General features: G+C 44.5%; 2 protein-coding genes across 10 annotated transcripts; both read left to right on the forward strand.

Moving 5' to 3' along the window:
- The first annotated feature begins 25211 nt into the window (after positions 1 to 25211).
- Positions 25212 to 30745, forward strand: LOC125538808 (U-box domain-containing protein 7-like). 9 transcript variants are annotated; one of them, XM_048702101.1, is made up of 7 exons: positions 25212 to 25818; positions 26614 to 26708; positions 26851 to 26925; positions 27507 to 27692; positions 27941 to 28048; positions 28291 to 29519; positions 29672 to 30745. In XM_048702101.1, exons 3-7 carry the CDS (start codon positions 26875 to 26877, stop codon positions 30570 to 30572), a joined length of 2475 nt encoding a protein of 824 aa, XP_048558058.1. In that variant the 5' UTR covers positions 25212 to 25818; positions 26614 to 26708; positions 26851 to 26874; the 3' UTR covers positions 30573 to 30745. The 9 variants fall into 9 exon arrangements, with proteins under 9 accessions (XP_048558058.1, XP_048558057.1, XP_048558055.1 ...); XM_048702100.1 differs by having other exon boundaries at positions 25212 to 26708; XM_048702098.1 differs by lacking the exon at positions 26614 to 26708 and having other exon boundaries at positions 25212 to 25850.
- Positions 30746 to 30777: 32 nt separating this feature from the next.
- On the forward strand, positions 30778 to 37722 carry LOC125538810 (protoporphyrinogen oxidase, mitochondrial). Its single transcript, XM_048702107.1, has 17 exons — positions 30778 to 31105; positions 31196 to 31331; positions 31597 to 31662; positions 31772 to 31822; positions 31913 to 31969; positions 32243 to 32328; positions 32576 to 32612; positions 32719 to 32784; positions 32937 to 32977; positions 33843 to 33975; positions 34867 to 35055; positions 35239 to 35313; positions 36308 to 36434; positions 36635 to 36743; positions 36814 to 36888; positions 37036 to 37142; positions 37356 to 37722. Exons 1-17 carry the CDS (start codon positions 30945 to 30947, stop codon positions 37460 to 37462), a joined length of 1623 nt encoding a protein of 540 aa, XP_048558064.1. The 5' UTR covers positions 30778 to 30944; the 3' UTR covers positions 37463 to 37722.
- Positions 37723 to 71884: the final 34162 nt, after the last annotated feature.

Genomic DNA, 71884 nt, shown 5'->3' on the forward strand with positions numbered 1-71884 from the left:
CTCATAATATTTCACTTCTCGCTATTCATTTGTTCTGGAGTGCTGAAGATATCTCAGAAGGCTCGTTTATTCATTCAAGATCCATTCAAACCTATTTCGAGGTTGTTATCTCATTCTAGCCATTTAATCTTACTGGTGCATTCTCTCTTTTAAATTGTTCAACGTGTATCTTTTCAGTGGGCTCTAACCCACAGGTCTTTTCCTAGGATCTTACCTGACTCTTCTTATTTTCCCGGAGCTATCCAAATTTCTTTTCGAAGTGTGACGTAAGAATGAATTTTCATCAGTTAGAGGGTTTCTCCAAGATCTTTCAAATTCTTTTCATCGTTGGCTCAACCTTTACATTCTTCATTCCGGAGTGCCTCAATAATTCATGGTGGTGTTTCTCGTCGTCATTCTCAGAATTGAAGACCGAAGAAGATTTTTCCTCTAAATCTTGCTCCTTTCTCTTCAAGATTCATAGCTCTAGCTTCGTACCATCCTCTCATAATTGTTTTCGATTGTGAGAATTCTTTTCTCCTATCCGGAGCAATTCAATATTCTGTTCAGTTTGTTCATCCGGAGTCCATCATCTCAGATTTATTCATTCTCAGCTTTCAGCTCTCTTTCTCCAAATCTTACCGGTGCATCATTCAAGTTTTCTCTAATCAGTCGTCATCCCTTCGTTCTCATGTATCTAGTTTGTCCCAAGTATCTTCGTCCATTTGCAAATTCTTCCCGGTGTTTCTTTATCTTTTACTTCGTTTATTTTAATTCTTACGGTGGTTCGTTCAAGAGTTCCTCTTCCTTCGTTTATCATATCAATTCATTCATTGTTTCAATTCTACCGGCGGTTCATAGGAGACCCTCCCAAGTTGGCGCTATATCTCTCTTAATCCTTGCTACGAGAATAAGTAGTGTGCCAAATCCATTGTTTGTCATCAATTAAATTGGTGAAGGATAAGCATAATGTAATTCTTATTCTTGTTTCATCCATATGTTAATCTTTTCTCCCGGAGTTTGTTCACGATGATTAAGTTCTTGGTTTCAAGTGCTCATCTTTCTTTTCCCGGAGATCCAAGCTCTCGCAATTATATCACCACGAAGCTCCATCTAAATCATCGCAAGGTTTCACCTTGTATTTTCAACTTCTCTTTCTTTCGTTTGATCATTCTTTTGTTTACCGGAGTTCTTCATGAAGGTTCTACATGATGGTTCATCAAGGATTTATATCCCTTCTCCAAGTGTTCATTGAGATTCTTTTCTAAGAGCTCAAGCATTCTTCATCTTGCTATCCGGAGTACAATTCTTTCTTCCATATCATTGGAGGTGGTTTTACGTCATTCTTGATAATTTGAGTTCATGCTTCATGATTCACACATTGTTAACAATGAGGTATTTTAAATCCATCATCCTATTCGCTGGAATTGTCTTGGGTTATATTTCACCTAAAGCCATCCCTAAGGACTGTTGCTATCTATGGTGCTCATAAATGATCCAAGCTCTTCTTTTATCCTCCCGGTGAAATAAGTTTCTCGTCCCCTTGTTCTTATCAATCCAATTCTTTTTCCCGTCAGTGGCAGCTTGTCACCTCGAAATTTGAGACGTTTTTGTTGGAAATATGCCCTAGAGGCAATAATAAATTAGTTATTATTATATTTCCTTGTTCATGATAATCGTTTATTATCCATGGTAGAATTGTATTGATAGGAAACTCAGATACATGTGTGGATACATAGACAACACTATGTCCCTAGTAAGCCTCTAGTTGACTAGCTCGTTGATCAATAGATGGTTACGGTTTCCTGACCATGGACATTGGATGTCATTGATAACGGGATCACATCATTAGGAGAATGATGTTATGGACAAAGACCCAATCCTAAGCCTAGCACAAGATCATGTAGTTCGTATGCTAAAGCTTTTCTAATGTCAAGTATCATTTCCTTAGACCATGAGATTGTGCAACTCCCGGATACCGTAGGAGTGCTTTGGGTGTGCCAAACGTCACAACGTAACTGGGTGGCTATAAAGGTACACTACGGGTATCTCCGAAAGTGTCTGTTGGGTTGGCACGAATCGAGACTGGGATTTGTCACTCCGTGTAAACGGAGAGGTATCTCTGGGCCCACTCGGTAGGACATCATCATAATGTGCACAGTGTGATCAAGGAGTTTATCACGGGATGATGTGTTACGAAACGAGTAAAGAGACTTGCCGGTAACGATATTGAACAAGGTATCGGGATACCGATGATCGAATCTCGGGCAAGTATCGTACCGCTAGACAAAGGGAATTGTATATGGCATTGATTAAGTCCTTGACATCGTGGTTCATCCGATGAGATCATCGTGGAACATGTGGGAGCCAACATGGGTATCCAGATCCCGCTGTTGGTTATTGACCGGAGAGTCATCTCGGTCATGTCTGCATGTCTCCCGAACCCGTAGGGTCTACACACTTAAGGTTCGGTGACGCTAGGGTTATAGAGATATAAGTATGCGGTAACCCGAAAGTTGTTCGGAGTCCCGGATGAGATCCCGGACGTCACGAGGAGTTCCGGAATGGTCCGGAGGTAAAGAATTATATATAGGAAGTGCTATTTCGGCTATCGGGACAAGTTTCGGGGTCACCGGTATTGTACCGGGACCACCGGAAGGGTCCCGGGGGGTCCACCGGGTGGGGCCACCTGCCTCGGGGGCCACATGGGCTGTAGGGGGTGCGCCTTGGCCTGTATGGGCCAAGGGTACCAGCCCCAAGAGGCCCATGCGCCAAGAGATAAGGAAAGGAAGAGTCCTAAAAGGGGAAGGCACCTCCGAGGTGCCTTGGGGAGGATGGACTCCTCCCTGGCCGCACCCTTCCTTGGAGGAAGGGCCAAGGCTGCGCTCCCCCTCTCCCTTGGCCCTATATATAGTGGGGGGAAGGGAGAGCAACCATACCTAAGCCCTGGCGCCTCCCTCTCCCTCCCATGACACATCTCCCTCCTCCCGCAGCGCTTGGCGAAGTCCTGTTGGAATCCCGCTACTTCCACCACGCCGTCGTGCTGCTGGATCTCCATCAACCTCTCCTTCCCCTTGCTGTATCAAGAAGGAGGAGACGTCGCTGCTCCGTACGTGTGTTGAACGCGGAGGTGCCGTCCGTTCGGCTCTAGGATCATCGGTGATTTGGATCACGACGAGTACGACTCCATCAACCCCGTTCTCTTGAACGCTTCCGCGCGCGATCTACAAGGGTATGTAGATCCACTCCTCCCTCGTTGCTAGATGACTCCATAGATTGATCTTGGTGATACGTAGAAAATTTTGAATTATTGCTACGTTCCCCAACAGTGGCATCATGAGCTAGGTCTATGCGTAGTTTCTATGCACGAGTAGAACACAAAGTAGTTGTGGGCGTTGATTTTGTTCAATATGCTTACCGTTACTAGTCCAATCTTGATTCGGCGGCATTGTGGGATGAAGCGGCCCGGACTGACCTTACACGTACTCTTACGTGAGACTGGTTCCACCGACTGACATGCACTAGTTGCATAAGGTGGCTAGCGGGTGTCTGTCTCTCCCACTTTAGTCGGATTGGATTCGATGAAAAGGGTCCTTATGAAGGGTAAATAGCAATTGGCATATCACGTTGTGGTTTTGCATAGGTAAGAAACGTTCTTGCTAGAAACCCATAGCAGCCACGTAAAACATGCAAACAACAATTAGAGGACGTCTAACTTGTTTTTGCAGGGTATGCTATGTGATGTGATATGGCCAAGAAGAATGTGATGAATGATATGTGATGTATGAGATTGATCATGTTCTTGTAATAGGAATCATGACTTGCATGTCGATGAGTATGACAACCGGCAGGAGCCATAGGAGTTGTCTTAATTTATTTATGACCTGCGTGTCAACATAAACGTCATGTAATTACTTTACTTTATTGCTAACTGTTAGCTGTAGAAGTAGAAGTAATAGTTGGCGAGACAACTTCATGAAGACACGATGATGGAGATCATGATGATGGAGATCATGGTGTCATGCCGGTGACGATGATGATCATGGAGCCCCGAAGATGGAGATCAAAAGGAGCAATATGATATTGGCCATATCATGTCACTATTTGATTGCATGTGATGTTTATCATGTTTATACATCTTATTTGCTTAGAACGACGGTAGTAAATAAGATGATCCCTCACTAAAATTTCAAGAAGGTGTTCCCCCTAACTGTGCACCGTTGCGAAAGTTCGTCGTTTCGAAGCACCACGTGATGATCGGGTGTGATAGATTCTTACGTTCGACTACAACGGGTGTTGACGAGCCTAGCATGTACAGACATGGCCTCGGAACACAAGAGACCGAAAGGTCAAGCATGAGTCGTATATAAGATACGATCAACATGAAGATGTTCATCGATGTTGACTAGTCCGTCTCACGTGATGATCGGACACGGCCTAGTTGACTCGGATCATGTAATCACTTAGATGACTAGAGGGATGTCTATCTGAGTGGGAGTTCATAAGATGAACTTTATTATCCTGAACATAGTCAAAAGGTCTTCGCAAATTATGTCGTGGCTCACGTTTCTGTTCTACTGTTTAGATATGTTCCTAGAGAAAATTTAGTTGAAAGTTGATAGTAGCAATTATGCGGACTAGGTTCGTAAACTGAGGATTGTCCTCATTGCTTCATAGAAGGCTTATGTCCTTAATGCACCGCTCGGTGTGCTGAACCTCGAACGTCGTCTGTGGATGTTGCGAACATCTGACATACACGTTTTGATGACTACATGATAGTTCAGTGCGTAATGCTAAATGGTTTAGAATTGAGGCACCAAAGACGTTTTTGAAACGTCACAGAACATATGAGATGTTCCAAAGACTGAAATTGGGATTTTAGACTAATGCCCATGTCAAGAGGTATGAGACCTCTGACAAGTTTCTTAAGCCTGCAAACTAAGGGAGAAAAGCTCAATCGTTGAGCTTGTGCTCAGATTGTCTGAGTACAACAATCATTTGAATCAAGTGGGAGTTGATCTTCCAAATGAGATAGTGATGTTTCTTCGAAGTCATTACCACCAAGCTGCTAGAGCTTCGTGATGAACTATAATATATTGGGGACATATATGATGATCCTTGAGATATTCGTGATGTTTGACACCACAAAAGTAGAAATCAAGAAGGAGCATCAATTGTTGATGGTTTGTGAAACCACTAGTTTCAAGGAGGGCAAGGGCAAAAAGGGATGCTTCATGAAATGGCAAATCAGCTACTGCTCTAGTGAAGAAACCCAAGGTTGAACCCAAACCCGAGACTAAGTGCTTCTGTAATAAGGGGAACAGCCACTGGAGCAGAATTACCCTAGATACTTGGTAGATGAGAAGGCTGTCGATAGAAGTATATTGGATATACATTATGTTAATGTGTACTTTACTAGTACTCCTAGTAGCACCAGGGTATTAGATACCGGTTCGGTTGCTAAGTGTTAGTAACTCGAAATAAAAGCTACGGAATAAACGGAGACTAGCTAAAGGTGAGCTGACGATATGTGTTGGAAGTGTTTCCAATGTTGATATGATCAAGCATCGCATGCTCCCTCTACCATCGAGATTGGTGTTTGCATTGAGCATAGACATGATTGGATTATGTCTATCGCAATACGGTTATTCATTTAAGGAGAATAACGGTTACTCTGTTTATTTGAATAATACCTTCAATGGTCTTGCACCTAAAATGAATGGTTCATTGAATCTCGATCATAGTGATACACATGTTCATGCCAAAAGATATAAGATAGTAATGATAGTACCACCTACTTGTGGCACTGCCACGTAAGTCATATCGGTATAAAACGCATGAAGAAGCTCCATGTTGATGGATCTTTGGGCTCACTCGTTTTTGAAAAGTTTGAGACATGCGAACCATGTCTATTGGTGTATATGCATGAAGAAACTCCATGCAAATGGACCGTTTTGACTCACTTGATTTTGAATCACTTGAGACATGCAAATCATACCACATGGGCAAGATGACTGAAAGCCTCATTTTCAGTAAAATGAAACTAGAAAGCAACTTGTTGGAAGTAATACATTTTGATGTGTGCAGTCCAATGAGTGCTGAGGCGTGTAGTGGATATCGTTATGTTCTTACTTCACAGATGATTTGAGTAGATGTTGAGTATATTTACTTGATGAATCACGAGTCTGAATTATTGAAAGGTTCAAGTAATTTCAGGGTGAAGTTGAAAGATTGTCGTGACAAGAGGATAAAAGATCTATGATATGATCATAGAGATGAATATCTGAATTACGAGTTTGGCACAGAATTAAGACATTGTGGAAATTGTTTCACAACTAATACAGCCTGGAACACCATAGTGTGATGGTGTGTCCGAACATCATAACTGCACCCTATTGGATATGATGCATACCATGATGTCTCTTATCGAATTACCACGATAGTTTATGGGTTAGGCATTAGAGACAACCACATTCACTTTAAATAGGGCACCACGTAATTCCGATGAGATGGCACCGTATGAACTATGGTTTAGAGAAACCTAAGCTGTCATTTCTTAAAAGTTTGGGGCTGCGACGCTTATGTGAAAAAGTTTCAGGCTGATAAGCTCGAACCAAAAGCAGATAAATGCATCTTCATAGGACACCCAAAACAGTTGGGTATACCTCCTGTCTCAGATCCGAAAGCAATAAGGGATTGTTTCTAGAATCAGGTCCTTTCTCGAGGAAAAGTTTCTCTCGAAAGAATTGCGTGGGAGGATGGTGGAGACTTGATGAGGTTATTGAACCATCTCTTCAACTGGCATGTGGCAGGGCACAGGGAGTTGCCTGTGGCACCTACACCAATTGAAGTGGAAGCTTATGATAGTGATCATGAAACTTTAGATCAAGTCACTATCAAACCTCGTGGGATGACAAGGATGCGTACTACTTCAGAGTGGTACGTAATCCTGTCTTGGAAGTCATGTTGCTAGACAACAATGAACCTACGAGCTATGGAGAAGCGATGGTGGGCCTGGATTCCAAAATGGCTCGAGGCCATATAATCCGAGAGAGGATCCATGTATGAAAACAAAGTGTAGACTTTGGAAGAGCTACTTGATGGTCGTAAGGCTGTTAGGTATATATGGATTTTAAAAGGAAGACAGACAATGATGGTAAGTATCACCATTAAGAAAGCTCGACTTGTCGTTAAGATGTTTTTCCGACAAGTTCAAGGAGTTGACTATGATGAGACTTTCTCACTCGTAGCGATGCTAAGAGTCTGTTGGAATTATATTAGCGATTACTGCATTATTTATGAAATCTTGCAGATAGGATGTCAAAACATTGTTTCCTCGACGATTTTCTTGAGGAAAGGTTGTATGTGATACAATCGGAAGGTTTTGTCAATCCTGAAAGATGCTAATAAGTATGCAAAGCTCTAGTAATCCTTCTAAGGACTGGAGTAAGCATCTCGGAGTTGGAATGTACGCTTTGATGAGATGATCAAAGATTTTGGGTTTATACAAAGTTTATGAGAAACTTGTATTTCCAAAGAAGTGAGTGGGAGCACTATAGAATTTCTGATGAGTATATGTTGTTGACATATTAAGGATCAGAAATGATGTAGAATTTCTGGAAAGCATATAGGGTTATTTGGAAAGTGTTTTTCAATGGAAAGCCTGGATTAAGCTACTTAGCATCAAGATCTATAAGGATAGATCAAAACGCTTAATGGTACTTTCAAGTGAGCACATACCTTGACATGATCTTGAAGGGGTTCAATATGGATCAGTCAAAGAAGGAGTACTTGCCTGAGTTGTAAGGTATGAAGTTAAGACTTAAAGCTCGACCACGGCAGAAGAAAGAGAAAGGACGAATGTCGTCCCCTATGCTTTTATCATAGGCTCTCTACAGTATGCTATGCTGTGTACCGCACCTGAAGTGTGCCTTGCCATGAGTCAGTCAAGGGGTACAAGAGTGATCCAAGAATGGATCACAGGACAACGGTCAAAGTTATCCTTAGTAACTAGTGGACTAAGGAATTTTCTCGATTATGGAGGTGGTAAAAGAGTTCGTCGTAAAGGGTTACGCCGATGCAAACTTTGACACTAATCCAGATTATTCTGAGTAGTAAACTGGATTCGTATAGTAGAGCAGTTGTTTGGAATAGCTCCAAATAGAACGTGGTAGCTGCATCTAGGAGATGACATAGAGATTTGTAAAGCACACACGGATCTAAAAGGTTCAGATCCGTTGACTATAACATCTCTCACAAGCATAACATGATCAAACCCAGAACTCATCTGAAAGCACAAGTGCTCCCTAGATGGTTTTGATAATTGATGACAACATATCTCTTGTTGGACTAACACTTCTATCTAGCATGTTTCAGATAAGTTCAACAATGGAGTGGCATGGACTAAAGGTTGTGGGAACTCCTTCAAGATGCTAAGGACAAAGGATTGGCTAAAGCTTCAAGCTCAAGACTCTTCATTTTACATTTTAGTGATCCAAGATCACGTTGAGTCCATAGGAAAAGCCAATACTATCAAGGAGGGATGAGGTGTTGCTTAATGAGCCTCTTGCTTTATGTGCTTAATGATATGCTCCAAAATCCTCAGCTACTTTCTCACTTCCACATATGACCTAAACCATAAGCCAAACTCGGTCCTACCGATTCTTCCTATCCGGCGCCACCGAGTTTCACTTGTCATAAGCCACTGCCAAACCCTAATCAGTTCGGTCTCACCGAGATGGGCTTGCAAACTCTCTGTTACCCATTGCAATATTCTCGGTCCCACCGAGATATGCAATCGGTCCCACCGAGTTTGCTTGACCAAATCTCAGTTTCACTTATTACCCAAATCGGTCCCACCGAGTTTGAGTAATCGGTCAAACCGAGTTTTGGATTTACCCTAACCCTAGCACATCGGTCCCACCGAGTTGATCCAGTCGGTCCCACCGAAAATCACTAACGTCACTAGGTTTACATTTTCGGTCCGACCGAGTTATTGATTCGGTCCCACGAGATTGGAAAACTGTGTAACGGTTGGATTGTGTGGAGGCTATATATACCCCTCCACCTCCTTCTCATTCGATGAGAGAGCCATCAGAACACACACACCATTCCAACTCATATGTTCTGAGAAAGAACCACCTACTCATGTGTTGAGACCAAGACATTCCATTCCTACCATATGAATCTTGATCTCTAGCCTTCCCAAGTTGCTTTCCACTCAAACCCTCTTTCCACCAAATCCAAATCCTACGAGAGAGAGTTGAGTGTTGGGGAGACTATCATTTGAAGCACAAGAGCAAGGAGTTCATTACCTACACACCATTTGTTACTTCTTGGAGAGTGGTGTCTCCTAGATTGGCTAGGTGTCACTTGGGAGCCTCCGACAAGATTGTGGAGTTGAACCAAGGATTTTGTAAGGGCAAGGAGATCGCCTACTTCGTGAAGATCTACCGCTAGTGAGGCAAGTCCTGTGTGGGCGATGGCCATGGTTGGGATAGACAAGGTTGCTTCTTCGTGGACCCTTTGTGGGTGGTTGCTTCTTCGTGGACCCTTCGTGGGTGGAGCCCTGTGTGGACTCGCGCAACCGTTACCCTTGGGTGGAGCCCTGTGTGGACTCACGCAACCGTTACCCTTCGTGGGTTGAAGTCTCCATCAACGTGGATGTAGCATAGCACCACCTATCCGAACCACGGGAAAAACATCCGTGTCTCCAATTACGTTTGATCTCTCCAAACCCTTCCCTTTACATTCTTGCAAGTTGCATGCTTTACATTCCGCTGCTCATATACTCTTTGCATGCTTGCATGATATGTATTGTGTGTGTTGAAATTGTGCCTAAACTCCACTTAAACCGAAAAAAGCTTAAAAAATTGCAACTTTAGCACTAAGTGTCTAATCACCCCCCTCTAGACACATCTACTTCTAGATCCTACAAGTGGTATCAGAGCTTTGGTCTCCATTGCCTTGGTTTAATCACCATTGGAGGAAGATGGATGTGTCTACATTAGGGAGTCTTAGGCATAGAGTGCCTATTCTTGATGGAGAGTACTTTCATGAGTGGAAAAATGAGATGCTTGTAATCTTCAATCAATATCATTTGAACAAGTACATTGCTAGCCCTTGTGCACCCCATATTGATCCCTTGCATCCTACCCTAGATGAAGATATTGACATGATTCGCAATCTTAGAACTATTGAGCTCATCATTAGAGGATTGCCCAAAAATTTGATTGCTAGTTTGCCTACTCAAAATTGCGCCTATGCTATATGGAAATTTCTTGAGGAACGGTTTCCCAATCATTCCTTGAAAACTTTGGATGAAATTCTCCATAAATCTATTGCCTTGAGTAAGATGAACTCTAGTGATCCTAGTTTTGGTAAATGTCTTCTTGAACTTGCCAATCTTAAGCATGCTAAAGGAGATGTTGGAATCATTAATGATATCATATTCAAAGCTATAAGAATTCATAAAAGTAACCACTTTGATCATTTATCTAATGAATTACCCTCTCTAGGAAATGATGAGTCACAAGATCATGATGAACATGAATATTATGATGATGATAGTGACTTCGATCTTGATGATGCAATGAGACATTTTGGTCTTATGGCAAATCTTCGGGGATATGAATCAGGAGGAAAGGAATGGGTTCTTGATAGTGGATGTACTGATCATATGACCGGAGATGAAGAGATGTTTCGTGAGCTTACTAAAAACAACGGCCCTCGAAAATATGTCACCTTTGGTGATAATTCAAAGGGTAAAGTGGTTGGCCTTGGTAAGGTGGCCATCTCACATGATAGTTCCATTCAAAATGTCATGCTCGTTGAATCTCTTGGCTATAACTTACTTTCAGTATCTAGACTTGCTGATTTTGGTTTGAATGTCCTATTTACTGAGGTAGATTGCCAAGTATTTCGTCGAGACAATCATAAAATGGTATTTACGGGTATGCGTAGAGGTGATCTTTACATTGTCGATTTCTCTAAAAAGGCACAACCTAAAACTTGCTTTGTTGCTAAATCCTCAAAAGGTTGGTTGTGGCATAGACGACTAGGTCACGTTGGCATGAGAAACCTTGACAAGCTTATTAAATGAAATCATATCCTTGGAGTTAACGATGTCATATTTGATAAGGATAGACTTTGCAGTGCTTGTCAAGCAGGTAAACAGGTTGGACGAAGACATCTCGTGAAGAACATCATGAACACAAGGAGGCCACTCGAGCTACTTCACATGGATCTTTTTGGTCCCAACGCCTACAAGAGTCTCGGTGGAAATTCTTTTGGTCTAGTTATAGTTGATGATTTTTCAAGATTTACGTGGGTGTTCTTTCTTAATGACAAGTCGCAGGTCCAGAAGATCTTCAGAAACTTCGCTAGGAAAGCCCAAAATCAGTTTGATGTGAAGATCAAGAAGGTTCGGAGTGACAACGAAACAGAGTTCAAGAACGCAAATGTGGACACCTTTCTTGACGAAGAAGGGATTTCACACGAGTTCTCGGCTACGTACACACCTCAACAAAATGGAGTTGTTGAGAGGAAGAACCGGACGCTCATCGAAATGGCAAGAACGATGCTTGATGAATACAAGACGCCAAAGCACTTTTGGGCAGAAGCAGTTGAGACAGCTTGTCACGCAACAAATCGCTTATATCTTCACAAGCTACTCGGCAAGACGGCATACGAGCTCCTCACCGGTAACAAGCCTCAAGTTGGATACTTTCGAGTATTCGGCTCAAAGTGCTACATTCTTGATAAGCATCGTCGATCAAAGTTTGCTCCTAAATCTCATGAAGGTTTTCTACTTGGTTATGGATCAAACTCTCACACTTACCGTGTCTACAACAATTTCACCTGAAAGGTTGAAGAGACGGTAGATGTGAAGTTTGATGAATCTAATGGCTCGCAAGTAGAGCAATTGCCAATTGATGTAGGAGACAAAGACCCTTCAGAAGCAATTCAAGACTTGTCCATTGGCAAAATTCGTCCAACGGAGGTGAAGGAGAGTACTTCATCCGTCCAAGTGGAAGCTTCTACTTCACTACAAGGTGAACCAAGAATCGACACGGAAGCATCCACAAGTGGGACACATCAAGATGAAGAAAACGAGGAAATACGTCAAGATGAACATCAACAACCTCCTTCTCCACCACGACAAGAGAACGACGACGTCAACAATGAAGAAGTCCAAGAAGAAGAACAAGATGAAGAAGATGTTCAACTAAGACCCAAGCAAAAGCTCTCACGAGTTCGAGCAAGAATTGCCAAAGATCATCCCGTCGAGCAAATCCTCAATGATATATAAACCGGGAGAATCACTCGCTCAAAAACTCATTTAGCTAACTTTTGTGAAAACTATTCATTCATCTCTAGCATTGAACCAATGAAGGTTGAAGAAGCATTGGAAGATCCAGATTGGATAAACGCTATGCATGAAGAGCTACATAATTTTGAGAGAAACCAAGTTTGGACATTGGTCGAGAAGCCCGATAACAACCACAACATCATTGGTACCAAATGGGTGTTTCGCAACAAGCAAGATGAAGATGGACAAGTGGTTCGCAACAAAGCACGTCTCGTCGCCCAAGGGTACACACAAGTCGAAGGTATGGACTATGGTGAGACGTATGCTCCCGTTGCTAGACTTGAGTCCATTCGCATTTTACTTGCCTATGCTAATCACCATAATATCACCTTGTACCAAATGGACATTAAAAGTGCTTTTCTAAATGGTGAAATAGAGGAGGAAGTTTATGTCAAACAACCTCCCGGCTTTGTCAATCCTAAGAAACCAAATCATGTTTACAAACTTCACAAAGCTCTTTATGGTCTTAAACAAGCTCCTAGAGCATGGTATAAATGCTTGACCAAGTTCCTTACTACAAGTGGTTTTGAAATTGGTAAAATTGATTCTACTCTTTTTACTAAAAGGGTTAATGGAGAACTATTTGTATGCCAAATTTATGTTGATGATATCATATTTGGTTCAACTAACCCTCTCTTTAGTGAAAAGTTTGGAAAGCTAATGTCAGAGAAGTTTGAGATGTCTATGATGAGTGAACTCAAATTCTTTCTCGGGTTGCAAATCAAGCAAACTAAGGAAGGTACATTTGTCTCTCAAACAAAGTACACCAAGGACTTATTCAAGAAGTTCAATATGCAAGAATGCAAAGGTATGTATACACCCATGCCTACTAGTGGACATAATGATTTAACCAAAGATGGTGAACCGGTTGATCAAAAGGTTTATCGCTCTATGATTGGTTCATTGTTATACCTATGTGCTTCACGTCCCGATATTATGCTAAGTGTATGCATGTGTGCACGATATCAAGCTGCTCCTAAAGATTGTCATCTTAAGGCTGTGAAAAGGATAGTGAGATATTTAATCCATACACCAAATTTTGGCATTTGGTATCCTAAGAGGTCTTCTTTTGATCGTGTTGGCTATTCCAACTCGGATTATGCCGGAGACAAGGTTGATAGAAAGTCCACTTCGGGTACTTGTCAATTTCTTGGTAGATCTCTTGTGTCTTGGTCTTCCAAGAAACAAAACTCGGTATCCTTATCCACCGCCGAAGCTGAATACATTGCCGCTGGTTCATGTTGCGCTCAATTACTTTGGATGACTCAAACTCTTAAAGATTATGGGATTTATGTGAAACATGTTCCACTGCTTTGTGACAATGAAAGTGCTATCAAAATTGGTCATAATCCTGTACAACATTCTCGGACTAAGCATATTGAAGTTCGTCATCATTTCATACGAGATCATGTTGCTAAGGGTGACATCAATCTTAAGCATGTTCGCACCGACAAGCAATTAGCGGATATATTTACTAAACCACTTGATGAGAAAGTGTTTTGCAGGTTGAGAGGAGAATTTAACATCATTGATGCTTCGAACTTGGAGTAGAAACTCCATTGGATACATGCAAGACATGAGCTTATGACTAATCCATGATATATCTCTTATGATAACTATCTTATGTCTTGGATATATTTGCACCTTGCATGTTGTCTAACCCATGTAGGTGCTTGGTTGAATCTAATTCCATGAGATTGCGACTCACTCATATCCTGAGCGATCTCTACATCACCAAGACTCTACACAATAGTGGTTGAAGACAAGGAAGCACAAAACCATGAAACATATCCTTTGACAAACTCTATGATTAAGCTTCATGATTGTCATTTTTGGATACACAAGTGCTCTTCCTTGCAAGAACTAACCCATGTAGGTAGATGAACTCAAACTCCAAGTGGTGCTCCCAACTCTTGATGAACTACATCAACCTTGAGCACCCACACAAGTTCAACTACATGAGCAAGAACCACATCACCACCCAAGGTATGTTATTCCATCTTAGAGAAGCTTTACTCCAAGATATGAGTCAAAGCAACTCAACAAGATGTGAATACATCAAGATGCTTAAACGAAAAATGGTAACCCCATTTTGAGCTTAAACGATGAGTATGACCTATGATCAAGTGTTCTAACTTGACTCCTAAGTCAATATACTCTAACATAGGTGACTATGTCACCGCCCAATTCTAGATGAAGTTCTCTTGTGTTCCTTTCTGAGTTATTGCATTTGTCCCTTGCATATTTGTTTCTTTCTTTTTCAATCAAAACAAAAAAAACTTCATCTAGAAACCTTTTACCTTTTTCTTTTTGATTTTTGTTCTGCATATTTCTGCATCAAATTCCTTGCAAATCTTTCAGCTAATTCATTGCAAATCTTTGTGAGCTCTTGCTTGACTAGTGAGCTGAGGTAACAAGTGTTTTTCTCTGTGATGAACTCGGTTTCACCGAATAGCCATTTTCGGTCCAACCGAATCCCTTCGGTACTACCGAAACATGCCACTCGGTGCCACCGATTTCGCAACAGGAAAAACAGTTTGCCACATATTCTATATTCCTTCTGATGCAGCTCCACTCAATGAATCTTGTCCTCTACAAGCATCACAGTTTTATTCCCTGCTTTGTAATGAATCTCAAGGACCAAACCTATTCGACGGATTCCAGGAACAACCTTCTTGGAAATTGATGTCAAAGGGGGAGAGAGAGATCACATCAAAGCTTATCATCAGGGAGAGAGAGATCACATCAAAAGCTTATCACCTAAGGGGGAGAGAATACTCAATGATCCCATATATTAAGGGGGAGAAAGAAATCTCCAAGGGGGAGAGAATACTCAAGGATCCCAGATGCTTGATGTTCAAGAGGAGAGATGCCACATGTCTTTTTGGGGGAAAGACATGTTCATATGAACTCAATTGAATTTAGTTCTATTCATATCCTTCAGCTCTGATTTTTTGTTTCCTATCTTCTCCCAATATCCCATGTAAGATTCAGGGGGAGCAAGACACCTAAGGGAAAGAAATCAGTCAAATTCATTGCATATCTTTATTCTTGGGGACATGTTGAATTCTATATGGTACCTTGTACTCACTCTCTACATGTCATCCCAATCTTGGTATTCTTGTGGTTTCTTTCGTTTGCTCTGGCTAGTGGATGTACCTGTATTATCTAACTTTGTTTGTGCAGGTTCATTCCATCCTAAGCCAACTCAAGACCACAAGGTAAGTATATGCATCAAAATCATGAGTATGAGGAGTTCTTGCTTCTGTACATACTGTTTGCAAGAAGGACTCATGAGCATGAAGGTATTTTTCCTTGATAATCTTTTGCTCTGATGCATATGGCCAAGATACATGTAACACATTGCCTACTCTGTCATGGTTATGCTCTCACATGCCTCTATATTTCATATTTACATGAGTGCATACATGTAGGGGGAGCCTATGCTTGTTACATGTCCTTCCAAAGCTTTACTTGTTCTTTATATCTTTATCTAAAGCTTTGATGTATGTTGCCATCAATTACCAAAAAGGGGGAGATTGAAAGCACAAGTGCTCCCTAGGTGGTTTTGATAATTGATGACAACATATCTCTTGTTGGACTAACATTCATCTAGCATGTTTCAGATAAGTTCAACAATGGAGTGGCATGGACTAAAGGTTGTGGGAACTCCTTCAAGATGCTAAGGGACAAAGGATTGGCTAAAGCTTCAAAGCTCAAGACTCATTTTACATTTTAGTGATCCAAGATCACATTGAGTCATAGGAAAAGCCAATACTATTAAGGAGGGATGAGGTGTTGCTTAATGAGCTCTTGCTTCATGTGCTTATGATATGCTCCAAAATCCTCAGCTACTTTCCACTTCCACATATGACTAAACAAGCCAACGGTCTACCGATTTTCCTATCGGCGCCACCGAGTTTCACTTGTCATAAACCACTGCCAAACCCTAATCAGTTCGGTCCCACCGATGGGATCTCGGTCTCACCGAGATGGGCTTGCAAACTCTCTGTTACCCATTGCAATATTCTCGGTCCCACCGAGATATGCAATCGGTTCCACCGAGTTTGCTTGGAATCTCAGTTTCACTTATTACCCAAATCGGTCCCACCGAGTTTGAGTAATCGGTCAAACCGAGTTTTGGATTTACCCTAACCCTAGCACATCGGTCCCACCGAGTTGATCCAGTCGGTCCCACCGAAAATCACTAACGGTCACTAGGTTTACATTTTCGGTCCGACCGAGCTTATTGATTCGGTCCCACCAAGATTGGAAAACTGTGTAACGGTTGGATTTTGTGTGGAGGCTATATATACCCCTCCACCTTCTTCTCATTCGATGAGAGAGCCATCAGAACACACACACCATTCCAACTCATATGTTCTGAGAAAGAACCACCTACTCATGTGTTGAGACCAAGACATTCCATTCCTACCATATGAATCTTGATCTCTAGCCTTCCCAAGTTGCTTTCCACTCAAACCCTCTTTCCACAAAATCCAAATCCTACGAGAGAGAGTTGAGTGTTGGGGAGACTATCATTTGAAGCACAAGAGCAAGGAGTTCATTACCTACACACCATTTGTTACTTCTTGGAGAGTGGTGTCTCCTAGATTGGCTAGGTGTCACTTGGGAGCCTCCGACAAGATTGTGGAGTTGAACCAAGGATTTTGTAAGGGCAAGGAGATCGCCTACTTCGTGAAGATCTACCGCTAGTGAGGCAAGTCCTGTGTGGGCGATGGCCATGGTGGGATAGACAAGGTTGCTTCTTCGTGGACCCTTTGTGGGTGGTTGCTTCTTCGTGGACCCTTCGTGGGTGGAGCCCTGTGTGGACCCGCGCAACCGTTACCCTTGGGTGGAGCCCTGTGTGGACTCACGCAACCGTTACCCTTCGTGGGTTGAAGTCTCCATCAACGTGGATGTAGCATAGCACCACCTATTCGAACCATGGGAAAAACATCCGTGTCTCCAATTGCGTTTGATCTCTCCAAACCCTTCCCTTTACATTCTTGCAAGTTGCATGCTTTACATTCCGCTGCTCATATACTCTTTGCATGCTTGCATGATATGTATTGTGTGTGTTGAAATTGTGCCTAAACTCCACTTAAACCGAAAAAGCTTAAAAAATTGCAACTTTAGCACTAAGTGTCTAATCACCCCCCTCTAGACACATCTACTTCTAGATCCTACAACATCGAGTATTAATCACATGGTAATGTGAACTAGATTATTGACTCTAGTAGACTCTTTGGGTGTTAGTCACATGGGGATGTGACCTTGAGCGTTAATCACATATCGATGTGAACTGGATTATTGACTCTAGTGCAAGTGGGAGACTGTTGGAAATATGCCCTAGAGGCAATAATAAATTAGTTATTATTATATTTCCTTGTTCATGATAATCGTTTATTATCCATGCTAGAATTGTATTGATAGGAAACTCAGATACATGTGTGGATACATAGACAACACTATGTCCCTAGTAAGCCTCTAGTTGACTAGCTCGTTGATCAATAGATGGTTACGGTTTCCTGACCATGGACATTGGATGTCATTGATAACGGGATCACATCATTACGAGAATGATGTGATGGACAAAGACCCAATCCTAAGCCTAGCACAAGATCATGTAGTTCGTATGCTAAAGCTTTTCTAATGTCAAGTATCATTTCCTTAGACCATGAGATTGTGCAACTCCCGGATACCGTAGGAGTGCTTTGGGTGTGCCAAATGTCACAACGTAACTGGGTGGCTATAAAGGTACACTACAGGTATCTCCGAAAGTTTCTGTTGGGTTGGCACAAATCGAGACTGGGATTTGTCACTCCGTGTAAACGGAGAGGTATCTCTGGGCCCACTCGGTAGGACATCATCATAATGTGCACAATGTGATCAAGGAGTTTATCACGGGATGATGTGTTACGAAACGAGTAAAGAGACTTGCCGGTAACGAGATTGAACAAGGTATCGGGATACCGACGATCGAATCTCGGGCAAGTATCGTACCGCTAGACAAAGGGAATTGTATACGGGATTGATTAAGTCCTTGACATCGTGGTTCATCCGATGAGATCATCGTGGAACATGTGGGAGCCAACATGGGTATCCAGATCCCGCTGTTGGTTATTGACCGGAGAGTCATCTCGGTCATGTCTGCATGTCTCCCGAACCCGTAGGGTCTACACACTTAAGGTTCGGTGACGCTAGGGTTATAGAGATATAAGTATGCGGTAACCCGAAATTTGTTCGGAGTCCCGGATGAGATCCTGGACGTCACGAGGAGTTCCGGAATGGTCCGGAGGTATAGAATTATATATAGGAAGTGCTATTTCGGCTATCGGGACAAGTTTCGGGGTCACCGGTATTGTACCGGGACCACCGGAAGGGTCCCGGGGGTCCACCGGGTGGGGCCACCTGCCCCGGGGGCCACATGGGCTGTAGGGGGTGCACCTTGGCCTGTATGGGCCAAGGGCACCAGCCCCAAGAGGCCCATGCGCCAAGAGATAAGGAAAGGAAGAGTCCTAAAAGGGGAAGGCACCTCCGAGGTGCCTTGGGGAGGATGGACTCCTCCCTGGCCGCACCCTTCCTTGGAGGAAGGGCCAAGGCTGTGCCCCCCCTCTCCCTTGGCCCTATATATAGTGGGGGGAAGGGAGAGCAACCATACCTAAGCCCTGGCGCCTCCCTCTCCCTCCCATGACACATCTCCCTCCTCCCGCAGCGCTTGGTGAAGCCCTGTTGGAATCCCGCTACTTCCACCACGCCGTCGTGCTGCTGGATCTCCATCAACCTCTCCTTCCCCTTGCTGGATCAAGAAGGAGGAGATGTCGCTGCTCCGTACGTGTGTTGAATGCGGAGGTGCCGTCCGTTCGGCGCTAGGATCATCGGTGATTTGGATCACGACGAGTACGACTCCATCAACCCCGTTCTCTTGAACGCTTCCGCGCGCGATCTACAAGGGTATGTAGATCCACTCCTCCCTCGTTGCTAGATGACTCCATAGATTGATCTTGGTGATACGTAGAAAATTTTGAATTATTTCTACGTTCCCCAACAGTTTTCCATAAGCCCACAACAAGCTTTCTCTTTTCGTTGTTGGTTTTCCAACAACTCCGTTCGAACCTTTCCCAAGGATGCCTTTTCAAGCTCTTTTGTGGCAGAAGTTGGCATTTTCTTCTCCATTCTTTTATTTCAATTATCTATATTCTATTCTTTCGTTCCGGAGGCATTGTGGTGTTGTTCTTTTCACCCATCTTCTTGTTTGGTCAGGACCGTGTTCTTTTCTCGGTTTATCCATTTAACCGGAGTGTTGTGCCCTCTGCTCAAGTTCTTTTCATCTTATCAAGTCTTGCATCCTTTCTCAACCGGAGTGCTGTTCGAATTTGTTCTTCCTTGTTCCTCTTCCCTACCGGAGTGTTTTCAACTTTGTTCTTCTTCGTTGCATTATTCCTTTCAATTTGTTCAACCTCTCAAGGTTCTTTGGTTTCACTCGTTTGTCAAAGAAGCAACTTAGTTTTACCTGTTCTCTTCCTCTTCCGTTTCCCTCCGGTGCCATCCTAGATCTCGGGATGAGATCCTCTCGTAGTGGTGGAGTGTTGTGGCGCCCCGAGACCGATGTGCCAGGTGTCCTCCAGTTATTCGCTGTTGTTGCCTTGTCTTTTGCTTGTGTGTTGCATCTTGCCATGTCATCATGTGCATTGCATCATCATGTTTTAAAAACTTTCATCCATCTCGGCCTCCTCGTTCTCTCCGTTGTCCGTTCTGAGCCCAGACACACTTGCACGCGCCCGCGGCACGTCCGAAATATTATTTTATAAGTGGCCAGAAAAATGTTCTCGGAATGGGTTGAAAGTTGGCATGCAGTGTTGTTATGTTGTAGGTAGGCCGCCTGCCAAGTTTCATCGCATTCGGAGTTCGTTTGATAGCCCAACGGATAACTATAGCGGCAATATAGTCGGTCTAACGTCGGACGTTTTCGGTCTCCGGAAACAGCCGTCGGGCCTCTTCTTCTTTTCTCTGCTCTCAGACCACCTAGTTCCCCCTCCGCTGCGGACCACACGATCGCGATCCGAGGGTCCAAACGGAGCAAACCCCTCTCCAAAACCTAATCCTAGCCCACCTACTATAAATAAACCACTTCCCCTTCCAAATCGGGTCCAAACCTAGCCTAGCCCCTTCCCAAACCTCCAGCCGCCACATCAACCTCGAAACCCACGCCGACTAACCAGATCCACCACCTCCTCCTCAATTTCCGCCGCCGGCCACCTCGTCCCTGCCACTTGGCGCCACCCCAGTGGGCAGCGTCGCCGCCCCGCCCAACCAGATGAGGCCACGTCGCCCCTGGGTCTCCCCTCCACCGCACGGCCCTGCAGGCCCACGGGGAGCCCATCCTGGGCCGTCCCAAGCCCGACCGTTGTGCCCCGTCGCCTCGCTTGAGCTAGATCGGGAGAGCTCGATCCCGAGCTCCCTGCGCCGCCGACTGACCTCTCGCCGGAGTTGAGGACCCGAGCACCCTGTCTCTCTCTCCCTCCCCTGCCGCTCCTTCTTCATCTCTCTCTCACAGAGCTCTCTCTCCCTGTGTCGCGCAGATCCTCGTGTTTCGTCGCGCCGCCGCATGGAGTTCGCCAGAGCTCGCGACCCCCGCCGTTCTTCGCCCGGGTCTGTGCCGCCCTCGCCATCCTTGCCCACATCCGGTCAAATCCGGTGACCAGGGGCCGGATCCACCCATCCCCGTCGCCTGGAGCCGCAAAGTTCTGCTCCTGCCTCTTGTCGAGAGGAGGAGGCTGCAGTCGTCGCAGCCGCGTTGACCACTCCTCTGCTTCCGCTCGCCCCCGCACGATCCATCCAGCGCCCAGGCCCAGCCTCCCCTCCAGCCGCGCGTGCCCGAGAGCCCATTGTGAGCAGCTCCCTTTCGGCCTAGTATTGTTTTTTTCCTGCTGCTGTGATTTTCTCTTTTATCCAGTAAAGACAGAATTGCAGAAAAACCCCTCTTGTTTCATGCATATAATAACTCATCATTTATGCACTAGATAAAAATGTATTATATATGAAAAATGCTTAGAATTATGTGTAGGTTAATTATATCCAACTTTCATCTATGTTTAAAATGTCGTTTGTTTAAATTTGCTTAAATAACTTGCTAAAATGATTTAATTCATAACTATTTAACCGTAACTCGGAATTTAATAAACTTTATATGTATATGGGGTAGAAAAATGCCTAGTTTAACATGGTGTACTTGTTTTGCATGTTTAACAACCCTAAAATTGTGTTTAGGGCAGAACAGTACCAAATCTATAATATGCATATGGGGATTTACCGGAATTGTTGTTCGTTGTTTCCGGCCTCATTTAAACTTGACTAGATAGGTAGTATTCATTTGCTTCACCCTCTTTCCATGCTAACAACATTTAATCTTGTTGGGTACATAAACGAGAGAGAACTAAATAAGTCATGTGGTGTTTTCTTCAATATGCAACTCCGTTGCATAATGAGCTCCACTTAATTTGTAGTATTGTTTGTGCACTTTGCCATGCCATGCTTCCTTAAACCGGACATGCATCATACTTGGTTGTGCATCATGCCATGCTTGTGCTGGTTGTTTACCATGTTGTTTGCTTATTTCCGGTGATGCTTCTTCGAGTTGTTTCCGTTAACGTCGCGTTTGTGAGGAACCGTTCGACTACGTCCGTTTGTCTTCTTAATGGACTCGTTCTTCTTCCTTGCGGGATTTCAGGCAAGATGACCATACCCTCGAAATCACTTCTATCTTTGCTTGCTAGTTGCTCGCTCTTTTGCTATGCCTATGCTGCGATACCTACCACTTGCTTATCATGCCTTCCATATTGTTAAACCAAGCCTCTAACCCACCTTGTCCTAGCAAACCATTGTTTGGCTATGTTACCGCCTTGCTCAGCCCCTCTTATAGCGTCGTTAGTTGCAGGTGAAGATTGAAGTTTGTTCCTTGTTGGAACATGGAGATGTTGTTCCTTGTTGGGATATGTTTACTTGTTGGGATATCACAATATCTCTTATTTAATTAATGCATCTATATATTGGTAAAGGGTGGAAGGCTCGGCCTTATGCCTGGTGTTTTGGTCCACTCTTGCCACCCTAGTTTCCGTCATATCGGTGTTATGTTCCCGGATTTTGCGTTCCTTACGCGGTTGGGTAATAATGGGAACCCCTTGACAGTTCGCCTTGAATAAAACTCCTCCAGCAATGCCCAACATTGGTTTTACCATTTGCCACCTAGCCTTTTCTTTTCCCTTGGGAGTCGCGCTCCTGAGGGTCATCATTATTTTACCCCCCCGGGCCAGTGCTCCTCTGAGTGTTGGTCCAAACTAGAGTCCTGTGCAGCGCCCCCTCGGGGAAACTCGAGGTTTGGTTTTAGTTGTATGGAGAACTCATCTGAGTGTGCCCTGAGAACGAGATATGTGCAGCTCCTATCGGGATTTGTCGGCACATTCGGGCGGTGTTGCTGGATTTGTTTTAACTTGTCGAAGTGTCTTGTAGAACCGGGATGCCGAGTCTGATCGAAATGTCTCGGGAGGAGGTCTATTCCTTCGTTGACCGTGAGAGCTTGTCATGGGCTAAGTTGGGACACCCCTGCAGGGATTTGAACTTTCGAAAGCCGTGCCCGCGGTTATGGGCAGATGGGAATTTGTTAATGTCCGGTTGTAGAAAACCTGAAGTTGACCTTAATTAAAATGCATCAACCGCGTGTGTAACCGTGATGGTCTCTTTCCGGCGGAGTCCGGGAAGTGAACACGGTGTTGGAGTAATGCTTGACGTAGGTTGTTCTAGGATCACTTCTTGATCATAGTTGTTCGACCGTGCTTTTGCTTTCTCTTCTCGCTCTCTTTTGCGAATATGTTAGCCACCATATATGCTAGTCGCTTGCTGCAGCTCCACCATCATACCTTTACCCTACCTATAAGCTTAAATAGTCTTGATCGCGAGGGTGCGAGATTGCTGAGTCCCCGTGACTCACAGATACTTCCAAAACCAGCTTGCAGGTGCCGAGGTTACCGTGCAGATGACGCAACCAAGCTCAAGGAGGAGCTCGATGAAGATCTTGTCCTTTGTGTTGTTTCGTTCTAGTTGATCAGTAGTGGAGCCTAGTTGGGGTCGATCGGGGACCTTGTCGCATTTGGGGTTCTTCTTTTATTTTGGTTCCGTAGTCGGACCTTGATTGTATTTGTATGTTGTAATGCTTTATTCATGTATTTGTGTGAAGTGGCGATTGTAAGCCAACTATATATCTTTTCCCTTATGTATTACATGGGTTGTGTGAAGATTACCTCACTTACGACATTGCTTTCAATGCGGTTATGCCTCTAAGTCATGCTTCGACACGTGGGAAATATAGCCGCATTGAGGGCGTTACATGATCTCTTCGTGATGCCCCACTTGAACTTGCACACGGCAATCTTGATGACGATCACCACTTGATGTCATTCTCTCCATGGGGTGAGTGATATCTTCCTCTTGACGCAGGACCATGGACACGTACCTAACCCCACATAGGACTCTCACATAGACTATGAGTTAGTACACAAAGCGCAATGGACAATGCTTACCATACCATGGGATCACTTGATCCCTCTCGGTACTTCTTCTATGCTTTGTGAGTCGATCAACTTGATTCACTCTGGACTTAGCCTTGATCAATCTTGAATGTTTCCAACTCTCTTCATTTGGATGATGTCTTGAAGGTAAACATGAATGATCACATGATCTTCTTCTTCAAGACATGCTTGCAATAAACTCAACACTCACATGACCAATCTTTGAATAATTCCTTACTAGCACCTTGGTCAACTCATAAACTCCTTGAAACCAACACATGGACTTCAAGAAATGCCTATGGACAAATCCTTCCAATATAACTCAAAGCAACCATTAGTCCATAGAGAATGTCATCAATTACCAAAACCACACATGGGGCACCGCATGTCCTTTCAAATGATTTATATAAGACTACCAGAGGCCTAGAATAACAAGAATCCTTGTCGGCTACGCCGGTGGAGAGGAGTCCTCCACGGATTAGGAGTTCTTGTCTTTAGCAGCAAGACTTCTTGATTTTCCTTGTATGCGTCACGGGCCTTCTTGACGTGGCCCCTGATGAACCTCCATGATGTCCCCGACCCGACCCACCTGACCAAGAGACGACGTGGTGAGTACAGCTAGTCCAGTACTCTGTCAACCGGGTTGGACGGCCGGCTCCTCTAATGTTATACATGGACATATCTAGATGGTTGTATCCGTATACATTTGATGAATCTGATTTAACGTATAATGAATTAGAGTTGCCGACGGGTTACAACCACTCCAACCTACGTTTGCAGAAAACCTCTCTCTAGACCAGCCCCATCCCTCCCCACCTCATATAATAAGAAAAAAAAGAGGAATACATTTCGCGTGAAATTTAACATATTTGTTTTCAAGTTTTCAATCTTGTGAACATGTAGATATCGTTGCAATGTACTGACACCTTCCTAGTTAAATGCCAAAGGGAATGGGGCGCGTGCTATCACCACTACATTCCACATCACCGGACGGCTGACCTTCATGTCGAGTCTTCCTCCGCCGCCAACTCGACGTCGTCGTAACCAATTTCAACCGAACCTCCATGGCCACTGGTACTTTGACGTCACTATAGGTAGGTCTCCGGTCCTTTGTTCCTAGTCACTATCGCAATAATAATGATGAGACGCGGTGATATCGTCATGCAAAAGAAAAAAGAAAACCCCAATGATACCAAATGAAATTATACTGTGTCGCACGGAAACAAGAGTAGTGGAATGGTTTTTTCAGCTCAAAATAAAAGATAAAAAATCGCCCCCAAGCTCGGCCCCGCGCCTGTCACAAAGACGAGAGTAATGGAATGGCATAGCACCCCCAGGGTGCCTGCGGCCCGGCGCCTCGCGCGAACGGCCATTGCAGCAAGAGCAGAGCAATTTCGTTGCAGCAACCCTCGCCCCCCGCACCTTGCGCTGCCCCAACGCAGAGCCCCCAAGCTGACCGCCAGGTCTGCCAGCCATACGCGCTTGACCCCTACCCCGGCCGCCGTGGCCGCAACCGCGCGCGCTCAGCTGTAGCCCCGCAACCCGCGGCCGCGCACGCCGCTTCCATGCGCAAATGGCGCAGCCTTTTCTCGCCAACCGAATCCGAACGCCGTCGGTTAGCTCCGCGAGCGGGAACGGGGGCGGAGGCCCTAAATTTACCCTCCGGAGCACGAGGTTTCCGGGGCCCAGCGAGGACGGCAGCCTCCACCGTCCCCGCGGGGGCGCACCCGTGCTATTCGCGGTTCGACTCCACGGCCATTTTTCTCTTCTCCCCGCCCTCCTCCCATCTCTCCGTCTCGCGCCAAGTTAAGCGCCTCTGGACCAAGGGTGGGGGGGTTGGGGGTTGGAAGAACCTGAAGGCGGAGCAGTTGATGAAGTTGCCCTGCAATGGGGAAATTTAAGGTTCGGCTCCTTCTTCACCCTGTCTCCGTCAGGTATGGACGGTTTCGTTCGATTTCTACAGTTATCGAATTATATGACGATGGGGGTTGGAGGAGGAGGAACGCTGCTAACTTTGCAGCTTGTGCATGCGTTGGGTTCCTCATGGATTAGAGCTCCAATCTTCGTGGTGATACTATGGAGATGGAATTCGTGTAGCTTAAACTATATTTTACGACCTTATTTATTCAATGTGGCTGAATATATGCTGACAATAGAGAGCATCCTGCCTGCCCCTGCCATACCAAAACCAGACGTGTTGGCTCATTTACTAAAAACTACACATAATGTCTTTAGGCTGTCGAAATCAGTGGTAGATGCACTTATGCTATTTTGTAGAAATATATGGAGTTTGCATGTTACAATTCAGAATCTAGCTTTCTCTACGTATTTGAACGCAAACAACTCGCATCCGAGTTTAGCTCTTCGGTCCATGAAATATGCTGTCATTGCTCCATTTTTAGCTGGCCCAACTGGCAAAAATCAGTTTTTAGACACAAAAGCACCTTGATGGAATCCGTACCAACAAGGTTGCTGGAGTTTCCATCTTACAATTTCGATTGCATAACTGCAGAGATTAGACATCCTTTTTCTTCTTCTCTTGTTAAATTGGTTTGATTTATTATTTTCTAATCTTGTGCTAATTGTGGGTGAATCAGAAGGCCATAGAACTTTTGCCACCTTCTTTTTCTGGTGCTATTTTTCATGTTGTTAAGGTTACATACTGCATACTTAATTGATGACATGCTTTTCTTTCAGGTTATGTGATCAATGCCATTTATGTAAGCTATAGGCATCAGTTCAAGTAGAACTTGATATTTATTTTGCATTTAAGTTAGTTATACTGACTCATGGTGAGAGATTTGAGCCGTTTCTTGTATATATACCAATGCAATCAATTTGTAAACATTAAAGAAACTTTTGCCAGTTACCTATCACATATTTGTGCTGGGGATTATGAGCAATATCATGTTCAATACATTGCTCTCTTTGCAGATGAAATTTGACTAAAAGGACGCCATGGAGAGGGTTGAGGTTGACGCGGACTTTGTTGTTGCTGGCAATTGGAAGGTAATCTGGCTGATCCCCAAATTCCACCAAAAGCTATTAATTCAGCAATGGTAATGAGATTGTAATCTTGCTGTTCTCTGTGGACTGTCTTTAGATATAGGAAGGCATTGAACACAGCTTCTGATCATTGACTCCACTTCCTATGTGCCTTGTGATGATTATGTAGTTATGTATATAAGCACTCTTGTGCTAGAAAATAAAATTGCATCCAGTAAATACCACCACCAGTTTGTATTGTACTCCCTCTGTTCACAAATACAAGATCTTTTGGATACTTCAATATGGATTACATACAGACTGAAATGGGAAAACAAGCAAACTACAACGTGTCTATATACATCCAATTCATAAAAATGTTAAAACATCTTATATTTGTGAACGGAGGGAATATATGATAAGACTCTTCTGTGAGAACACTCTGATGTCACCAAACAGTAAGTTAGAAAACTGTGATAAACGCTGCTGTTTTTTTCTTACATTTCCTGTCTTTGACTCTGTCGTTGGAAGTACTTTGCTTATGCAATAATATGGCATATTAACATTGTAGATTCATTTGGATTGCTATTTGATTATTTGTGCAGCTACATGGTGAACTATGTAAGAAACTTTACACTGTAGTTCATGAAGTTTCAATTGCCATCCCTGCCCTTGAGAGTACAAAACCTGGAAGTAATTCTGGACTTCTGGCGTTGAGCTCCTTGCGCATAGCTGTTGATAAAGCCAAGAATCTACTTCAGTATTGCTCAGAGTGTAGCAAGCTTTACTTGGTAAATAATTTTCATTTGTATGAATATGCTTGCTCTCCATGTTTGAGAAGTAAAAGCTTATCAGACTATGTATACACGATCTGTTCTTTTACTGCACTGCTACATTATAAAATTGTTAATGCTAGTTGGACAATCTCGCTCATCAAACTTGGTGGATATGCCTGATGTTAGAGAACAATTTTTCTCATATTTCTGTTTCCTTTTACAGCAATGCAATGTTCTGATTTAACGTGGTTATTGTATTGCAGGCCCTAACAGCAGAATGTGTTCTTACAAAATTTGAGAAAGCAAGACGCGCTCTTTTAGAAAGTCTTCACCAGTTGGAAGAAACACTTCCAGAAGCAATTAATTCTCAGGTTTTCACTGGTCATGTACAAACGTATTTCTAGAATTTCTACTACAGAATATAATGCTCATCATGGACGGATTCACCATAAGCAGGGAGTTGTAGTTTTTTATATCATAGCATCGATTCTTCTTCACTACCTTGATGTAGTCGCTAATTGTTTTCTCATGTTTTTTTTTTGCATGCCTATTCTTCAGATGATATATTTTTGGCGAAACCCTTCGATAATTATTTGTTGTTGGAAAATTTCAGATCCCAGAGATTGCAAATGAGCTGGAGAATTCAGTTTTTGCTTTGGATCAGGCTGAAAAGCAAGTTGGTGATCAAGTGAAACAGATAATTCAGAATGAGAAGAAATCCAATGGATTCCTTGATGAAAATGAACTTGAATTCTTTCGGCAAACTATTTTGAGAGCTGGCATTACATCATCTGCTGCGGCTCTTACTGAGAGAAGAGCAATTAGAAGACTTCTTGAAAGAGCCCAGGCAGAAGAAGACACGAAGAAAGAATCAATAGCATCCTATCTGCTGCATCTTATGAGGAAATATTCAAGTCATTTCAGGAGCGAAACAATGGATTCCGTCAACTCCCAGTCCTCAAGTCCTTCGTGCTCCTTCACTTCAATATCCAGCTCAATTGATCTCCAAGGAAATCTCCCTTCTCTCGAGAAGCTCCTGCCTAGGTCTGGCTCCATCAATTTCAAGCAGATTAAAGGGCTATCAGGGAGCATGCCATTGCCACCTGAGGAACTAAGGTGTCCAATCTCTCTGCAGCTCATGTATGACCCTGTTGTTATCGCATCTGGTCAGACCTACGAGCGGGCTTGCATCGAGAAATGGTTTAACAGTGGGAATACAACCTGCCCCAAAACTCGGAAAGAGTTACCCCAGCTTTCCGTGACACCTAATTACTGCATCAAGGGTCTGATAACATCCTGGTGTGAACAAAATGGGGTTCCAGTTCCCTCCGCCCCTCCAGAATCTCCAAAGCTCAAATATTTGAGGATAACATCTCTAAAGAGTAGCAAATGCGTGGTGACGAATGGTGTTAGCACGATTTTGTTCGAAGACGCAGGCGCAAAAGACGCAAAAGACGACAAGTTGAACACCGATGTTGCTTTGGAGAAGTGCTCTAGCCATAATTCCAGGGAGGCGACATCTGAGACATGCGAAGAAGAAGAGGAGGTCTCTGTGGAGAAGTGCTCTTTTCAGAATAACCCTGTAGAGGCTGCACCCGAGAGATGTGAACGCTGGCTGTGTGTGCTAAGCAAGGGTGGTGAGTGCATCGATGAGCAGCGTGAGGTGGTCGAGCAGGTCAGGTTCCAGCTGAAGGGTGATGATGAGCTCAGGGACTATGTGGGTGCTAATGGTATTACCGAGCCACTCACCTGCTTCCTGAAGATGGCTCTCAGCAGAGAAGACGTGCAATCTCAGGAGGTCGGAACAATGGCTCTTTTCAATCTTGCTGTCAGCAATAACAGGTAAATATCACATACAGATCATTCATTCCTGTTTCTTTCTCCTTCAAATCACAGTGTCAGAGAAAAGGCTCTTTGCAACAAGCATAGGTAGATCAGATGATCTTAGCTCAGTTCTTTGGCCTGATCATTTCAGCTCTATGTCTGCCCTGTAGGAACAAGCGGCAGCTGCTCTCAGCTGGAGTTATCCCTCTGATGGAGCAGATGATGCAGAAACCGGAGACCTGCGAGGCTGCGGTGGCGATGTACCTCAACCTGTCTTGCCTGGAGGAGGCGCAGGCCATCATCGGCTCGAGCGAAGTCATCCCTGTCCTGATCAGGTGCCTGCAAGAAGAAGGGTACCGGAGCGACACGTGCCGGCTGGACGCGCTCCTGACGCTGTACAACCTGTCCCTGCACGCGCCCAACATCCCGGCGCTCCTCTCGTCGGGCGTGGTCCACAGCATCCACACCGTCCTGGCGCCGTCGTCGCCGTGGACGGACCAGGCCCTGACCTTGCTGATCAACCTGGCGCTGAGCTGGCCCGGGAAGAAGGAGATCGCGGCGAACCAGGCCATCGTGGGCGACATCGTGTTCATCCTGGACAACGGCGAGGCGGCGGAGCAGGAGAAGGCGGTGTCGTGCCTGTGGATGATCTGCAACGGCGACGAGGGGTGCAGCCAGACGGTGCTGCAGGAGGGCGTGATCCCGGCGCTGGTCTCGCTGACGGCGAACGGCACGGGCAAGGCCAAGGACAAGGCGCAGAGGCTGCTCCGGCTGTTCCGGGAGCAGCGGCAGCGCGAGCTGGAGCAGCAGCAGCCGCGGGTGGAGCTGCTCGAGGTGGCCAGCCAGGCCGCCGCGCAGCAGGAACAGGAGGAGGAGGAGCAGCAGCAGCAGCAACAGCAGGAGGATGCCGCTGCGGGGAAGACGGCGGCGTCCGAGCAGAGCGGCGAGGGCAAGAAGCCGCCGGCGCGGCTGAGCAGGTCCAAGTCCAAGCGGCTGGCCAGGGCCATCACCTGCCTCATCAAGAAGTGGACGACGCCAGGCGGCGGCGGCGGCGACAAGTGTAAACTGTAACCCTGTAGAATGTGTGGTGGTACTGTACCGTCACATTCACCAAAAATGTGTGCGCTCGTGAAGCTCCATGTGTAAAATACAACTAGCGAAATCGTACGGACGTTCAACTGCGACTGGGAGAAGAGAAGAGCTTCTTCTCCCGTCCGAGTAAAATAATTTTTAGTACGTGCTCCCGGAACAGCCGATGGCATAGCGATCGCGAAGGCGATGACGCAGAGCACTCGTCGTGGCATAACCAGGGCGCCGCCTCCGGTTTCGACCCACTGACTGGTCTACCCACCCCGTACCTACTAGTACTCCGCGGCTCCGATCGGCGACAGCGACGGAGAAAAACGACGAGCGGCTCCTCTCCCCATCCAAACCCCGAATCAAATGCTCACTTCCGCCACCGCCCCCTCCTCCTCCTCCTGCTCGTCCCACGCTCCCACCCGCTTCGCCTCCGCGCGCGGGCGCCGCCTCCGCCCCGTGCTCGCCATGGCCGCCTCCGACGACCCCCGCGCCAGGTCGGTCGCCGTCGTCGGCGCCGGCGTCAGGTGAGTCCACACGATTTCGCGCCGAATTCTCGGGTGGGGGTTTTGCGCTCGCGCACGTCAGGTGTTTGACGGAATGGTGACTCCGTGCAGTGGGCTCGTGGCGGCGTACAGGCTGAGGAAGAGCGGCGTGCGGGTCACTGTGTTCGAGGCGGAAGACCGCGCGGGAGGGAAGATACGGACCAGCTCCGACGGCGGATTCCTCTGGGACGAAGGAGCCAACACTATGGTGAGCTCATTTCTGTTTGTGAATAACTTGTGGCGTTGTGTAGCGCTGTCTCTGTATGCCACGGATTGTGGCGAGTGTTGGAGCGAATGGTGCGACCTGTGTACATTATGGTTTACTGCTCCTTGTCGCAATTGCTTGCTAGTATATAAGAAGCATGTGTTTGTGTGTGCTGTTGGGGCATGCACTCCTCTCCTTATTAGAATTCAAAACTGAAATGGAACCTAGAAGATTAGCTGATGACATAACCTGATCCTGTCACCCGCAGACAGAAAGTGCATTGGAGGCTAGTAGACTAATCGACGATCTTGGTCTTGAGGACAGACTGCAGTATGTATGTGCCAATGCTATCTTCGAATAATTAGTTATGTTTGCATTCTGCATTGTCGTCTGTAAATTGTTCCCATCAATGAATTACCTTACAAGTTCAATGTCTATTTCAGCCTAACTCCCAGCACAAGCGTTATACTGTTAAGGATGGAGCGCCAGCACTGGTAAATAGGTTTTCCATGTAATCATGCATCTCCTTTTCCATTTTTCTTATTGTAGCTCACCCTTGAGTCTTCTCCTTTTTGTTCCATAAGATCCCTTCAGATCCCATCGCGCTAATGAAAAGCACTGTTCTTTCTACGAAATCAAAGGTATATCCTGCTATTTAGTACGAACTACTTCAGCCTACAGTACATGTTACATGGCACACTAACCCCTTCTAAATGAGTTATTTATTGCCAGTGCCACTGATAGATTGGAATGCATAACAAATACAAACATTTTATCGATTGCTAGTGTTAGTTTAGTGCCCACTACCATGACCTGAATTAGCTGGTTTCAGTAACTAATTGACAATTTGTAGATTCTCCAGGTCTTTTCCTTTCAAATTTGATTCTGCTCTGAATTCTTTCTTACCCTTGCAGTTCAAGTTATTTCTGGAACCATTTCTCTATGAAAAATCTAGCACAAGGAACTCCAAAAAAGTGTCTGACGAGCATTTGCGCGAGAGGTGAACCTTCACACTTGGTGTTTTGCATTGGTGTAGATGCCAAATGCTAACAAGATAATAAATGGTGACCTTCCGTATGAAGTTTTTAGGATCCGAGAGGCTGTCTGGTACTCTAGTGTTCCTTAAGCCTCATCTGCTTGCAGTTTTATGTAGGGGAAAGGCATATATAGCGCACCATGACTGTTTGTAGTATGTATTATTTGTTTAAAGGAGATAATTGAATGTCCCTGTTTTGACAACTTTACAGCGTTGGGAGTTTTTTTGAACGCCATTTTGGGAAAGAGGTGAGTTCTTTCCTTACGGATCATCAGTAATTCAATCATATAGAGTTAAAAGCTCTGCAGCTCGTATTGTAACCGCCATGGCTATGAATTTCCATGTTGATTACAGGTTGTTGACTATCTTATTGATCCATTTGTAGCTGGAACAAGTGCAGGAGATCCTGAGTCATTATCTGTAAGTTACTACTGCATTATGTGCACAAACACCATATGACCTTTCCATGTGATGCTTGCTTAATGTTGATAATCTAATAGTAATTATTATTCCAGACCATATCACCTTGTTAATTAACTGTGCTGGCTTTGAGTAACAACTATTTTTTGCAGATTCGTCATGCATTTCCAGGGTTATGGAATTTAGAAAAGAAGTAAGTTTGTACTTTTTTTTATTTGCTCGCAGTGATCTATTCTCACTTCTACATTTTCATTTGTTGTCTTGTCCATGTTTTTGCTTTTGCTATCTCCCATGCATTTTTTTATGTTACAGCATGTATATCAGTTTAACCTATGTAAAGATTCTACAAGTGAAAATGTCATTTTCAGATATCCTTGTTTCTTGCATTGCTTTCTTGGGTCCTGCTGTTAGCTTGTTACTGAACTGCCTTTCTTTTTCCCTGTTGGACTTCCTTGAATTGGGCATTGACGGAATGTTCACCCTTTAATACTGCTTATGTGTGCACTATCTATCTCCATGTGTTTTCCTCTTTATTTGATATTCTGCTTTTCTCCAAATATTACTTTATTTTCTATTTTTACTGATGGAGTTGGACTAATTGGCCATGCAACAGAACTGATTAGTTTGAGAGAAATATTTCCTAATTATCCTGATAATATGCATCTTCTAGAACAAAAAATCATATTGTAATTTTCATTTAAGATAATATTTCCTAATTAGCCCAATAATATGCATCTTCCCGAAATCATACTGTAATTTTCATTTCGAGTGAAATATTTTCTAATTAGCCCGATGATATGCATCTTTTTGAACATCAATCCATGCCTATACAAATTGCCGACATAAATTATTATAAATATAAAGGGCTACAACACCATTATTCAGAAAAATGTTTGCTATCATGATAATAGATTTTGTACTAGTTTTTTTCAAATGGGACACACTACGTTTGCGGTTTCAACTTGTCATTTGCACTAAAGCATGTTGTTGTCGTAAATTTGGCTAGCAACAATATTTGTTCCCAGTTATGGTGATTCACACTCCTTCAATGCTCTCAGGTATGGTTCTCTCATCGTTGGTGCCATCTTGTCAAAACTAACAGCTAAAGGTGATTCAGCAAAGAAAGGAGGCACTTCGTCAGGAAAAGGAAGGAGCAAGCGGGCCTCATTTTCATTTCATGGTGGTATGCAGGTATTCCTTCAATGGTGTCATGTCATTTCCTTTGTTAGTGTAAACAACATAAAAATAAAACCCGCGTATGGGCCCTATACCCTATTAACTCCATCTGTGTTCCCTAAAAAAGGAAAAACTCCATCTGTCCCATTTGAAAGAGCTGCATTTACTTGGCCACTGCAGGAATGGTTATTTTTGTGCCATTCAAGGATGCATGTTCACTCGATGAACCAGCATCACTATTTTATGTTTCACAAGCCAGGAATATTGCCATGTTTATATCCATTGTACAGCTTAGCGATCCATTTACACCCTGTCATGATCACTGCTGATTTCTGTATTGACTTGGCACAAGTTTATTAGCTTGCGGATATTAGTTAAAGCTATGTCAAACAAAAGCCCAAATATATGACCAAGTGTATGAATATGTTTAGCTACGTAGTTGTCGAGAAACAGTATTGCAAGATGAGAAATAAGTCAAAGGTAGCTATGATACAAAAGGACTAACATCACAAAATAGTTGCATGGTGGAATCACACAACATTCATGGCCAGTTTAGACTTTATCGAGCCACACACTAGAGGGGGTGTTGACGTATATGTGTATTGCCCAACCTTCTCCATCAGTTTGGATTTTTGGTTCTTCTCGTTGGTACATGAAATTTAATATGGTATCAAAGCCAAGAGGCCTTGGATTCAAGTCTCAGATTTTGCAATTTAAATGGAAATATTGCTTGCCCTCCTTCTGTCCACGTTTAGGCCTTATCGAGCCATGCAGGTGTTGTAGTATATGTGGTTTGTCCAACCTTTTCCATCCATCAGTTCAGACTTTTGATTCTACTGGTTGGTGCATAAAACTTAATATTCACATCTGTTTTTTAGAAGTCATATGTTGTTGAATGCTTTTCAGACACTAGTAGATGCACTTCACAAGGAAGTTGGAGATAGTAATGTGAAGCTTGGAACACAAGTGTTGTCATTGGCGTGTAACTGCGATGAACTCTCTGCATCAGATGGGTGGTCAATTTTTGTGGATTCAAAAGATGCTAGTAGTAAGGAGCTTGCAAAGAACCAGTCCTTTGATGCTGTTATAATGACAGTAAGAATCACTCATCTGCATTATTTTTCAAAGTTCATTTGATACACAATCTGGTAAATTTGCTTTCTGCCAATCTATAAAATATACTTAATATTTCTGCACTCACGCATGACTGGCTATTATTACTATTAAACGTAGGTCATAAAACCAAATTATGTACCTCTTGCATTTTCCCCTCTGCAGGCTCCACTGTCCAATGTCCAGAGGATGAAGTTCACAAAAGGTGGAGCTCCCTTTGTGCTAGACTTTCTTCCTAAGGTCAGGTTAGGATCACCATTTTAGATCAAATGCAATAATTGAAATGGTTGCTCTTGTAAAGAAATTGGTGCTAGGGGAAATTTGTCTCAATCCCTTCAGCAGTTCCATTTTTCTCAGGTCTATCACTACAAGAGCCATATTGCTGGTTTGTTTTTTTCCCATGGACAGGGGTGCGTGGAAGTTAGCTATCCACGTGCCAGAACCATGACTTGGTTTCGATATCTTATGGGTTTCAACTCTAGTCTACCCAACTTGTTTGGGACTGAAAGGCTTTCTTGTTGCTGTTTGTTGTTGCTTCTACATTTGCATGTACATGATTCATTCCCGTACCTTGTCACGAACGGATCTATGAAAATAGTAGTAGTTCAGTGATATGGTCTATTTCAGAAGGCGGACAGACTAACTGTATTTATTAATGCATGAAAAAGTAACTATATGAGAACAGTAGTAGATCAATGATATGGTCTATTTCAGTATTCAGTGCTTTTGCTAGCACTTTAAGTAACTCCTGTTTCTGGACAAAATGAGTGACACATATTTTGGAAATATATTGGTAATTAAGAATATAAGCTAGACATACTGTACTCTGTTTTACTGACATGAATACATAATTGAAGTGAAGATGGTTATATTGCTTCTCCATCATCAAAGGATTCCTTGCTACGTGAATTTATATGATTTCAAGACAATGCCATAATGGAATCACATTTCCACTGTTAAGATACTCTGTTGTACCAGTACCACTGTAGCTATTATTTTATATTTTTCTTGATACATATGCACTTGGAGATCATATCACAACACCGTACTTAGTGTTGTTAGAGCCTGCGAGTTATTGTATCACAACATTGCATTTATGACCTATGAGACTGATTTTGTTCTTTCTTTCTTTTTTGTAAAGATGTGTGACTGATGTCGTGTCATAAAATACACGGGCTTCTTATAACTTTACATGTGTAGCAGAATCTCATCTTAAGCCATATTTAATTTGTAGGTGGATTATCTGCCATTGTCCCTCATGGTAACAGCATTTAAGAAGGAAGACGTCAAAAGACCCCTGGAAGGATTTGGGGTCTTGATACCCTTTAAGGAACAACAAAAACATGGTTTGAAAACGCTTGGTAGGTTCCTCAGCTTTATACTTGAACTGTTTTCAATTTACAGAAGTACCATTGCACTCAGTTCGGTACACAAAACAATCTTGTTTTACCAGTTTTCGTGTACTCGTGATTAGTTTATTCTGATTTTATATTGCTTCATACTACATCTTTTTTCCCAGAACATAGCCTCATTTATACGTGCGTGACTGTTTCTTGTATAGGAACTCTCTTCTCCTCTATGATGTTCCCAGATCGAGCTCCTAATGACCAGTACTTGTTTACAACATTCATTGGGGGAAGCCACAATAGAGATCTCGCTGGGGCTCCAACGTAAAAACCTTTTGATCTTGTATTATGCTTCTTTTCTTATGCACATTATTCCAATTTTTTACTTCTGCAGGCCTATCTTGAAACGATTTGTGACATCTGACCTTACAAAGCTACTGGGGGTAAAGGGGCAGCCAACTTTTGTGAAGTAAGTATTCACGCATATCGGCCTATATGCTTTCCCTTCCTGTGCTTGTGTTGTGGCTTTCCATCTTCTAGGGAATTTCAGAATGTGCACAATTTGTTTCACTGTCTCATGCTCATGTAATTTATTAGTATTTCTTATGTTACTCAGACATATACATTGGAGAAATGCTTTTCCTTTGTATGGCCATGATTATGATTCGGCACTGGAAGCTATAGGAAAGATGGAAAGTGATCTTCCAGGGTTCTTCTATGCAGGCAAGTCAATAAAGCCACCTTACTTTTGTTACTTCTCATGAAAATTTATGGTGCTCCTTGGTCTGCTGGAAATGAAGCTCTAACAAAAGAATGCGTGTATAACATCTAAAATCAGTCTCGTTGGAAATTTGTAGAGCAAGCAAACCAGAAATAGTAATCCCGCCAAGTGACTCTTAGATGTTAACTTATAACTTTAACTTTGATGTCTTGTAGGAAATAACAAGGATGGGTTGGCTGTTGGAAATGTCATAGCTTCAGGAAGTAACACAGCGGACCTTGTGATCTCATACCTTGAGTCAGGCATCAAGCAAGTTAGTTAATATCGACGGTGTCTAACCTATCTTCTAGCATTGGCAGACTATATTTCTCACACTATGTTAGATTTAAAATGATAGCAGTGGTTGGCAATCTCTTTATAAGCCTAAGCATTAACCAGGCATCCAGTATTCGAGCTGTGTAAAGATGGGCAAGGACAAGGAGTGCAAAATAATTCTGATCGCCTGAAGTGTTCGTGGTTATTTTGAACAGTAATCATTGACATATAGACTTGCTTTGGCAATAAAACTGGAATTTCTTGAGATGTTATGCCATGTATAATTTGACCAGTTGGATTAGTCTCCCAAGCTGCATGGTGCTCGAGGGGTTTCTTTGTGCCCACACTTCTGTTGAGTTACAGTGTGGCTCTGAACAACAATGATCTGTGCGTTGCAGGGGCCATCAAGCCGTGGAATTATTTGCCTGCCATTTTGCGTTTTGCTGTTAAGTAGTAGTAGAACGTACACCACCTCTGGGACATCAACAGCCAGTTCTGACTGACACACTTGGGTGTTGTCTTGTTCAACTATCTTGGGATGGGCAAGCGAAGTCTTCCTGGTGATTCATCTTTACCACTACTGCTACTTAGTAGTACTACCTTTATGCTGTAAGAGGCACAGTTCAGCATGCCAACTGACCGAAGGTCTGTAGGTTGAAGCGAAACTGGAAGTCCTGTGAGAATCCAGACAAAAGATATCCTTGTACGGGATGCGTGCTCCACTTGCAATGTGCATAATTATGTTCCTCTCTTTCATCTTTGGCCGGTTGGCCATCTTTTGACGTCTAGGGTAGTGCTCCATAATTACCATGATCCGCAGGATTACATATGATGCTTCAAGCTTAGGTTTGGATCATACTCCTACATATGTGGTGCACATCATTGTCCTCGTTTGAAAAGGTACGTTCACCTCTGTAGACATGCAATGCAAGCCGAGGTTGTGTAGTAGTGCAGCTCCCTAGAATCAAGGAGGCATTACAGTAGAAGGTAAGAGATGAGTTGGAATGGAAGGGTACATTGGGGCCAATGTTTTGGTTCCCAGAACTGATATTTGATTGTGCTTGGTGCAAGTGAGAGAGAAAAAAGGCAGTTGCTTCCTTTGGAACTTTAGGGCACAAGAAAGCATGAGTAGGGCACTCCTTGGAGCCTTTATGTCCTTCACTGCACTTTTCTTCTTGGGCACAGCCTCCCGTATTGTATGAGCATGGCGGCCACTGACCATAAAGGAGAGAGATAACAAAAGCAAAAGGTTCGGTTTTGCCCTTAAAAAAGTCCATGTCTGGAGGACTGCATAGATAGCTTGACCGCCTTATCCATGAAGCTTGCCTCCGAGTGTTTCATGTTCCTTGTCTGAAATAGAAAATAGAAGCGGTGCATTTCCCCGTTTCTTAAGTGGTGCATTTTAGCTTGGCATGCATGCACATTTTGCACCGGCAGCGACACGGCTTTCCTGCTCATGCTGACGCAAAGACGCCGATGGATGGATTCAGGCAGCTATACATTTTTCTTACACCCAGATCTCACCTAATGCCGTCCATGGCCTGGATTTCGGCCGGGCGCCAAATGGTTTCCTTGGGCCTATCACATGTTCTGAGACAAAACAGGGAGCGTCATACAAGGACTAAAAGCAATCTTGCCTACCAAGCCTAGGTTTTATTTAACGCCAGCCTTTGATTTGTTCAACGCAATGGCATGGACCGAGACTCCCGAGAGCCGATCAAGCCAAACGCTAGGGCCATTAACCAAAAGGATCTCGACAGGAGCTGGGCTTGCTAGCGCGCCGTCTCGAACATGGCAAGTGGGTGACGACAGGCGCAGTGTTAGCTATATATGTGTGCACTTGTAATGGCAAATGTACCATGATTGGTTTTGGGATGCGTGGATTGCGGAGATATATATCTTCCTTGGCCACATGGCCACTGGGTAATCTACTAACCCAGCCCCAAAATATACACATAACCCTAGCTGAAAGCCTACCGAGCGCCGATGCTATATCACATTACGGTAGCACTTAGCCGGCTTGCTCGTGACAAGAGGGTAATGCCTTTGAACTGTCCCTAACACATTTGTGCTCGACAGCTCGAGGACTAACAGTTCTTGTTTTGTACCCGCATGCGAGCCCTTTTGTTGATACATGCATGGCATGGTAGTTGTTGGACCGAAGCGTTGTCGTAGTTGAGGATTTTTACTATTTTCTCGTCTGGTTCTTGTCCTGTGCGCCGAACTGTGGATATGCTTCAGTTGGCTGCATGTGTGCTGCCCGTCGCTCCTGGCCAAGTCATGATACAATAATCTGAAAACACGCCATCATCCATGCGGTGGACGTGAAGAGGAACAGGTCGCCGGTAGAAACAGTCGTCTTCAGCTAGCGGCACACGATAAAGGTTTCGCCCGGTTCACGTAATCGTGGCGTCTTAGACATAGGTCTATAGTAAAAAAAAGAGAGAGAAAATCTGAAACTTTGACAGATGTGGTATAAGATTTTGCTAAAATTAAGTCGCCTGAGATTTTTTTTGGTTTGTCTACGTTGATGTCCTGAACTGTCCGATGTTTCGCGGTGAGATTTGCGCAGGGTCGAGGAGAAGACGCGCTCTTGAGAAATCGTCCGCTGCAACACGTCCGAACAGCGGAACAAAACTGTCAGAGACGTACGCCACAGTGCAACGTGGCCATGAGGCCCATGACCAAAAGCACACCGTGGAAAGTAACTACTTGAGCGTGGCAAGCGACAAAGTACGTGCGTACGTACGACCATTTCTTTGCATGTGGTTTTTGTCGACATTACCATGTCTCTGCATCTTATATTAGCGCCACAAGAAACGTACGGGGGGGTAAAACAAGCAAGCATGTAGTAGGAGTAGCACCGAATCTTGTCAGCATAAATGGTGGATCTCAGCCTCAACCAAACACAGCGGGAGGGCACACGGTTAAGCAAGGAGTGCCACCCCTGCTCCACTGTTTCGATCTCCATTTAGCACAGAGCTAATGTCGTTTGTAATCCGAGCATCGGTTCTAGAGTAATTTCCATTCTTACCACTACGCGTAATGATGGACACCGCATCCGCCCCACCCGCCGACACGTACGTGGGCTGGGCGGGTGTGTCATGCACGCCATGCAACAATACGCATCAGCATCAAGGCAGATTAACCTAACTGCATGCAATGCAACCACATCCAATTAATACGTACCACATGCATGGCGCAGCTATACGTGCCCGGAGGCTCACATGCACACATCACGGTCCGGTTCCACTGGAGAAGTCGAGATGGAGCTAGCTAGCGGAACATTTGGGCCTGCGCGCGCGCGCCACATGAGCCTACGTATATAGTACAACCGGCTAGCCACCCCTAGCCTAGGCCGGTTGAAAGGAGCACGGAGTTAAAGCTAAACTAAGCCTGAGTTGACCTCACGTGGTGGTTACCTCCACGGACACCAGGATCAAAGCGGATCTAGCAAAATGATCCGGGCCCTGCGTCTCCCGGCAGCACGAGTTGACCCGTGACGACCCACCCGGCAGCCGGCAGGCACCGGCACCGCACACGGCACGCCACCGCGCGCAGAGATCCCGGTCCTTTTGTTGCATCAGACTATCTTGTTTCCTCTCTATACTTTCTGGCACTCGATTAATTCCGCGTGCGTACGTACGTACGTAGGTTAGCAGCCAACCGTAGTGGCGAGCGATCAGCTTTATTTATATTCCCCTGGCTATGGCCCTCCTCCGATCTCACATCGGTCAGTTACATCATTCACGCACACAGCATGTTCTTCGTGGCTGCTATGGTGGTGCTGGAGACGGGTTACAGATGTTGATGTTAAGTTCAGAGATGTTTTATTATTTTTTCAGTTTTGTCATGTCGGTTTTTATGTGACTTGTACTTTGTTTTTCATGATATGAATGAGACACGCATTACCGTGCAAAACAAAAAGATGGACGGATGTATTGTCAGGTGTGCGCCGAGACAGACAGTAGACAGCCATTTCTTTTCTTTTCTTTTATACATACACTTTCTTCTTTTGTTTTTCTTGCTTTGGTGCGTACATCTTGGTTCGGATCTGCGCCTGTGGACGGGAATATCTGCAGCGAGTAATACAATTAGCACGCACGTTCCTGAGATTGTGAGTATCTACCTACCTAGCTCAGGTACTCACGTAGTGGTAGTATAAGCACTACGTACTTCGCAAGTGGCTCACACTTGATTAACGCTAGCTAGCCTAATTAGTAGTACTATATACGCGCGCATGATGCATGCATGCATAATGCAACACAAGGCGGGAGACTGGAGGGGGACCCCATCATGATAGTAGTACTATAGGTTAATTTTGGCTTTGCAGGCATGTGGGCGACGTGTCCAAGGTTTCTTTGGCCGCCTCAGAATCTTGGCGTCGTCCTGGTGTACGTACATGATGCGGAGAGCAAGTGTATGCGTACATACGTGACAAGTTGACAAGTGCATGCCACGGGAGGAAACGCAAGTTGGTGGCAGTTTTCCGTCGAAAGGACGGGGCGATCGTACGTACGCGCTGCAGACCTCAGCATGCATGATATACTACCGTCTACTAGCTTGGTTAGGCGTCTAGCGGGTCGTGGGCTCTGCGTTCTTCTCTACACATCGAGTAGGAGTTGTATGCATGCATTGCAAGAGTACAACGGATGCACTTCACGTGATCGATCAAGCAGCCCCCCAAAAACAATGTACGCTCCAAATGCCACCGTGCTGCTATGGTAAAGAACGGTGGCAAGGACCCAAGTGAACCGAGCACGTCGACGGCGAAAATATCTGAGCAAGCAGCGGAAGAAGGCCAGCGTAGTGGTTGTGGTGTACCGTGCGCTCGACATCACCGTATCTTTTACTTACCCATTCCAGGGCAGGCCGTATGCATCGATCTGATGCAAAGGCCGGGGTATCCCCTTTTTAAAAAAAAAAAACCATTCCAGTGCAGGCGATCCATTTCTGTTTTCGGGCATCGGTTGACCGTTCGCCCCGGACCCCGTGGACCACGAGGCCATGCCAGGAGCTAGCGTGCGCACTGCGGATCGCGATCAATGCAAACATAACGCACCCGCTGCCGCTGCAAACCAGTAGTACTAGGCCACAGCTCAGCGACGCTGGCAGGATCATACGGACCGGCGGGCGTCTACGCGCCACAGATGCAGGATGATGCCAATCTATCTATCTATCTATCTATCTATCTATCTATCTATCTAGCAGTAAAAAAACTAATGGCGACGTGCTCTGGAAAACACACTTTGGTGCGGCGGGAGTGTCTGTGAGCAAAGTGCCAGCTTTTGCCTCAAGAAAATTGTTTATCAGAGCAGCAGCAGCGGGCAGTGCGGAGAAAGAGCGATGGAGAGACGCTTCCCCTGCGCCGGCGGCAGCGCCGGCAGCGGCTTTATCGGGGGCAACCAAGCCAACCGGAGAGCGTCCACGCGGCCACGCCAGGGCGACCCGCCATCCCGTGCCCGTCTCGCCACCGCAGGTGCGCGCGGCTCGGCTGAGCTACCGAGGCGAGCCGAGCCGAGCCGAGCCGGGACTCTGCCTGTGCGAGCGCGACCGACCGGTCTCCATCCTTGCTCGGCACGCGCGGCGCAGCCGACCTACTGCCAGCTACTTGGCGCGACTACTCCTACCGATCGATCGAGCTGGTAACGACGTGGTACTACGTAGTAGGGCCCAAGAATCGACGACCCTCCTTTGCTCCGCGTGCACAATCCAACGGTCCATATTTATCCGAAGCCTGCGCGTTCACTTGCTCGTGCATGGCTCGCTAGCGATGTTTTACAAGTAGCTCGACGACCCATTTCGGATTTCAGAACCGGCGCATGCTTGCTCGAGGCCCTGCGTGTTTGGTTCTTCTAGTAGCTGTGACCAAAGTGGCCAGCCTAATGCACACAACTGCGATAGCAACCTCGAAGCCGCGCCGTGGTCGTTTACCTATATGGAGAAACATGCGTGGCCAAAAACACCTTTTTGTTCCACCAGACCGACGGCCACACCAATATTTGCGCCTGCTCGACCCCTTGCTTCGAAAAAGATACGTAGAAGAAAGCTAGGTCCTGCATGGTGCAATGCATGCCACATACTTGTATACGCACAGCCACATCTATCGGGTAAATCCGTGCCGGACTTTACCGATCACCCGGTTCACAGGCAATCGCCAATCGATCGACCACCTACGTAGTACGTTCGTCCTGACGACTGCAGAGCACATCAAATTACCTCCTGTGACCACTTCAATTCCTACGTACGTGCACGGTACACCTACAGTCCTACACCCTACGGCCGCTAGCACGGCTACGTACGTACGTAATCGACCTTTTTGCATGGAGCGATGCAATTCTTACGTAAGAGTTTTACAAATACTTCACGTATTACTAGTTCAATCCACGGACGTTTACTGCCACAATATGCTCCTGCTGGTTATTTCCCATCTCACAGTACGTAAACTTTTTGTAGAGCGCGGTACAAGAGAACAGGAACATGCATGCATGCATCTTACGTACCACTCGTCGTATTGCCGCTCGTCGCATTTACAATGAAGGACGGTACTTTGTACGAGGTACAACTGTATACGTGGAAAGCTAGATATATTACAGGACAGCATAGGAGGCCTGCGCCAATGCTGTGGGCTGCGGCAAATGTGCCACTGGTTCAACCGGAAGGAACTCGACCTCACGCCGATCACTGCTGTAGTAGAGCACTAGCTAACAGTGGTAGAGATGAGACCTAGTCCGACCTGTCTCACGAAAGCAAGCGTGCCTCCGTAACAAGGACATGTCCAAGCAGCCTCTCCTGAATTTGGCCTGTAGATTCCACAGTTTTCCACTAAGTACTGTATATGCACCAGTGTACGCTGCACTATACTACCCTCTTTTTAGACTCTAGGCTGGCACATGCTAATACACCACATGCTATTGCATTTTAGAAGAAAAGGTAGGAAAGGGGACAGGATTTTTTTTTTTTGCGGAAAAACTTCCAATCTATTCATCTTCAATCATGGTAGTACAACGAATGCTAGAAATAATGTTAAACTCAAAAGTTCCGGGATGAACCGCAAATAAAAAAAACTGATTTTTTTATGGGAAACTTTAAGGAATTTTTGGAGTGTATGCAAAAATTCATCGCGAAATCACATCGGTGCAATGCGTGGTAAAACAAAAACAAAATCGATGCTTTGAGAATGTTACTTTCAAACACATTTTGGAGCTTTGATTTTGGCTTTTTTTGCCACGACTTCCACCAATGTGATTTTGTGATGAAAATTTGCATGCACTTCAAACATTTCTTAAAGTTTACCACAAATTTTTTTGGATTTTTTCTATTTTATTGTTCACAGCAGGAGCATTTGCTTGTCCTCCCCTTGCATCTTCCACCAGGGAAAACCCACAAGGAACTTATATGGTTGGCAAATTTTGATTATTAAAGTTAAAGTTGTTTCAATGATCAAATCAACAAGATCCATATTCTTCATAACCATGGACACAACTGTTCAAAAAGATTTATCCCCGTAGGTGTGCACCAATATACCCATATGCACAACCCTCTCATATAGGTCAATGAAGCACACCATATGCCCAAACTGTCGGGCAAATCGACTACAACACTACCCTAGCTACACTCAAGTCCAGGAAGCCACCCGACTGAGTCGACATCCGGATCAAAAGTCCAGCCAAAGCTCTGAATCGACCCTAATCGGATACGTGTCCAAGCTAGTTGTTGCCCAAGTCCAAGGTCAACCCATTGTATCGGCTCCGTTATAGGGTGAGCTAGGGACCCCCCCTCCCCAATTGCTCGTATAAAAAAGCAAATGAAAACTAGCTTGTGACCTTGGAAATGTCTGCAGTTTTGGGTACCGGTCAAGTGGGCTCCATAAACCCCATCCCGCCGTTGTGCGCCGTCGCAAGCGCTCCGGGCGTTCGTGGCTGCAACTCTGGATCAAGCACGTTGTCGCCACTCAGGCAGCAGCGGAACAAGTGGCGGCTATCGAGTTCGGTGCTACTTTTTGAGTTTGCGTTAATTTTTTCCTTGAAGAGAAAAGGGTGATGTAGTAAAGTAGAGATAAGTATTTCTCTCAGTTAAGAACCAAGGTATCAATCCAGTAGGAGGCACAAACAAGTCTCCAATCTATGCACCTGAAAAACTAACAAACACTTGCACTCAACGGGAAAAAGGGGTTGTCAATCCCTTAATGGTCTCGAACAAGAGTGAGATTTAATAGGGATAGGTATAAAAGATAAATAAAAAGGCAAACTAAAATAAATCTAAATAAATTGCAGCAAAATATTTTTTTTTCATTTATAGATCTGAAAATATATGATGGAAAATAGACCCGGGGGCCATAGGTTTCACTAGAGGCTTCTCTCTTGAAAGAAAAAACATACGGTGGGTAAACAAATTACTGTCGATCAATTGATAGAAAAACGCAAAGTTATGAAGATATCCAAGGCAATGATCATGAATATAGGCATCACGTACGTGTGAAGTAGACTGACTCCTGCCTGCATCTACTACTATTACTCCACACATAACCGCTATTCAATATGCATCTACAATATTAAGTTCATAAGAATGGAGTAACGCCTTAAGTAAGATGACATGATGTAGAGGAATAAATTCAAGCAATATGATGAAAAACCCATCTTTTTTACCCTTGATGGCAACAATACAATGCGTGCCTCGCTACCCCTACTATGTCACTGGGTAAGGACACCGCAAGATTGAACCCAAAACTAAACACCTCTTCCATTACAAGAAAAACCAATCTAATTGGCCAAACCAAACTGATAATTCGAAGAGAACTACAAAGATATTTGATCATGCATAAAATAGTTCAGAAAAGACTTAAATAATATTCATAGATAATCTGGCCATAAATCCAGAATTCATCGGATCTCGACAAACACACCGCAAAAGAATATTACATCGGATAGAACTCCAAGAACATCGAGGAGAACATGATATTGAAGATCATAGAGAGAGAAGAAGCCATCTAGCTACTAGCTATGGACCCTTAGTTCCGTGCTAAACTACTCACGCTTCATCGGAAGGGCAGCAAGGTTGATGTAGATGCCCTCCGTGATCGAATCCCCCTCCGGCAGGGTGCCGGAAAAAGCCCCAAGATAGGATCTCACGGGAACAGAGGCTTACGGCGGCGGAAAAGTATTTTGATGGATGCCTCTAGTGGTTTGGGAATTTATAGCACAAGAATTAGGGTTGGAGGACTCCCGAGGGGCTCACAAGCCCTCAGCCCCCCGCCCACGGGAGTGCCTAGGAGGCTTGTGGCCTCCTCAGGAAGCTTCTAGCCCCCTCTCCAAGCTCCGTGGATGTCTTCTGATCCAAGAAAAATCATCGCGAAAGTTTTCATTCCGTTTGATATCCCTTTTCTGTAAAACTCATAAGCAAGAAAAAAACAGAAACTGGCACTGGGCTCTAGGTTAATAGGTTAGTCCCAAAAGTAATATAAAATAACATATTAATGCATATAAAATATCCAAAACAGATAATATAATAGCATGGAACAATAAAAAATGATAGATACGTTGGAGACGTATCAAGCATCCCCAAGCTTATTTCCTGCTCGTCCTCGAGTAGGTGAATGATAAAAACAGAATTTTTGATGTCTAATGCTACCTAACATATTTATCCATGTAATCTTCTTTATTGTGGCATGAATATTTAGATCCATAATATTCAAAACAAAAGTTTAATATTGACATAAAAACAATAATACTTCAAGCATACTAATAAAGCAATCATGTCTTCTCAAAATAACATGGCCAACGAAAGTTACCCCTACAAAATCATATAGTCTAGCTATGCTCCATCTTCATCACACAAAGTATTTCATCATGCACAACCCCGATGACAAGCCAAGCAATTGTTTCATACTTTTAGTGTTCTCAAACTTTTTCAACTTTCACGCAATACATGAGCGTGAGCCATGGATATATCACTATAGGTGGAACAGAATATGGTGGTTGTGGAGAATACAAAAAGAAGGAGATAGTCTCACATCAATTAGGCATATTAACGGGCTATGGAGATGCCCATCAATAGATATCAATGTGATTGAGTAGGGATTGCCATGCAACTGATGCACTAGAGGTATAAGTGTATGAAAGCTCAAAAAGAAACTAAGTGGGAATGTGCATCCAACTCGCTTGCTCACGAAGACCTAGGGCAATTTGAGGAAGTCCATCATTGGAATATACAAGCCAAGTTCTATAATGAAAAATTCCCACTAGTATATGAAACTGACAACATAGGAGGCTCTCTATCATGAAGATCACGGTGCTACTTTGAAGCACAAGTGTGGTAAAAGGATAGTAACATTGTCCCACCTCTCTGTTTCTCTCATTTTTTATTTTGGCTCTTTGGCCTCTCTCTCTCTCTTTTCTTTTTTTCTCCTTTTTATTTCTCGTTCGGAGTCTCATCCCAACTTGTGGGGGAATCATATTCTCCATCATCCTTTCCTCACATGGGACAATGCTCTAATAATGATGACCATCACACTTTTATTTACTTTACAACTCAATAATTACAACTCGATACTAGAACAACATATGACTCTATATGAATGCCTCCGGTGGTGTAACAGGATGTGCAATGACTCAAGAGTGACATGTATAAAAAAATGAACGATGGCTTTGCCACAAATACTATGCCAACTACATGACCATGCAAAGCAATATGAAAATGATGGTGCGTGTCATAATAAACGGAACGGTGGAAGTTGCATGGCAATATATCTCGGAATGGCTATGGAAATGCCATAATAGGTAGGTATGATGGCTGTTTTGAGGAAGGGTATATGGTAGGATTAATGCACCGGCAAAAGTTGCGCGGTACTAGAGAAGATAGCAATGGTGGAAGGGTGAGAGTTTGTATAATCCATGGACTCAACATTAATCATAAAGAACTCACATAATTATTGCAAAAATTTATTAGTCATCGAAACAAAGTACTACACACATGCTCCTAGGGGGTTAGATTGGTAGGAAAAGACAATCGCTTGTCCCCGACCGCCACTCATAGGGAAGACAATCAAGAAATAAATCATGATGCAACTTCATCACATGACGGTTCACCATACGTGCATGCTACGGGAATCACAAACTTTAACACATGTATTTATACCAATCCACAATTACTCACTAGCATGACTCTAATATCACCATCTTTATATCTCAAAACAGTATGCAAGGAAACAAACTTCTCATAGTATTCAATGCTCTTTATATGAAAGTTTTTATTATATCCCTATTGGATGCCCATCATATTGGGACTAAATTCATAAGCTAAGTAAATTACCATGCTGTTAAAGACTCTCAAAATAATATAAGTGAAGCATGAGAGTTCAGTAATTTCTATAAAATAAAGCCACCACCGTGCTCTAAAAAGATATAAGTGAAGCACTAGAGCAAACTGCCTAGCTCAAAAGATATAAGTGAAGCACATAGAGTATTCTAATAAATTCATGATTAATGTGTGTCCCTCTAAAAAGGTGTGTACAACAAGGATGATTGTGGAAAACTAAAAAGCAAAGACTCATATCATACAAGATGCTCCAAGAAAAATACATATCATGTGGTGAATAAAAATATAGCCTCAAGTAAATTTACCGGTGGAACGAAGACGAAAGAGGGGAGGCCATCCGGGGCATCCCCAAGCTTAGATGCTTGGTTGTCCTTAAATATTACCCTGGGGTGCCTTGGGAATCCCAAAGCTTAGGCTCTTGCCACTCCTTATTCAATAGTCCATCAAATCTTTACCCAAAACTTGAAAACTTCACAATACAAAACTCAACAGAAAACTCGTGAGATCCGTTAGTATAATAAAATAAATCACCATTTAGGTACTGTTTTGAACTCATTCTAAATTTTTATTGGTGTTATATCTACTGTATTCCTACTTCTCCATGGTTCATACCCAAGATCCGCCGGTTTTGACACCGACAATACCCCCCGATACTACCCATAGATTCATCAAAATAAGCAAACAACACATAGAAAACAGAATCTGTCAAAAACAGAACAGTCTGTAGTAATCTGGAAACTTCATATACTTATGTAACTCCAATTTTTTTTGAAAAATTATGACAATATGGGCAATTTATTTATCAATCTTGTGTAAAAAATGCAATAATTTATCACGTTCCAGCAACTCAGATCAATTTTGTTACTGGGCGCAAAAGTTTCTGTTTTTCGGCAAAATCAAATCAACTATCACCATAGACCATCCCAAAGGTCTTACTTGGCTCAAACACTAATTAAAACACCAAAACACAATTACTACAGAAGTAATAATGTGTAAACACATAAAAACGAAAAAAATGGGTTGTCTCCCAACAAACGCTTTTCTTTAAAGCCTTTTAGCTAGGCGTTGATAATTTTAATGATGCTCACATGAAAGATAGCAATTGAAACACGAAGATAGCATCATGTAACATATGAAATACAAGTTTAAGTCTAACATACTTCCTATGAATAGGCATTTTATAGGGAAAAGATTTATCAAGACAAGCAAAAACTAGCATATGCAAGGAAGAAGAAAGGAACAATAACAATCTCAATATAATGAGAGGTAATTTAGTAACATGAAAATTTCTACAACCGTATTTTCCTCTCTCATAATAATTACATGTAGGATCATAATGAAATTGAACAATATAGCTATTGCATTAAATTTTCTCTACATGATCCAGATGCATGCAAAGTTGACACTCTTCCAAAAGAGTGGTAATATCATTAACTAAAGTCATGACCTTTCCAAATCCACTTTCATGAAAAAACTCATGAGATTGAACACTCTCCAAATATGTGGAATTACTTTTACTTAAAGTTGATGCTCTTCCAAACCCACTTTCAATATTAATGCAAACATATTCTTCATGAGGCTTAAATAAATTTTCAAGATCATAAGAAACATCATGACCCCAATCATGATCATTGCAATAAGCAATGGACATAGCAAAATTAGCATGCCCAAGCTTAGGGTTTTGCATATTATTAGCACAACTGACATTTATAGAATTTATAATAACATAATTGCAATCATACTTTTTATTCAAGGAGCTATCATGAATCACTTTATAAATTTCTTCTTTTAGCACTTCATCATAATTTTCAAATTCATGAATTTCAAGCAAATCATCATAAAGATAATCTAGTGCACTCAACTCACTAGCATAGTTGGATCTCTTAAAAAAATTAGCAAGTGGATGAGGATCCATAAACTTTTCACTTTCTGATTTTGAATAAATACACAATTATACCAAGCAAATGAGCAAACAAATCAAGTAAGACATAAAGGCAAACAAAAAGGGCAAACAAAAAGGCAAATATTTTTGTGTTTTTCTGAAAACGTTTTAGAAGTGGGGGAGAGGAAAACAAGAGGAAAATGGCAAATAATATAAGTGTAAGAGATGAGGGTTTATGATGGGTACTTGGTAGGCTTGATGTAGAACCTCCCCGGCAACGGTGCCAGAAATTCTTCCTGCTACTTTTTTAGCTTGCGTCGATTTTTCCATTGAAGAGGAAAGGATGATGCAGCAAAGTAGAGATAAGTATTACCCTCAGTTAAGAACCAAGGTATCAATCCAGTAGGAGGCACAAGCAAGTCTCGAATCTATGCACCTGCACAAACTAACAAACACTTGCACTCAACGTGAAAAAGGGGTTGTCAATCCCTTCACGGTCTCAAACAAGAGTGAGATCTAATAGAGATAGATATAAAAGATAAATAAAAAAGCAAACTAAAATAAATCTAAATAAATTGCAACAAACTATTTTTGGGTTTTTTGGCTTATAGATCTGACAATATATGATGGAAAATAGACCCGGGGGCATAGGTTTCACTACAGGCTTCTCTCTTGAAAGAAAACATATGGTGGGTAAACAAATTACTGTCGAGCAATTGATAGAAAAGCGCAAAGTTATGAAGATATCCAAGGCAATGATCATGAATATACGCATCACGTCCATGTCAAGTAGACCGACTCCTGCCTGCATCTACTACTATTACTCCACACATCGACCGCTATCCAATATGCATCTAGAGTATTAAGTTCAGAAGAGCGTAGTAACATTAAGTAAGATGACATGATGTAGAGGAATAAACTCAAGCAATATGATGAAAACCCCATCTTTTTACCCTGATGGCAACAATACAATACGTGCTTCGCTACCCCTGCTATGTTACTGGGTGAGGACACTGCAAGATTGAACCCAAAACTAAGCACCTCGCCATTGCAAGAAAAACCAATCTAGTTGGCCAAACCAAACCGATAATTCAAAGAGAAATACAAAAGATATTTGTCATGCATAAAAGAGTTCAGAAAAGACTCAAATAATATTCATAGATAATCTGATCATAAATCCACAATTCATCGGATCTCGACAAACACACCGCAAAAGAATATTACATCAGATAGAGCTCCAAGAATATCGAGGAGAACATGGTATTGAACATCATAGAGAGAGAAGAAGCGATCTAGCTACTAGCTATGGACCCTTAGGTCTGTGGTAAAATGCTCACGCTTCATCGGAAGGGTAGCAAGGTTGATGTAGATGCCCTCCGTGATCGAATCCCCCTCCGGCAGGGTGCCGAAAAAGGCCCCAAAATGGATCTCACAGGAATAGAGGCTTGCGGCAGCGGAAAAGTATTTTGGTAGATGCCTCTGGTGGTTTGGGAAATTATAGCGCAAGAATTAGGGTTGGAAGACTCCCATGAGGCCCACAAGCCCTCAAGGCATGCCCCCCCCAGGGACGCGCCTAGGAGGCTTGTGGCCTCCTCGGGAAGCTTCTGGATCCCTCTCCAAGCTCTGTGGATTCCTTCTGGTCCAAGAAAAATCATCGCGAAAGTTTTATTCTGTTTGGACTCCGTTTGATATTCCTTTTTTGTAAAACTTAAAAACAAGGGAAAAAATAGAAGCTAGCACTGGGCTCTTGGTTAATAGGTTAGTCCTAAAAATAATATAAAATAACATATTAATGAAAACAAAACATCCAAAATAGAAAATATAATATCATGGAACAATCAAAAATTATAGATACATTGGAGACGTATCATTCGGCGAGCCTGCCCTTGACCTGTCCGATGGATCACTTGGTAATTCCTCAAAAGAATCTGAGTATGAGAGCATCGAGTCGACCGTCGAGATTCTTATGGCGGACAACTCCGAGCACTGTGTGCCCCAGGTTACAGAAAGCCCAAAGACGACCGCGCGGGAACGTCCCACGTCAACACTTACAGCGGCTTCCCGGGCCACAAGCGATATGTGCCTCAAGCGCTCACTCAGGAGCAGCGGGATGAGCTCCGTCGCAGGAACAACCAGCTCTTGAACACTCCCATCACCGGAACGACTCCCGAGGCGTTAGCCATGGATTCGACTTGCTTGGCCACTTTGGCCGAGCGCGACCGCCTCGAACGGCTTCAGAGGGAGCTGGACGAACGTGAGCACCGTCAATCCAGTTCTAGTCGGCACAAACGTCGGGTCTACTCGAGTGACCAACCTCGTAAGTATTAAGTCCTTAGTACCGAAGTAAATATACCCTAGAGGCAATAATAAAGTTGTTATTTATATTTCCTTATATCATGATAAATGTTTATTAGTCATTCTAGAATTGTATTAACCGGAAACTTAGTACATGTGTGAATACATAGACAAACAGAGTGTCACTAGTATGCCTCTACTTGACTAGCTTGTTAATCAAAGATGGTTAAGTTTCCTAGCCATGGACGAAGAGTTGTCATTTGATGAACGGGATCACATCATTAGAGAATGATGTGATTGACTTGACCCATCCGTTAGCTTAGCACTTTGATCGTTTAGTTTACTGCCATTGCTTTCTCCATAACTTATACATGTTCCTATGACTATGAGATTATGCAACTCTCGAATACCATAGGAACACTTAGTGTGCTATCAAACGTCACAACATAACCGGGTGACTATAAAGATGCTCTACAGGTGTCTCCGATGGTGTTTGTTGAGTTGGCATAGATCAAGAGTAGGATTTGTCACTCCGTGTATCGGAGAGGTATCTCTGGGCCCTCTAGGTAATGCACATCACTATAAATCTTGCAAGCAGTGTGACTAATGAGTTAGTTATGGGATGTTGCATTGCGGAACGAGTAAAGAGACTTGCCGGTAACGAGATTGAACTAGGTATTGAGATACTGATGATCGAATCTCGGGCAAGTAACATACCGATGACAAAGGGAACAACGTATGTTGTTATGCGGTTTGACCGATAAAGATCTTCGTAGAATATGTAGGAACCAATATAAGCATCCTGGTTCCGCTATCGGTTATTGACCGGAGACGAGTCTCGGTCATGTCTACATAGTTCTCGAACCCGTAGGGTCTGCACGCTTAACGTTTGGTGACGATCGGTATTATGAGTTTATTTGTTTTGATGTACCGAAGGTAGTTCGGAGTCCCGGATATGATCACGGACATGACGAGGAGTCTCTAAATGGTCGAGACATAAATATCGATATATTGGAAGGCTATGTTTGGACATCGGAATGGTTTCGGATGAGTTCGGGCATTTACTGGAGTACCGGGGGGTTACCCAAACCCCCCGGGGAGTGTATGGGCTTTATTGGGCCTTAGTGGGAGAGAGGAGGAGGCGGCCAAGGTGGAGGGCACGCCCCCCCAAGCCCAATCCGAATTGGGTGGGGGGCCGGCCCCCCTTCCTTCCCTCTCTCTTCCCCTTCCTTTCTCTCCTACTCCAACAAGGGAAGGGGGAATCCTACTCCCACCGGGAGTAGGACTCCCCCTTGGGCACGCCATGTGAGGGCCGGCCCTCCCCCTCCTCCACTCCTTTATATACAGGGAAGGGGCACCCCATAGACACACAAGTTGATTGTTTAGCCGTGTGCGGTGCCCCCCTCCACTGATTTCCACCTCGGTCATATCGTTCTAGAGCTTAGGCGAAGCCCTGTGTCGGTAACTTCATCATCACCGTCATCACGTCGTCGTGCTGACGAAACTCTCCCTCGACCTCAGCTAGATCTAGAGTTCATGGGACATCACCGAGCTGAACGTGTGCAGATCACGGAGGTGCTGTACCTTCGGTGCTAGGATCAGTCGGATCATGAAGATGTACGACTACATCAACCGTGTTGTCATAACGCTTCCACTTACGGTCTACGAGGGTACATAGACAACTCTATTCCCTCTTGTTGCTATGCATCACCTAGATGGATCTTGCGTGTGCGTAGGAAATTTTTGAAATTACTGCGTTCCACAACAGTGGCATCCGAGCCAGGTCTATGCGTAGATGTTATATGCACGAGTAGAAAACAAAGGAGTTGTGGGCGTGGGTATATACATATTGCTTGCCGTCACTAGTTGATTCTTGATTCAGCGGTATTATTGGATGAAGCGGCTCAGACCAACATTACGCGTACGCTTACGCAAGACTGGTTCTACCGACGTGCTTCGCACACAGGTGGCTAGTGGGTGTCAGTTTCTCCGACTTTAGTTGAATTGTATTCAATGAACAGGGTTCTTTCTGAAGATCAAAAAGCAATCACTATACCATGTTGTGGTTTTTGATGCGTAGGTAAGAACGGTTCTTGCTAGAAGCCCGTAGCAGCCACCTAAAACTTGCAATAATAAAGTAGAGTACGTCTAACTTGTTATTGCAGGGCATGTTGTGATGTGATATGGTCAAGACATGATGCTAAATTTTATTGTATGAGATGATCATGTTTTGTAACAGAGTTATCGGCAACTGGCAGGAGCCATATGGTTGTCGCTTTATTGTATGAAATGCAATCGCCATGTAATTGCTTTACTTTATCACTAAGTGGTAGTGATAGTCGTAGAAGCAATAGTTGGCGAGACGACAATGATGCTTCGATGGAGATCAAGGTGTCAAGCCGGTGACGATGGTGATCATGACGGTGCTTTGGAGATGGAGATCAAAGGCACAAGATGATGATGGGCATATCATATCACTTATATTGATTGCATGTGATGTTTATCCTTTATGCATCTTATTTTGCTTAGTTCGGCGGTAGCATTATTAGATGATCTCTCACTAAATTTCAAGGTATAAGTGTTCTCCCTAAGTATGCACCGTTGCTACAGTTCGTCATGCCGAGACGCCACGTGATGATCGGGTGTGATAAGCTCCACGTTCACATACAATGGGTGCAAGCTAGTTTTGCACACGCAGAATACTCAGGTTGAACTTGAAGAGCCTAGCATATGTAGATATGGCCTCGGAACACTGAGACAGAAAGGTCGAGCGTGAATCATATAGTAGATATGATCAACATCACTTAGATGATGGGACATGGTTTAGTTGATATGGATCACGTGATCACTTAGATGATTAGAGGGATGTCTATCTAAGTGGGAGTTCTTAAGTAATATGATTAATTAAGCTTTAATTTATCATGAACTTAGTACCTGACAGTATGTTGCATGTCTATGTTGTTGTAGATAGATGGCCCGTGCTGTTATTCCATTGAATTTTAATGTGTTCCTAGAAAAAGCTAAGTTGAAAGATGATGGTAGCAATTACACAGACTGGGTCCGTAACTTGAGGATTATCCTCATTGCTGCACAGAAGAATTACGTCCTGGAAGCACCGCTAGGTGACAAACCCGCTGCAGGAGCAACACCAGATGTTATGAACGTCTGGCAGAGCAAAGCTGATGACTACTCGATAGTTCAGTGTGCCTTGCTGGTTTACAACCGGGACTTCAACGACGTTTTGAACGTCATGGAGCATATGAGATGTTCCAGGAGTTGAAGTTAATATTTCAAGCAAATGCCCGGATTTAGAGATATGAAATCTCCAATAAGTTCTACAGCTGAAAAATGGAGGAGAATAGTTCTGTCAGTGAACATATACTCAGAATGTCTGGGTACCACAACCACTTGACTCAGCTGGGAGTTAATCTTCCTAATGATAGTGTCATTGACAGAGTTCTTCAATCACTTCCACCAAGCTACAAGAGCTTCGTGATTAACTATAATATGCAAGGGATGGATAAGACAATTCCCGAGCTCTTCGCAATGCTAAAGGCTGCGGAGGTAGAAATCAAGAAGGAGCATCAAGTGTTGATGGTCAACAAGACCACCAGTTTCAAGAAAAAGGGTAAAGGGAATAAGGGGAACTTCAAGAAGAACGGCAAGAAAGTTGCTGCTCAAGTGAAGAAGACCAAGTCTGGACCTAAGCCTGAGACTGAGTGCTTCTACTGCAAAGAGACTGGTCACTGGAAGCGGAACTGCCCCAAGTATTTGGCGGAGAAGAAGGATGGCAAAGTGAAAGGTATATTTGATATACATGTTTTTGATGTGTACCTTACTAATGCTCGCAGTAGCGCCTGGGTATTTGATACTGGTTATGTTGCTAATATTTGCAACTTGAAACACGAGCTACGGATTAAGCGAAGATTGGCTAAGGACGAGGTGACAATGCGCGTGGGAAATGGTTCCAAAGTCGATGTGATCTCTGTCGGCACGCTACCTCTACATCTACCTTCGGGATTAGTTTTAGACCTAAATAATTGTTATTTGGTGCCAGCGTTGAGCATGAACATTATATGTGGATCTTGTTTGATGTGAGACGGTTATTCATTTAAATCAGAGAATAATGGTTGTTCTATTTATATGAGTAATATCTTTTATGGTCATGCACCCTTGATGAGTGGTCTATTTTTACTAAATCTTGATAGTAGTGATACACATGTTCATAGTATTGAAGCCAAAAGATATAAGTTTAATAATGATAGTGCAACTTATTTGTGGCACTACCATTTAGGTCATATTGGTGTAAAGCGCATGAAGAAACTCCATGCTGACGGGCTTTTGGAATCACTTGATTATGAATCACTTGATGCTTGCGAACCATGCCTCATGGGCAAGATGACTAAGACTCCATTCTCCGAAACAATGGAGCGAGCAACAGACTTGTTGGAAATAATACATACTGATGTATGCGATCCGATGAGTGTTGATGCTCGCGGAGGGTATTGTTATTTTTTTACCTTCACAGATGATTTGAGTAGATATGGGTATATCTACTTGATGAAACATAAGTCTGAAACATTTGAAAAGTTCAAAGAATTTCAGAGTGAAGTGGAAAATCATCATAACAAGAAAATAAAGTTTCCAAGATCTGATAGTGGAGGAGAATATTTGAGTTACGAGTTTGGTCTTCATTTGAAATAATGCGGAATGGTTTTGCAACTCACGCCACCCGGAACACCATAGCGTAATGGTGTGTCCGAACATCGTAACCGCACTTTATTAGATATGGTGTGATCTATGATGTCTCTTACCGATTTACTGCTATCGTTTTGGGGTTATGCTTTAGAGACGACTGCATTCACGTTAAATAGGGCACCATCGAAATCTGTTGAGAGGACACCTTGTGAACTATGGTTTGGCAAGAAACCTAAGTTGTCGTTTCTTAAAGTTTGGGGCTGCGATGCTTATGTAAAAAAGCTTCAACCTGATAAGCTCGAACCCAAATTGGAGAAATGTGTCTTCATAGGATACCCAAAGGAGACTGTTGGGTACACCTTTTATCACAGACCCGAAGGCAAGATATTCGTTGCTATAAATGGATCCTTTCTAGAGAAGGAGTTTCTCTCGAAAGAAGTGAGTGGGAGGAAAGTAGAACTTGATGAGGTGACTGTATCTGCTCCCTTCTTGGAAAGTAGTTCATCACAGAAATCAGTTCCAGTGATTCCTACACCAATAAGTGAGGAAGCTAATGATGATGATGATGAAACTTCTGATCAAGTTTCTACCGAACCTCGTAGGTCTACCAGAGTAAGATCCGCACCAGAGTGGTACGGTAATCCTGTTCTAGAGGTCATGTAACTTGACCATGATGAGCCTACGAACTATGAGGAAGTGATTATGAACCCAGATTCCACAAAATGGCTTGAGGCCATGAAATCTGAGATGGGATCCATGTATGAGAACAAAGTGTGGAATTTGGTTGACTTGCCCGATGATTAGCAAGCCATAGAGAATAAATAGATCTTCAAGAAGAAGATTGACGCTGACAGTAATGTTATTGTGTACAAAGCTCGACTTGTTGCAAAAGGTTTTCAACAAGTTCAAGGAGTTGACTACGATGAGACCTTCTCACCTGTAGCGATGCTTAAGTCCGCCCAAATTATGTTAGCAATTGCCACATATTATGATTATGAAATTTGGTAAATGGATGTCAAAACTGCATTCCTTAATGGATATCTTAAAGAAGAGTTGTATATGATGCAACCAGAAGGTTTTGTCGATCCAAATAGTGCTAACAAAGTGTGCAAGCTCCAGCGATCCATTTATGGACTGGTGCAAGCCTCTCGGAGTTGGAATATACGCTTTGATAGTGTGATCAAAGCGTATGGTTTTATACAGACTTTTGGAGAAGCCTGTATTTACAAGAAAGTGAGTGGGAGCTCTGTAGCATTTTTGATATTATATGTAGATGACATATTGTTGATCGGAAATGATACTGAATTTCTGAATAGCATAAAAGGATACTTGAATAAGAATTTTTCAATGGAAGACCTTGGTGAAGCTTCTTTTATATTGGGCATCAAGATCTATAGAGATAGATCAAGACGCTTAATTGGACTTTCACAAAGCACATACCTTGATAAAGTTTTGAAGAAGTTCAAAATGGATCAAGCAAAGAAAGGGTTCTTGCCTGTGTTACAAGGTGTGAAGTTGAGTCAGACTCAATGCCTGACCACTGCAGAAGATAGAGAGAAAATGAAAGTCATTCCCTATGCTTCAGCCATAGGTTCTATCATGTATGCAATGCTGTGTACCAGACCTGATGTGTGCCTTCCTATTAGTTTAGCAGGGAGGTACCAAAGTAATCCAGGAGTGGATCACTGGAAAACGGTCAAGAACATCCTAAAATACCTGAAAAGGATATGTATCTCGTTTATGGAGGTGAAAAAGAGCTCGTCGTAAACGGTTACGTCGATGCAAGCTTTGACACTGATCCGGATAACTCTAAGTCACAAACCGGATACATATTTTTATTGAATGGTGGAGCTGTCAGTTGGTGCAGTTCCAAGCAGAGCGTTGTGGCGGGATCTACATAGCTGCTTCGGAAGCAGCAAATGAAGGAGTCTGGATGAAGGAGTTCATATCCGATCTAGGTGTCATACCTAGTGCATCGGGTCCAATGAAAATCTTTTGTGACAATACTGGTGCAATTGCCTTCGCAAAGGAATCCGGATTTCACAAGAGAACCAAGCACATCAAGAGACGCTTCAATTCCATCCGCGATCAAGTCAAGGAGGGAGTAATAGAGATTTTTAAGATACATACAGATCTAAATGTTGCGGACCCGTTGACTAAGCCTCTCTCATGAGCAAAATATGATCAGCACCAAGACTCCATGGGTGTTAGAATCATTACAATGTAATCTAGATTATTGAATCTAGTGCAAGTGGGAGACTGAAGGAAATATGCCCTAGAGGCAATGATAAAGTTGTTATTTATATTTCCTTATATCATGATAAATGTTTATTATTCATGCTAGAATTGTATTAACCAGAAACTTAGTACATGTGTGAATACATAGACAAACAAAGTGTCACTAGTATGCCTCTACTTGACTAGCTCGTTAATCAAAGATGGTTAAGTTTCCTAGCCGTGGACAAAGAGTTGTCATTTGACGAACGGGATCCCATTATTAGATAATGATGTGATTGACTTGACCCATCCGTTAGCTTAGCACGATGATCGTTTACTTTGTTGCTATTGCTTTCTTCATGACTTATACATGTTCCTATGACTATAAGATTATGCAACTCCCGAGTACCGTAGGAACACTTTGTGTGCTACCAAACGTCACAATGTAACTGGGTGACTATAAAGATGCTCTACAGGTGTGTCCGATGGTGTTTGTTGAGTTTGCATAGATCAAGATTAGGATTTGTCACTCCGTGTATCGAAGAGGTATCTCCGGTCCCTCTCGGCAATACACATCACTATAAGCCTTGCAAGCAATGTGACTAATGATTTAGTTACGGGATGTTGCATTACGGAATGAGTAAAGAGACTTGCCAGTAATGAGTTTTAACTAGGTATTGAGATACCAACGATCGAATCTCGGGCAAGTAACATACCGATGACAAAGGGAACAACGTATGTTGTTATGCAGTTTGACCGATAAAGATCTTCGTAGAATATGTAGGAACCAATATGAGCATCCAGGTTCCGCTATTGGTTATTGGCCGGAGACGACTCTCGGTCATGTCTACATAGTTCTCGAACCCGTAGGGTCCGCACGCTCAACGTTTGGTGACGATCCATATTATGAGTTTATGTGTTTTGATGTACCAAAGGTAGTTCGGAGTCCCGGATATGATCACGGACATGACGAGGAGTCTCGAAATGGTCGATACATAAAGATTGATATATTGGAAGGCTATGTTTGGACATCGGAATGGTTCCAGATGTGTTCGGGCATTTACCAGAGTACCGGGGGTTTACCGGAACCCCCCGGGGAGTGTATGGGCCTTATTGGGCCTTAGTGGGAGAGAGGAGGAGGCGGCCAAGGTGGAGGGTGCGCCCCCCAAGCCCAATCCAAATTGGGTGGGGGCCGGCCCCCCTTCCTTCCCTCTCTCCCCCTTCCTTTCTTTCATACTGCAACAAGGGAAGGGGAATCCTACTCCCACCGGGAGTAGGACTCCCCCCTTGGGCGCGCCATGTGAGGGCCGGCCCTCCCCCTCCTCCACTCCTTTATATACGGGGGAAGGGGGCACCCCATAGACACACAAGTTGATTGTTTAGCCGTGTGCGGTGGCCCCCTCCATAGATTTCCACGTCGGTCATATCGTTGTAGAGCTTAGGCGAAGCCCTACGTCGGTAACTTCATCATCACCGTCATGCTAACGAAACTCTCCCTCGACCTCAGCTAGATCTAGAGTTCGTGGGACGTCACCGAGCTGAACGTGTGCAGATCGCGGAGGTACCGTACCTTCGGTTCTAGGATCGGTCGGATCATGAAGACGTACGACTACATCAACCGCCTTTTCATAACGCTTCCATTTATGGTCTACGAGGGTATGTAGACAACTCTATCCCATCTCGTTGCTATGCATCACCTAGATGGATCTAGCGTGTGCGTAGGAAAATTTTGAAATTACTGCGTTCCACAACAAGTACTCCATTGCAAAATCTAGCAGCTGCCACTCGGATCGCGTCACGTCGACAAGGGGTTTGTCAGATCCATGCGCTCCTCAAGACAACCCTGTCGTAGAATGCGATGGTGTCTCAGTCCAGAGACCGGATCCATAGCACATACATGCGTGCGCAGACCGTCCAGTCAGCTCATAGCCCACTCGGCTCGGGCAGGCGCCGAGCCACTTTTTCCTCCAGAGATCATCACGAAGATCAGAGATGCGATTGAGTCACATCGCCCTGGCATAACGACGACTATGATTGTGCCCTCATGCCTCCACCACGAGATGTCGCGTACGGGCACCAGCCCTACGATGACAGACAAACACACGACGGTGACCGCAGGACAAGTCCTACTCGCCCGTCGAGAGACACTTCCTCGCTCAGAACCTGGTCGACAGAGGCCGGGCCCTGCGAGAAGGCCAAGATCATGACGTGCCGAGTGGTTCTTGTCGGCGTTTTGGGAACGGGGGCCCCCCAGACTTTCCTGCCTGCAGCCCATGGCGTGGCTGGGCTGGCAGGTCTGTACAACCCATCTTCATCGACAAGGCATTCAAGACCCTCGCGAGGGGCCAAGCCTCGCGAGGCGGACGACGGAAGACCTCCTCAGGAGCGGCCATGCCAGGCAGGCTCACGAGGGGCGGAGAGATCGAGGCAAGGAAAACCTCGTGAGGTCCTCGTGACGTGAGCCATGACGATCGAGACCAGGCGGGCGCAGCGCACGCAGTGTCCTTGCTTCCTCTTTGGTGCCAAGGGGGCAAGCGCAGGCGTGGAGTACCGAGGCATCAAGCAAAGGTTTCCATATCGGTGCAACAAGACCAAGACCAGCAGGACGGCAAGACGGAGGTTACCATAGAGCCCAAGACGACGTCACCACCAGAGCCTTTTGCAGGCAAAGATCACTTTTGTCAGGATAAGCTGTACTAGCTGTCCCCTTTCAAATTGGACGTTGTTGGCTCCCTTCCCACTCAATATTTGGGGAGAGGACCAGGGCCTATATAAGTAGAACTAGCCACCACAGTAGAGGGGATCGACCTCATCACGAATCGAGGACGGATCATCAAGATCATCCCCAACCACACACCCACCAAGCACAAGAACACCTCAACCTCAGGAGGCTATTCTTCCCCTTGTACTGTTCATCATCAGCCCAAGAGGAAATCCACCACCACCATACTGGAGTAAGGTGTTACACCACAACGGTGGCCTGAACCAGTATAAATCTTGTGTCTTTGTGTTGCAAGTCGTCGAGTTCGTACCGTGAGATCTTAGAGAGCTAGGGCGTGGATCGGTCGGAAGGAAACCTTCGCGCGCACCCCAGTGTTCGAACCTTGAGGGTTTGCCAGAATCCGTGATCCGACATTTGGCGCGCCAGGTAGGGGTACGCCGAAGCTTCCTTCCGTCGCTCCGCACCCTGTTGCTCTGTCATCTCCATGGCAGACGCACGCTGCGCTCGTGCTGAGCGCCGGGCTGCCCTCGCCGCCTACGTCGCTCAGACGGCTCTCGTCAGCGGTCCACCTCGTCTTTCCCCGTCGCCTGCCGCCAACGCCGCCACCAGCCCGGCGGGGAACAAGCAGCAAGCATCGTCGCTGCACCCCTCGGTACAGCGGGACGGCCGCATCGCCACTCCATCGTTGACCCCGGCCAGTTCTTATTCCCATGCACGTCGCCCTCCCATGGACGCATGGGCCGCGCTCCTCATGGCGCACGAGCTCCTGCGCTACCGCCCGATCGACGACCTCTACAAGGACTGGCTTAACCGCATCGTCGAGCTTGTCCGCTCCGTAGGGGGCTCCCCTGCGCTGTCCCTCTCTCCGCCTCGCCCTCCGCCAGCTACGGGCGACGTAGCTCACGAAGCGCCTCCACCACCTCTGCCCCAAGACAGCGCCCTGGCGCCAAGACGCGCGGCTCCACGATGCGACCGGCCACATCCCGCACCCGCGCGAGAAGAAAGAAGCTGTCAAGAAGTCCCTCGACCGCAAGAAAACGCTTCGCCGCTCCTCGCACCACCGCACCGGGACCGGCTGCTGCGGCAAGACCGCGCGCCACCTATAGCGGCAGGGCGCAGACCCCATCAAGACCAAGCTCCACCCCAACGCAGGCCCCGGTGACCACAGCTGGCTGCCGCGCTTTCACCCCTGAGCTGCGTAGCGTCGCCTGGCCGGGCAAGTTCAAGCCGGATCTGCCACCTCGCTACGACGGCACCCCTGACCCCGTGGAGTTCTTGCAGCTCTACAAGCCGAGCATCGAAGCGGCCAACGGTGACGAGAAAGTCATGGTGAACTGGTTTCCCATGGCTCTCAAGGAGGGCGCCCGCTTCTGGCTCCTGAACCTGCCCCCAGGCTCAATTTCCTCCTGGGACGAAATGCGCAACCACTTCATCGCCAACTTCCAGGGCACTCGCGACCACCCCCCGGTCGCGGATGACCTACGCCGCATCAAGCAACAACCAGGAGAGACCCTGTAGAAGTACATTCAGCGCTTCAACATCGCACGGATCAAGATCCCCAAGGTGACCGACGAGGCCATCATCTTAGCATTCTCCGACAGTGTTCGCGACGTCAAGATGAAGGAGGAGCTTGCCATCCATGAAGAGCTGTGCATGACCCTAGAGCTGTTCAACATCGCGACTAAGTGTGCTAGAGCTGAGGAGGGGCGCCTCTCCCTCCTCGAGCTCCCTGCCGCGGACCCAGAGGAGAAGAAGACGAAGGCCAAGGACATGAAGCGCAAGGGAGCAGCCGTGCTCGCAGTGGAACCAGACACCAAGCATGGCAGAGACTAACCAGCGTCATCCAAGAGCAGCCGTCCGTTCTGCGCCTTCCACAACCTGAACACCCACAACACCAGTGAATGTCAAGAGCTTAGAGCCATTCGCGAAGGACGCTTCGGTCGGCGCCCCGAGCGCGGCGACCGGGGCTACGGCCGAGGAGGAGGATGTGGTGGCGGACGCTGATATGACCGTGGCCCGCGCCAGGAGTGGCGTGATCGGCCTTGTGAGGACCGCTGGCAGGATCAGCCTCGCGAGGGCGCCTGGAGGGATCAGCCTTGTGAGGATCGTCCTCAAGGCAATGCTGGGATCCCGCCGCCGCTGCCTCCTCCAAGAAGGAATGATGAACACCATCAAGACGAGGGGGCTGGGGGCTTCCAGGAACCGCGTGCTATCGCATGCATCTTGGGAAAAGTCCAGGTCCCAGCCTAGCAGCGTATCTTCAAGCAGTTTGCTCGTGAAGTGAATGCAGTCCTCCCCAAGCTCGAAGCCACACGCCCACTCAAATGGTCCCAGTGCCCCATCACGTTCAGATCGGCAGACCAGCTCAAGTGCGCAGCTACTGCTGGCGCCCTCCCGATGCTTTGATCCCCAGTCATCAGCAACGTGCAAGTTACCAAGACCCTCATCGACGACGGCGCAGGGCTCAACATCCTGTCCGTCGACATGTTCGACAGCCTCCAAGTGACATATGACCAGCTTCAGCCCACCAAGCCTTTCTCAGGAGTGACCGACGGTTCCACCACACCGATAGGCAGGTCCGCCTCCCTATCACCTTCGGGGAACGCAAGAACTACCGCACCGAGCTCATCGACTTCGACGTCGCGCACATCCGTCTATCGTACAATGCCATCCTCGGGTATCCAGCCCTGGCCAAGTTCATGGCGGTGACCCATCACGGCTACAATGTCCTCAAGATGTCGGGAAGCGGCGGGATCATCACGGTCCCATGTGAAGAAAGAGATGCGGTGTGCTCCCTCGAGCGTTCCTTCCAAGCTGCAGCAATCAACGACCCCGACAGCAAGGGCGAGGGCCCTCCTGAGGCCATCCCCAAGAAGAATAAGCAGCTGTGACGCGCAGGACCTCAGGAGGGTGGCATCATAGCCGGAGCCTCGTTAGGATCAGCGCCCGCTCCAGGGGCGCCTCCCTCCATCGCATAGGAAGGCGCGCCCGGCGCCCTTCTCGGGCAGGGCTCAGGGGCTTTCTTCTGGAAGGCCTTAGACCTTGCCCACATCACGAGGGAGGCGCTTGGGCACCACTTGGAGGCGTGCTTCGCGGCATGTTTCCGTCAGGAGGTCACAGGGCAAGGATTGCCCACCGTTCAGGAGTTCATCACCAAGACCACCCAGGAATTGCAAGACGCAAGGGCCATGCACGGCGATCGCCGATCACGAGGCGTAGCTTCCCATCCAGGCGAGGATGTTGGGCTGCGCGTGAGCATCGACATTCCAGGGCTCAACAGGGCCGCTTCTCAGGAGCTTTTCTGGCCTTCGCGCGTGGGACGCTGTGAGGGCCCACCGCACAGCTACATTCGCATGCCCTTCGGCCTGCCGAACGTGTCATCCGCCTACCAGCGCAACTTGCGGCGCATCCTAGCGGCTCAGGAGGCCAGGCACCACGCCGTCCTGATGGAGATGGAGACGGTCCTCAGGGAACCACTTGAGCCCCCAGAGCCTCCCGAGGCTCAGGGCTCCGGTGGCTCGTGAGGAGCAACCCCTTCGCCGTGCACCTTTAGGTGCCCCAACTCTCCTTCGTCAACATAACCAGGTGACATCTTTCCAACTTCATTTAGCTGGGAGCACCCCTCGGGCTGCATCATTCCTAGGCCGCGTGGGTCTGTCTGTCCCTGTGGCATGTATCCCTTTTTATGTCTTTAGCTTACCTTGTTGGGAGCGCCCCTCAGGCTGCATCATCCCCAAGCCGCTCGGGCCTGACCCAGTGGCACGTATCTCCCATGCACTTACTTAAGCCTGCTACTCTCATGTTTAATCTACCTATGATTACTACCTGCTCAATCGTCGCCTCCCACGGGGCCTCCTCACGTCGGCACGGTGCTGGTGGACGGGTCCGTCCCTACCACGTCGATAAACCTGAGCGGTCGAGCTCTGGCTCGAGGCACGCCCCGCGCATGTTGATACGTCCATTTTGCATCATGCTTTTATATCGATATTTATTGCATTATGGGCTGTTATTACACATTATGTCACAATACTTATGCCTATTCTCTCTTGTTTTACAAGGTTTACATAAAGAGGGAGAATGCTGACAGCTGGGATTCTGGGCTGGCAAAGGAGCAAATATTAGAGACCTATTTGCATAGCTCCAAAAGTCCCGAAACTTCAGGAAGTCATTTTTAGAATATATAAAAAATACTGAGTGCAAGAAGTTCCGGAGGGGGGTCACACACTGCCCACGAGGGTGGGGGCGCGCCCCCTGCCTCGTGGGCCCCCTGGTGGCCCTTCGATGCCCATCTTCTACTATATGGAGTCTTTCGATGAGAAAAAAAATCATAAGCCAGCTTTTTGGACAAGACTCCACCACCATGAGGCAGAACCTTGGCGGAATCAATCTAGGGCTCCGGCGGAGCTGCTATCCCGGGGAAACTTCCCTCCGGGAGGGGGAAATCATCGTCATCGTCATCACCAACGAGCCTCTCATCAGGAGGGGGTCAATCTCCATCAACATCTTCACCAGCACCATCTCCTCTCAAACCCTAGTTCATCTCTTGTATCCAATTCTTGTCTCTAAGTCCGGGATTGGTACATGTGGGTTGCTGGTAGTGTTGATTACTCCTTGTAGTTGATGCTAGTTGGTTTATTTGGTGGAAGATCATATGTTCAGATCCTATATGCATATTAATACCCCTCTGATTATGAACATGAATATGCTTTGTGAGTAGTTACGTTTGTTCCTGAGGATATGGGAGAAGTCTTGCTATTAGTAGTCATGTGAATTTGGTATTTGTTCGATATTTCGATGAGATGTATGTTGTATCTCCTCGAGTGGTGTTATGTGAACGTCGACTACATGACACTTCACCATTATTTGGTCCTAGAGGAAGGCATTGGGAAGTAATAAGTAGATGATGGGTTGCTAGAGTGACAGAATCTTAAACGCTAGTTTATGCGTTGCTTCGTAAGGGGCTGATTTGGATCCATATGTTTCATGCTATGGTTAGGTTTACCTTAATACTTTTGTTGTAGTTGCGGATGCTTGCAATGGAGGATCATAAGTGGGATGCTTTTCCAAGTAAGGACAATACCCAAGAACCGGTCCACCCACATACCAAATTATCAAAGTACCGAACGCAAATCATAAGATCGTGATGAAACCTAGCTTGACGATAATTCCCATGTGTCCTCGGGAGCGCTTTTCTCTATATAAGAATTTGTCCAGGCTTGTGCTTTGATACAAAAAGGATTGGGCCACCTTGCTGCACTTTATTTACTTTTGTTACTTGTTGCTCGTTACAAATTATCTTATCACAAAACTATCTGTCACCTATAATTTCAGTGCTTGCAGAGAATACCTTGCTGAAAACCACTTATTATTTCCTTCTGCTCCTCATTGGGTTTGACACTCTTACTTATCGAAAGGACTACGATAGATCCCCTATACTTGTGGGTCATCAAGACTCTTTTTTGGCGCCGCTGCCGGGGAGTGAAGCGCCTTTGGTATGTGGAATTTGGTAAGGAATAATTTATATAGTGTGCTGAAATTTATTGTCACCTGTTACCATGGAAAGTAATCCTCTAAGGGGCTTGTTCGGGGTATCTTCACCCCGACCAGTAGAGCAAAGAGTTGCTCCTCAACATATTGAACCTACTGAAAATGAAAATGTCTACTTTGAGATTCGTTCGGGTATGATAGAAAAACTGCTAGCTAATCCTTTTGCAGGAGATGGAACAATGCATCCTGATGAGCACCTAATATATGTGGATGAAGTTTGTGGATTATTTAAGCTTGCAGGTGTGCCCGGTGATGTTATTAAGAAGAAGGTCTTCCCTTTATCTTTGAAGGGAGATGCATTGACATGGTATAGGCTATGTGATGATATGGGATCATGGAACTACAAACGATTGAAATTGGAATTTCATCAGAAGTTTTATCCTATGCATCTTGTTCATCGTGATCGCAATTATATATATAATTTTTGGCCTCGCTAAGGAGAAAGCATCGCTCAAGCTTGAGGGAGTCTTAAATCAATGTTATATTCATGCCCCAATCATGAGCTCTCAAGAGAAATGATTATTCAAAAAATTTATGCTCGGCTTTTTGATAACAACCGCACCATGCTTGATACTTCTTGTGTTGGCTCTTTTATGATGAAAACTATTGAATTCAAATGGGTGGATAGAATTAAACGCAACTCTGAAGATTGGGATCTCGATGAAGGTAAGGAGTCAGGTATGACACCTAATTTTGATTGTGTTAAATCTTTTATGGATACCGATGTTTTTCGTAAATTTAGCACTAAATATGGGCTTGACTCTGAAATAGTAGCTTCTTTCTGTGAATCCTTTGCTACTCATATTGATCTCCCTAAAGAGAAGTGGTTTAAATATCATCCTCCCATAGAAGTCAAAGTAGCTGCACCTATTAAAGTTGAAGAAAAGACTATCACTTATAATGATCCTATTGTTCCTACTGCTTATGTTGAGAAACCACCTTTTCCTGTTAGGATAAAAGATCATGCTAAAGCTTCAACTATGGTTCGTAAAAGCAATATTAGAACTTATACACCTCCTGAGCAAATTAAAGTTGAACCTAATATTGCTATTGTTAAAGATCTCTTGTCTGATAATATTGATGGGCATGTTATTCATTTCTGTGATGAGACTGCTAGAATTGCTAAACCTTGTGCTAAAGATAAACATAGACACGTGGTAGGCATGCCTGTTATTTCTATTAAAATAGGAGATCATTGTTATCATGGCTTATGTGATACGGGTGCCAGTGCTAGTGCTATACCTCATGACTTATACAAAGAAATTATGCATGATATTGCACCTGCTGAGATAGAAGATATTGATGTCACAATTAAACTTGCCAAAAGAGATACTATTTCACCAATTGGAATTGTTAGAGATGTTGAAGTCTTGTGTGGGAAAACTAAATATCCTTCTGATTTTCTTGTTCTTGGTTCCCCACAAGATAGGTTTTGTCCCATTATATTTGGTAGACCCTTCTTGAACATAATTAATGCTAAGATAGATTACGAAAAGGATGTTGTTACTATTGGTTTAGGTGATATGTCTCATGAGTTTAATTTCTCTAAATTTCGTAGACAACACCGTGAAGAGGAATTGCCTAGTAAAGATGAAATTAATGGTCTTGCTTCTATTGTCGTGCCTCCTAGTGATCCTTTAGAACAATATCTGCTAGACCATGAAAATGATATGTTTATGAATGAAAGAAGGGAAATAGATGAAGTGTTCTTTAAACATGAACCCATCCTGTAACACAATTTGCCTGTCGAAATCCTAGGGGATCCTCCTCCACCCAAGGGCGATCCCATGTTTGAGCTCAAACCATTACCTGATACTCTTAAATATGCTTATCTTGATGAGAAAAAGATATATCCTGTTATTATTAGTGCTAACCTTTCAGATCATGAAGAAGAGAGATTATTGAAAACTCTGAAGAAGCTTCGTGCTGCTATTGGGTATACTCTCGATGATCTTAAGGGCATTAGTCCCACACTATGTCAATACAAAATAAACTTGGAGAAAGATGCCAAACCAGGTCGTGATCACCAACGACGGCTGAATCCTAAGATGAAAGAAGTGGTAAGAAAGGAAATACTAAAGCTGCTTGAGGCAGGTATAATATATCCTGTTGCTGATAGTTAGTGGGTAAGTCCTGTCCATTGTGTCCCTAAAAAGGGAGGTATTACTATCGTTCCTAATGATAAAGATGAATTGATTCTGCAAAGAATTATTATAGGTTATAGGATGGTAATTGATTTCCGCAAATTAAATAAGGCTACTAAAAAGATCATTACCCCTTACCTTTTATTGATCAAATGCTAGAAATATTATCCAAACATACACATTTTTGCTTTCTAGATGGTTATTCTGGTTTCTCTCAAATACCTGTGTCAGCTGATGATTAATCTAAGACCACTTTTACTTGCCCGCTCGGTACTTTTGTTTATAGACGTATGCCTTTTGGTTTATGTAATGCACCTGCTACCTTCCAAAGATGCATGATGGCTATATTCTCTGACTTTTGTGAAAAGATTTGTGAGGTTTTCATGGACGATTTCTCCGTCTATGGATCCTCTTTTGATGATTGCTTAAGCAACCTAGATTGAGTTTTGCAGAGATGTGAAGAAACTAACCTTGTCTTGAATTGGGAGAAGTGCCACTTTATGTTTAATGAAGGTATTGTCTTGGGGCATAAAGTTTCTGAAAGAGGTATTGAAGTTGATAAGCTAAGGTTGATGCTATTGAAAAGATGCCATGTCCCAAGGACATCAAAGGTATAAGAAGTTTCCTTGTTCACGCCGGTTTTTATAGGAGTTTCATTAAGGACTTCTCAAAAAATTTCTCGGCTTCTGAATAATTTATAACAAAAAGATATACCATTTGTTTTTGATGATGATTGCGTAGAAGCATTGGAAATACTTAAGAAAGCATTTATCTCTACACCTATTGTTCAACAACCTGATTGGAATTTACCCTTTGAAATTATGTGTGATGCTAGTGATTATGTTGTAGGTGCTGTTTTAGGGCAACGAGTTGATAAGAAATTAAATGCTATTGAATATGCTAGTAAAACTCTAGACAATGCTCAGAGAAATTATGCTACTACTAAAAAAGAATTCTTAGCAGTTGTATTTGCTTGTGATAAGTTCAGACCTTATATTGTTGATTCTAAAGTAACTATTCACACGGATCATGCTGCTATCAAATATCTTATGGAAAATAAAGATGCTAAACCTAGACTTATTAGATGGGTTCTCTTGCTACAAGAATTTGATTTGCATATTATTGATAGAAAGGGAGCTGAGAACCCCGTTGTAGACAACTTGTCTAGGCTAGAGAATGTTCTTGATGGCCCACTACCTATTGATGATAGCTTTCCTGATGAACAATTAAATGTCATAAATGCTTCTCGTATTGCTCCATGGTATGCTGATTATGCTAATTATATTGTTGCTAAATTTATACCACCTAGTTTCACATACCAGCAAAAGAAAAAGTTCTTCTATGATTTGAGACATTACTTTTGGGATGACCCACATCTTTATAAAGAAGGAGTAGATGGTGTTGTTAGGAGTTGTGTACCTGAGCATGAACAGGAACAGATCCTACGCAAGTGTCACTCCGAAGCTTATGGAGGACACCACGCTAGAGATAGAACTGCACATAAGGTATTGCAATCCATTTTTTATTGGCCTACTCTCTTCAAGGATGCCCGTAAGTTTGTTGTATCTTGTGATGAATGTCAAAGAATTGGTAATATTAGTAGACATC

The sequence above is a fragment of the Triticum urartu genome, chromosome 2, assembly GCF_003073215.2.
Source record: "Triticum urartu cultivar G1812 chromosome 2, Tu2.1, whole genome shotgun sequence".
NCBI classification, from domain to species: Eukaryota; Viridiplantae; Streptophyta; class Magnoliopsida; order Poales; family Poaceae; genus Triticum; species Triticum urartu.

Bases quoted from the DNA above. Each gene is read 5' to 3' on its own strand.
- LOC125538808 (XM_048702100.1), top strand. From the start codon at position 26,875: ATGGAGAGGGTTGAGGTTGACGCGGACTTTGTTGTTGCTGGCAATTGG. The intron at 27,693-27,940 runs GTAAATAATTTT...ATTGTATTGCAG, and splicing joins AGTGTAGCAAGCTTTACTTG to GCCCTAACAGCAGAATGTGT. The intron at 29,520-29,671 runs GTAAATATCACA...TCTGCCCTGTAG, and splicing joins CTTGCTGTCAGCAATAACAG to GAACAAGCGGCAGCTGCTCT.
- LOC125538810 (XM_048702107.1), top strand. From the start codon at position 30,945: ATGCTCACTTCCGCCACCGCCCCCTCCTCCTCCTCCTGCTCGTCCCAC. The intron at 31,823-31,912 runs GTAAATAGGTTT...TTGTTCCATAAG, and splicing joins AGGATGGAGCGCCAGCACTG to ATCCCTTCAGATCCCATCGC. The intron at 36,744-36,813 runs GTAAAAACCTTT...TTACTTCTGCAG, and splicing joins GATCTCGCTGGGGCTCCAAC to GCCTATCTTGAAACGATTTG.